Source organism: Nothoprocta perdicaria, unplaced genomic scaffold, assembly GCF_003342845.1.
Source record: "Nothoprocta perdicaria isolate Ctin4 unplaced genomic scaffold, notPer1 scaffold_64, whole genome shotgun sequence".
NCBI lineage: Eukaryota > Metazoa > Chordata > Aves > Tinamiformes > Tinamidae > Nothoprocta > Nothoprocta perdicaria.
The window spans coordinates 650,253-722,341 of NW_020455910.1; the positions used below are offsets into that span (position 1 = coordinate 650,253).

Sequence of the window (72,089 nt, forward strand, 5' to 3'; positions counted from 1 at the left end):
TTTTTAAACTTAAAGAGAGCTAACTTCGCATTGCAAAAAGTACTGAAGAGTCTATATAGAAATATATGTTCCTGGCAATCAAGGGAACTGGCAAATCCCAAAATGGGACAAAACAGAGGGAAGGTATTCTTCTGCTGTAGAATATTATCAATGATGCATAACTCAGATGGTATAGTACAATAGTTAGTTTATATAATGATACATAAAACATAACAGCCAGATTGATGTGGACAACTTCTCATTCAAAATGGAGGAATGAATTATACAGTTAAAGCAGATCTGGAATGAAAGATGCTCACAGCTGCAGAAGATGAGCTCCTTTGGGTTCTCCCATATAGGACATTTAATTCCAGGTGCCTGTAGACTAAAAAGAGCTAAGCGCTCTGGTTAAGCCAGTTTGGTGGCTTGGACCTAGGCAGCATGGACTGGCTGGCATGCCACCAACCGCATGGGCCTGCCTGCCTTGCTACTCCACCAGCACAGGAGGAGCGATCTCCTGCTCCTCAGGAGACATGCCATGGGTACACCTTYCCAGACAGTGATCAAGCTGTAAGCGTATGCTCACAAACTTCCATGTCCCACTGCTTCTACTAGGAGACTGTCCCACAATTTCACACTTCTGATCCATAAAACTGTATTCTATCTTCTAGACTAACATTTTTCTTTTTGTAATTAATTTAGCTACCCATGTTACGTAAATTTCATTTGTATAGCTATTTTTCTTCCTCTGGTGTTTACTCTTTCTTGATGTATCTACAGAAAACGTATRTATTCCTTTTTATCCTTTTGCTTGCTAAGTAGACTAAGATGTGTTTCCTCATGTAGGATGGTCTCCATCTCCTGGTAACTGTCAACTGTCTAATCTGTTCCAGTTTCTGTTAATTCTTTTTGACTGGGGATGCAAAACTGCCCATACTGTTTCAGGTCTCACAGCACCTTGGAGAAAGATATCCACACTTTCTTATCTTTAGGGGAAGTATTTCCTCTGATACACACTAGGAACATGTTTGCTTTTCTCATGACTGTATTGCAATAGCAGCTTGTGCTCACCAAACATCATAGTAATAAACTAGGCCCTTACCCTTTCTTGTTCCCTCTGTTGTTTCAGACAACAGAAATTATTTTAGGTCCCTAAATGACCATATCCTGCATTTTAATTTACTTCCAACCCATTTCTATTACTTACTTCTCATGATCACCTTTTATTCCTTTGTGATATTCTGATCCAATTCTGATAATATTGACCATTACAGACCAATTTGTGTAGCCAGCAAATGTCATTATGAAAACTACATATTTTGTTGAAATCTCAAAAGAAAATATTTAATTAGAGGAAACCAAGACTGATGTTTGACAAACTTTACTAATAGTACACCCAATATCTTCCTTTTTAACAGGGTTTGTTTATTCTTCTCCTCTGGGAATCCTTATATGTTTTTTAATTCTGGTGATAACCTTTGCTTAATTATATTAATTGTTTCCTATTAGACAGTGTAACAAAATGCTGACTGTGGTTCAGTACCTGTTTCTTTTCCAAAGGAAACTTATTCTCCTGTCAGTCTGGGGTAAGTCAACTTTAGAAATCCAAATCATGTTTTATCCCATTCTTTGTTTTATACTTTTTATTTGTATGTCTTTAATTTTTCTTTCCTTCTGACAGTTTGTTCCATAAAACCACATCTTGTCCAGAAGTCAATTACTGGTTCTAGCCAACACCACTGTCTTTATCTTCCTGAGATTCAAGTCATCATATTTGCATTTCTCCATTCTTAGTGGCACAATTTTTAATTTGCTACCAAAGCTGAGGTTTCACATACTGAATACTTCCAAATATAGATGAACCACAGCCCACTGTTAGTGTAGCTGAGATTCTGTTTATGCCTCATATGTAACAATTTCCTTTAGATGACTTTCCCTTTTTCCCATCTTCACCTTTGTCTTAATGTAAAATAAGCCAAAGCATGAATTGAATCAACCATCTATTCCTTCCTCTTTTGTGACTCCACTTCTTTCCTTTTCTTTTTTTCTTTATTATATTGCTGAAAAAATGTTGTCTTCCTTTTAGTTTCCCTTGCAGTATCTAAAACTGTTTTGAATTTTGAATTATTCTTATTTTATCTTGTACTTCCTGATGGGCAAAACATAACTAACTTTGTTTATAAGAACTCRTTTACATTCTTTCAGGGCTCTTTACTTATTCCTCGTATCTTCTTTGAGAGGATACTCAGCCAAGTAGAACTGAAGTGCTTCTCTAAAAATTCTGTCCTTACAAGCAGGTTTTGCATCTCTGATTTAAAGAAGTTCAAAGATTGCTCCATTTCTCTRAGTTCTTCATTTCAACTGGCCTCGTTATTTTTCTTAATTTTACTGAAGTCCGTGGTTTAGGACTTTCAAGTTTTGGTTATAGGCCAAATTTAAATTTTCAATATTATTGCTAAAGTTTTATTCTATAATCAAACATGGTATAATTTGTTACATTGACTTTCCAAAGTCAAGTCTAGAAAAGGTATTGGTTTTGTTTGTTCATCAGCTTTTTGAAGGCATTTTCTAGTTATATTTTCTTGGAACATCTAAACTCTATTAGCCCTACTAGAGTAGTTTCTACAAACTGAACTTGAAAAGTTAGAATATATTTGCATGCTTGTATCTGATTGAGTCACCATATCTTAAAGATTTATATCAAGATATTTGACACAGGACCTGGTCAAGGATGTTCCTCAGCRTGGCCTAAATTGTTCTGGGAACATGACAGACTCCACTTTGTTTAGAAAGTTGAAATTGCTTGAGTGTGAGAGAGGAGGTTGCAGATATTCTACAGTATTTGAGACTGATGGATATATTGCTATTCATAGTGATGTGATACAATAGTTCATGTGATACAATTGAGTTAACAACAGTAAGAGTCTCCCATCCCCATGAATAAAGCCATAATACTTCCTGCTCATGCATCATACTAGAACAATACTTGACCATGCCCTGGAATTTGTTGGTAAAAAATGAAGTTGATACTGAGGGCAAGTCCAGGCTTTTGTCTTTTATTTTATGGAAGGCACTGGACTCTGAATGCAGTCAATTTGGGGARTTTATAACTTCTGCTCCAGAAAATGGCCTGTTTCAAAGGAAGGAGAAGGTACGTATCTTCATTAAGCTGGCATTCAGTGAACACAATGACATCTTTCAAAGCAGTAAATGAAGGACAATAGTCTTCACCTGTTGGGGTATTTGGGAATCTTGAAATACTTAGCTCCAGTGATGTTCCAGGATTTTATTATAACATTCTAACATTATGTCTGTTTATAATGACATGATCCAATGATGACCTACTTTCTTGAAACCTAGAGAAATTCTCATGTTTCTTTTGTCTGGAAACAACTTTGCCAAACTAATCTGTCTTTTTTAATTGGAAACTGGCAATCATAGTAATTCTGAGTTGCTTAATATCTTCCAGTGAACTGCATATATTCCACTTCTGGATTACCATTTTGATACTAGAAGCTTGTCTTCTGCAAATACTTGTAGAAAGCATGTTTCCATGCTGGTTTATGTGATTGGTTCGTCAACARTTTTTCCAGTGAGCACGCTTTCTAAAACGTGTCCAAATTAAAGTCCCAGAGAAGCCCACTTTGCTTTGAAGCACCCAAAATGGATGTTACTTCCTCACTACACTGATGCACTGAAATCCAGCAGACTCTTCTTTGTGTGGGCAGATGCCTTTAACTCTGCTCTTAAGACTGCCCTATCAAAGCAATAGGCGGCATAGTCCTTCTCCTCACTGTTTAGATTTCTGGGGCTTACTTATCAGACAAGTAATCAGAACAGCAAGGCAGATGCCCTGTAAAGGCAAAATACAAGTTACACTATTCTGAGACCTCCCAGTTTCAACAGTGAAAAAATGCACAATTTATAGAGCCCATTCAGCTGGAACTACCGTAGAAATCTAGTTCCAATAWAAATCCCAGGAAAGATCTGCTCTACTTGACAGTCAAAAACAGCTGACTTGGATTTAAATTAATTCTTGAAGATTTAAATTAACTCTTGAAGGCTGTTCTACTCCATCATAAAAAAGGTTGGGATTTCATTCTGGAGATATAATTTGGATTGGAAATATTGGAATATCAGAAATTTCTGGTGGCCAGACATATCAACCTGAGACCTGAAAATCTATGGACTTAGTGCATAAACTTTCACCAGTCCCTGAAGATCCACAGCACTTGGCTGTTCCAGATTTTGGTGACCCTATCTTTAGAGATATCTCTGACCTATCTTGCTCACAAGATGGGATCTAGTAACCAGCATCATGCAAACTGCATGACCTCTGGGCAGGCGTCTCTGCTGGCCACTGCTCTTCAGAGCAGTTGCTTCCCTTCGATTTCAGTCAGAGAGCTTCAGGATGAGGGACACATTCATTTTTTTACATCTGGTGGTACATCTTTGGTCTTTTAGATACTATTTTCAAAATTCCTCTATGTAGCTCTGTCAGTTAGTCCCCTGAAAATGAAATCGGTGTTAGGGAAACCACTGTCTTCTCAAGCTTCACCAGAGTGTTATGATTTGCATCTTACCCTTGACCATGGTTGCTCAGGATGATGTCATGCATGCCTCTCCATTGCAGAACAGTTTCTTTATCAGTGGTGGGGGGTTTCATTCCTGCTTCCACCCATTCATACTGACTCTGAATCTCCTCAACAGCCACCATGAAATCAAGCCAAGAAATTTTGATGAGAACTTCTGAACTGCTGCTCTGTGAAAGGCCCTAATTTTTCAGCTGACATCTAAGGTGTTGGAMGTCCTCAAACCACAGATGACCTTATCACCATTACCTTGTCCTTTTTTCAGCTGAAGCACTCATTGAAACTCTCAGAAGAGATCTGCCTAGCACTCACAAAATGCAGGAAAAACTGTCACATTTCACTGCTTAACCACTCTCAGTCTACTCACACCCTCCTCATTTCTCTCCTCCAAAGTCCTTATCCTTGGTCATGAGGGGCTTATAGTTAAACACATCTTGAGCCTCGGGAGATCATGCCAAAATGGTGATGTTTCCAGTCCAGGAAGGTTGATGGCCTAGCAGGTTGTTTCTGGGGACCAGGAGAAGGTGACCCTTTCCCTGACCTGGTTYGTGCCTTCTATCAATAACACACTGAGAAACACAAAGAATACCCAGCATAATGAACCTTGCCTCTTTCCCAGATAGTCAGGGCTCAATTTAGCTGCCTAAACATGGGTGTCTGCTGTCGCTGCAGTTTGTACGTCCTGCAGAGTCTAAGAAATCTGCCTGAGTCTTGCAGATGTGATACAGAATCTATTGGAAACCTGTACTATCATTATCTAGCACCTACAGGCCAGATAGGATACTCCAACACATTGTGTTGGCTATTGACTGTTTAGGAAGGAGATTCAGTCATGAGTTTGGAGCTCAAACACAGACTAGGTCAACATCTATATAAAGACTCCATGGGAGATAGTGCACTAATTTTGTGCTTCCTGGATCCTAATTTATCTCTGAGATCCTCGGTTTCTTATATCCCTTTCTTTATCCTTTGATTTGCACTTACTCTTGTGAGTGCTCCTAACCATCCTGTTTTCCCTGCTCCAGTCATTTTTTCCATACGCTCCCTGTTCTCTAGATTTTTGGATTTTTTTTTTTCTGATTCCAGACTGTAGCCTTGATTTCCTATTGGATGCTCTTAGGACAAGTCATGTTTTTTGCATCATGACTTAACCTTTCACCATGAGCCCACCTTGTCTTTTGGACAGGGACTTGTGTAATCTCACTGGTTTTGACCCTCGCCTATTTTGATGCAAATTCAACTTTTTACTCCCTTTACTTCAGCTTTCCTCCAGTTTTGGCATGGTCCACCCTACATTCTTGGTAGCAGATATTAGCTGTAACATGATGGTTTGCCTTTTCTTTCCTTCTGAAGACACAGTGGTAGCCTTGAGAAACGATAGTGCCCTTGAAGTGATATAGACGATTCTTGAGCTTGATATAAACATACAAGTGGCACAAGTAGAGGTGGAACAGGGACTGGCATGATGACTGTGAACAGCTTCTCCCTCCATTTGGGTTAGGGCTCTTTGGGAAGTGGGAAGATTTGCCTTGTTACCTCTTGTTAACTCTAGGTAACATTGCTATATGCAAATCTCAGCAGATTAAGAGTATCTTCAGAATATGTTTGAGCAAYGTGTACATATCATTTCATTTCTCTTGCAGTGTGCTCTTGTGAATACATTTATATCTCTTTTGGAAAGAAAAGCCTTGTTTTACAATGTGGTGTTAGATAACTTCACAGTGRGTATTTGCAAGAACTTCATTTAAAGGTAAATATTTTGGACAGTTGTAGCAGTGATGGTGGGTAATATCTGGACAGAAGCTATAGCTCTTACTGTGGGAATTTTAAAACTCTCTGACCATGGTAATGCCCTGGTATGCAGTGTAGGAGAAAACCAGCAGTGTTTGTTTAAGACTCTCTCAGTGATATGAAAACTACTGACACTGTTTGAATAGCCACAGGCCTGACAGAGAGAGGCTTTCTAGCAGCAAATGAAAACACTGCAAAAGGAAATGAATGTGCTTTGTGTGTGTGCAGGAATGCACATCAAAGGCAGGCAGAGGCTGGGTGATAGGCCCTTGCAAATCAAACAAGCTCTGGAGATTGTGGATATCAATAATATTTAAATGTCCCCAGTGTCTTTTACTTCAGAAACTCTGGGAAAGAGGCTGTTTTCGCAGCCCCACTGCAACCGAAGGAATAGGGTCTGGTCCAGGACCGGCCTGGCCCTCTCTCCGCCTTTGACGTCAGACCCCTGTGGAGCTGTAGGTCTGTTGGACAGTGCCCAGGAGGGAGGCTCTGAGCCGCTTGGCCCTTTGGTCAGGCTCCTTCCCCAAGCCAGCAGKCCTGATGCCATCGCAGAGCTGCTCAGTGCTCCCAGAAACTCGGCTGTGTCACTGACCCGCTCCGGGCCATGGCTTTAGCTCTTTGACTCACTGCTGTGTGTGCCCAGAGCTTGTTGTGTCCATGCAGAGTTGTCCTGGCCATGATAGCTGGGTGCACTGTTCATGCAAACATCTTGAGAGGGAAGTCCTGGCGGCTTCAACCAGGTCAATCAAGTGGGAGGTCGGTCTGCCAGAGCAGGCAGCTTTGCCACAGTGCTGGGAGCATCTGGTAGCCCCACAATGGGGATTTTCCTGGGCATGCCCATGGCCTCTTGTCGATGATGAGATTCCACAGACTGGCTTAAAAGGCATTTCTCAGGTCTTACTTCAACAGATGGGGCATACTGCTGGCAGAGAAGACATCTGCTTTGATGCAGTCTATAGCCTGAGTGCATAGAGCATTCATGCTCTAGGCTTTTAAAAATGAGATATATGTGGGGCTAGTTTCTGAAAACCAACCAAGCGACCAGCACAGAGACATAAAGGGTGTGTGGAGGGGTGGCAATGCATGCTCTGGGGGCACTCAGGTCTCCATCCCCTGAGCCATGCTCATCCGCACCATCACAGAGCTCAAGCAAGGTAACAGAGATTAATAGGTGACAAATCTGGCTGCATTCCAACATCCAGGATGCTTATAAGCTATGAGCTATTCATRCCTAGGAACTCTTCAGTACAAAACATTTTTCTAATATATGGACCCACATACATACCCTCAAGAGTGAGCAGTCACAGTCACTGCCGGGTGCTTTCCATGTTTCCTTCTTTCATTTACTTCCTGCTCTAACTAATTGAGCATCATTCAGCTCTCTCCTGCCTCTGCTCTGCTGATCTGTGTAGGAAGATGCCCTATCTCTTACTCATTAACACTGCCTGCTAGACAACACTGTCAGCATGACTTATGCAGAAATAGCAAGCTGCTATTAGCTGCACTTCACTTGAAAGAAGTGCACTATGCATCATGGAAAAAAAAAACGGAGCCCAGAGAAACACTTATGACTAGCGCCTGAGACAATAAACGTAAGGCTCTAAAAATTGGACTTGGCAAAATGYGTAGCAGATAAAATCAATAAGGAAAGGATAAGAATATATTAACACAAAATATTTCCTGGGGAAATGGAAAATGTTTCATAAGAGTAGATTTTAACATCAACGGTGCGATCCAAAGGGCAATAAAAAAGTCTGTAGCCTTTCAGATATTGGCCAAAAATGAAAGAAAAACAGATGCCTTCTCAGTCAGGTCTGGCAGCAGCAGCCACCACCAAAAGGAGCTATGGAGGGGTGGCACCTGGAGATCCTCCGGCTTCTGAAGTCACCAGCATTTGCTGCCTCTTTCCCTATGACAGCTGCCAGACCTGAAGGRTGTGCTTCTTCCTGAGGTTCAGCAACCTCTGCCCAGGTAGGAAAGACAGGCAGGTTGCAGGAGCTTCACAGCCCTCAGGCATGCCCGTTCACACGAGTCTTCAGCTGGGGCTTGCAGTTCACTTCTGCTCTCGCTTTCTGGCGTGTCATTCTTGGTACTGCCTGCTTGCTCMTTCTGTGCTCCGATGCTCTCCGTTGCCACTTCTACTGAAAACCCTTCATTGCCTAGAATAAGCAGTGTGAAAACAGTGCAGCACCTGCTATGCCAGTGCCCATCTCTGTTTATTTTACTCCATTTKCTGGGACAGGTCAGGTTTTCTGTGCTTAAAATTCACTGAAAAATTATCATCTGGAGTTGCAACGCAGGTCAGTCAAGCCAATAGATCTTTACTCTCTCCAATGTGGTGCTGCTAGTTCCCACCGTCTTCCACCAATTCCCTTTTTGATGTGGAGAATGGCTAGATAAGTTGCTTCACTGGGAAGGGGTGAGCAACATGAGGGAGCTTGTGACACTGTGTGGAAATGTGTGACAGCCCCCAGTGAGTCTCCCTTGAGGAAAAGAGCTCAGTAGATACCACTGCTCAGGTGYTGCTTCACTTCAGTTTTGCCAGGCAAAAGAAATAATTCAAATGCAGAAAATTTAATTCTGCATTGAAGACCTTAGGGTGTACAATCTTCAGAGAGGAGGCAGTTTCTTGCAAGTGGAGAAGCAGCATGTAAGGTGCATAGGCTGTCAACAGGCAGTAATTCCTGCTCAACATCTGCTGATGGGGTCACTATGCTGCCAAGCACCCCTGTTTCTAGTTTGCACTTTCTGTTTTTACTTCTCAGTTCTGCCATTGAGAAATGATGTACCTACACTTCCCTAGAGGACTTCTAAATGTCCTCCCCAGAGGCAGTTTAAATATTGCTTCTGAAAAACAGTATGTTGGAAGAAGACATAGAAGAAACACATTTCCTGACCATATTCAGAGTTAACACACTTCCTAAGGAATGGTTTAGGAATGGTGAAAATAATCCACTTTAGGGTACTGATATCATAACTGGAAGGACAGGACGTAAGTGCACATACAGCTCATGGAAATAATAATTGTCATCATCCCAACTGCAAGAGCCTGATGCTTCTTCCCCTTGAGCTAATCAGTGCAGCTTTGTAGCAAAACTTTGCTATCTCTGGCCCTCAAGCTGTAAACATAACAGGCTCAATTAGTTCATCTCCCTAGCCTGGACGAGCCTCCACTATCAGCAGAGGTACATGCTGTTCAGCAGCAAGTTCAAAGATCTGTTGCTATTTTTCTTTTAATCTTCTGTTTTGCTCTTGGAATAYGTAATTAGCAAACTGCAAGTGTTTTTCCTGGCTTAGGATCCTTAACACTACATTGATATTTGTCTCTCTGAATGAAAGTTTCTGTATATTTTTAACTGAGCTGATGGATGCTCATGTACATCACTGTAACCCTTTGGACACAAGCGGCAATGCCTCAATGTCTTGAGCTCAGTCCACAGAGTGTGCTGCCCTGCTGCAACAGTGTCCTGTTGGTCTAGAAATTTGTTCTGTAGGTTACAGTGCGTATTTCTGGGTCCTCTGCTCAATGTCCCATGACAATCAACAGAAAAGGAGGATCTGCCTGGGAGGTGAATGCCATTGGAATAACATCTCGTAACKGGGTTCAAGATTTCTAGTGCTTAGAAGCAGCAGCAAACTCTATCAACTATGTGGTTCCTTTCTTTAGTTTGTGCAAGAAGTTASCTTCAATTAATTTCAGCTCCCAGTTCTGGCAAATCTGGAGACATAACACACACACACACAAAAAAAAATCATTTATCATCTATTTTTCACTGTAAAAGTAAGTGTAAGATCTTCTCAGACCCTGGTGGCATCTAGGACCACCCGTCCTCACAGGCTGGTGGCCCCCACATCCTGGCTGTGCTCCTGGCACACCGCTGTGCTGCTACACCAATGAGCAGGCAAAGCAGGAGCTGTGCATGGTGGATACCATCTTCTCTGTGCAGTGTTTGATCAYGTGCATCGGACTGATGAACTATGCCTCAAAATGTGGATTAAGGGCACTTTTTTTCCCCTAAGAGCTGCTGTTCTGCAGCATTTGTTCTGTAAACCCAGATAAAAATCTTGTTCATMTTTTTTCCAAGTTTGTATTTACAGAAGGATTGAAAAGTAGGCATAACGACAGTTTAATTAATGTATGTCATTAATTTTGGAGATAATCAAAACCCTGATAGGTCTCTAATCTTGTAAAAAAGAGTTAGAATGCGCTGAAACATCTTTTGCTGTCTTTGAACCTTGTAATGGGATGCTGCATACTTAAAGGAGGAGCCATGGCAATGAGCATTGCCAGAGGACATATTCTCAGCAGATTTCATCACTGGACTTCTTGCGTGATATTGTTTTTGGCAGAAAGGTTCTAACCTAAGTCCAAAGAGTTCAACACTGTTTTCAAAATTTGTCCTTCTACCAATGCATGAAGTTGTTCTAAAAATTTGTGGCTATAAAGTAGGAGAACTTTAGCTCCCCTTCCATTTTCTTTTAATTACCATGCATTTAAACCTCTCTTTCAGGTTTAATGCTTTGGACCTTACTAATTATTTGGCAATAGATCGTATAGATCAGAGACTTGAGACATGAACGTAGGCCAACATTTCAAAGTTGTTCTGAGAAAAAATACCATGGCTAACTTTAGCAAACTATTTTTTAAAGGTTTGTTCTTAATTCTGTTTTTCATGTGGCCTATGTCTTTACACTGCAGTTTACATCCCATTTCTTTTTACCAAGAAAGTTTGGAGAAAGTGAAGACTGGATTTTGGTAGGAATAGATGTAGGAGAAGGAATATTAGGAGCTGAAAAGAATGTGCCCATAAGTTAAAATTCAAATTCAGAACAAATTCTGATCTACAAGGGCAAAACATTCCAGCATCTGTATGTGGTTCCTGCAGGGACCTGGGGACCAGTTGGGGCTGGTAGAGAAGCCTGTTGGGAAGGAACAGTAACAAATATTGCTTCTCTTCCTCTCTAGAGACTCAAAGAAAACTGAATTTTGCCTCCGGAAAGGCGGCTGRGGCAGCAGTCTGCTATGGGGCGTAAAGCTGTGCCACAGCTTTGGCCTGGCTCCCAAGAGAGACTGAGCTGCCAGAGGAGCCAGAGCAGGACTGTGGTAAATAAACCCTCCTCATGTAAGTGAAGGACTTTTTGTAGATTAATACCTGCAAGAGGAGTAACATCTGCTCCAAGGAGGTTGAAAGTATTCAAGRTTTTGAAGATGTAGCCAAGACACAAGACAGGGAGGACTTTTTAACTTGGGCTGGAGGCTCTGCTCTCTGCAGGTATGAAGGTGGCCAGGCAGAAAGCCAGGTGAATTGCCCCATGAGATACAGAGACAAAAGCAATACCTCCATAGGCTGTGGTGAGGGATAGGGTCCTTGCCTCAAATCAGTCTTTGATAGTGAAATAAATACAGATAAATTAGGCAAGATATCTATTTTCCCCATCTTCAGATAATGTATTACCATACACAAGTACAACGGCTCCTGAACCTTGGCTCCTTTATTTATAAAACAATATACTGATACCAATCCCTGGACTTACTGACGTAATTCAATGTCATGCTTTCCAAATATAATAGACTGCATTCCCATCATAAAACAAATGCATTCCAGCAGCGAGCCCCACAGCAAATACCAGAGCTCCAGCAGCCGGGGACGCTGGGGCAGAGCGGTGACAATGGGGCTATGTCTCCAAAGCCCAAAAGCCAAGTTGTTACTGGCAGCATTCTAGGAAAACCTATTATAATGCACCGCTACCAAAGAAGTCTTCTCTTTTTCTAGTTCTGGGCTGCATGCAGAAGTTATTTTGGAAGCCCTACACATGCAAGCATGCTCTTTCCCATTTGACCTTTTCTTCAGTGTTTTCAAAAGTATATCCCCTTTTCAGTGTAACACAGTATTTGTCAGTTTTTATTTATAGCTTAAAAGAAAAGTCTCCCTCCAACTGTCACCAGAAATGCCCTTCTATAGGCATGCTGTCAGGAGAAAGCCTTGCCTCCTGTGATGACATCCTGGGCCCAAGTGCCTTTTACCGAAACCATTACTGCAGTGCTTCCAGAGACCACAGCAGCTTGACTCACACAGCCACGCATCATCTCTAACCTGCATTTTGCAAAACATAAGGTTAAATAAAACAGGTAACCAAACAGCCATGGTTTCCTTTCATGCACTGTCTCTCACACTCTCTCTTTTTTTTTTTTTAATAAATAGACACTACAACCTCTAAAGGACGTTTTTATTCATATCAAAAGGCAAGCAAACTATTGGCAGCAGCATGATAAAACATCACATGACCAAATTTCCACCTGACTCAACACATGTGGTTTTAACTTAGACACTGAAAGTCATGGTGCTTCCTGAGCCAGTTATATCCAGCGGATGCCATAAACGAGGAACTGAATGTCACATCATCCTTACATATTGATATTGATAACACAAGTTCACAAGCACAACATACACAGCACGACCCAGGAGAGATGACTGATTGCACTAAGTTTGGGAGCTGCTTTACCAAGAATCAGAGGGATTCCTCCTACTCTGGGGGTCATCTTCAATGTAGCAGTGGACTTCATTAAACTTTCTTTTATTCAGTAACTCTTCGAGATGAAAAGAGCCATAAATGTGGATGCATAAAGAGGCAAAGAGCCAGATAAAATGTAGTTCTCCAGAATGTTCACATTCACTTGATCTGCCAAACAAAGAAAACTGGTCCCACGTATTGATCCTTGCAGGAGTTCTGCATTTGGTGTCATCGTGAGTTAACATTTGCCAAAACTGATATTTTTATTAATGGCTGCTGCTGAAGATTATAGACAGTATTTGTCTTGTGACTGAATAACATTAGCTAGAAAACTAAGGACAAAACCACGGGAGCTTGTTTTTGCATGTTTGCATCCTCAGTTCATAATAATATCCTTCTGGGCTTTGGGAGCTACAAAGGTCGCTTCTTCCCAACCCAAAGGTCATTTATTCTCTTGATGAAATAAACAGTCATTTTGCCAGATTAAGAACTTCAGACTGATCCTTTGCATCCTCTTGATGGCTCTTCTTTTTATTTTTCTCTTTGTATCTCATGTGAAAAAACACACCCCCTAAAATGGCACCTGAAAAACAGAGGAAGCAGAGGGTCAGTAGAGAGCAGAGGAAAGTTCCTGAAAACATATTGTATCAAAGAACCTGACACACTGCAATTGTCATACTGCTTCGTCTTGAATAAAAACAAATGGCTTTATATATGCACAGTAATACATACATCTACAAACATACATTTAATACTATAAAATCATTGTCACTATGCTATACTGTATGTAAACTTATTGCCTGTTTACTGGTGTTGGATTTTCGTTCAATTTAAACATATCCTTGTTCCATACAGCTGTAAAGTATATAGAAGTGTTCAGCTACTCCATCTCCCCTATACATTTGTATGAATATTTGTTCTGTTTGCTAGTTCCTTATTTCACATTCATTTTTGCAGTGCCTCAGTGCATGAAGCAGCATGCCTAATTTGGGAAAAACACCTTACAAGAGAGGAGGGGTTTGTTTCAATAAAAATGTATAGCATGCTGGACTGTTTGAGGATTTAGAATTGTTTTTATTTTGCTGTGTTTTGCTTCTCTGCACTTATGCTCTTGTTTTTCTTGAAGAGAAGAGGCTCACAGATGCCGTGCTCTGAAAAGGGAAAGGACTGAAGTCTGAGACAGCCCGTAGCTCATGCAGGAGTCCACTGTCTTCTTGGTCTCTAGGAAATGGCTGGGTTTATGGTCATATCTTCTGCATTTCAAAGTCAAAGCATATAACCTTGCAAGCTTTTACAAAGTCTTTCTATTTTTTTTTCTACTCTTTTTTTTTTCCCTTGCCCATCTCTAATCCATGTTGACTCCACCTGAGAGGCTATCATCTGACTTTGACTTTAAAGTGGAAAAGCTTTCTCTTGAAAACGTACATTCATTTTAGGAATTCTTTTTAAAGGTCTTTATGAGTTACATACACTTCTTTAAAAAAAAAAAAAGTTATGAACCAGTAGCAACTTTTACTACTTCCTGCAAAGGTAGCCAGCACTCTTGCAATGAAAGGGTCTTCAGTTATTTATCCAACAAAATTTCCCTTGTATATCATGTCACACACTGATCACTTGATCAGACCAGGGTATCACAAAGAAACAAGATGTCAGATACATGAACAGAAGTCATGAAGATGCAGTATGGGGGGGTTCCTTTCTCAACTGCATGGTCTGAGTAGGGCTTCTTCCATTTCAGATTTCCTTGGAATAAGAACTTTTTCTTTTTTTATCTTCAAAAGACAAACWCATATGCATCACATATGCATCAGCCCTTTCCCTTGCTGAAGGGATTGGTGAGTTACACAATAGTCAGCAGAGAGTGTTAGTTTTGTCTTTTTAGGCACTTGTTCTCAGGGGCTCTTTCCCTTTTCTTTTAGAAATGAAGTAATTGTTACTTACATAAATTTGGGGGAGTTTTCCCTGTTATCCTCTAATTTAATTTGCCTCTTTTGAATATGATGTCTGTAATGTATTTAATTCCCCTTCTTTGAWTTTCTGCATGGATCTCCCACACTCCTTCCCCTCTTCACAGCTGACTCGCAGCCTCCCAGTTGCTTGTGACCATCACATTCAAACTCACATGGGATTGTGCACTAAATTCTTCCTGCTATTAGCTTCTAGGGAACTGGATCCCATCAACAGTCATCCCGACTGCTTTGCTCTCACATTTATAAAAAGAATGCCAAACAAGATTTTGTCTTGTTTTGGAAAAAGTATTAAGCTATTTGTCAAAGTTGCATCAGCTCTTGCCTATAAGAATATAATTCTGTTCATTATCACTTAGCAAAATCCTGCTTTGTTCGTATAAATGCCAGTTTCCCACAGCTCAAAGCAGTTCCCTCACCAGAAAACAGAAACTTAAGATGCTAAAGTAGATGAGTAAAATTGTAATTTCTGAGCTATGTTTAGGAACTGTATGGAAGTTTACAGATGGCAAACAACAAAACATCCCTGGACCCTTCACTATTTTCACTATAATCTGAAAGCCAAAAACAGGACTCTAATCTATTCCCTGGCAAGCAAAAGGGTGCAGGTATCAACAGAAAGGTTACTACTACAATTGCAACCTTTTCATAGACTCATGGAAGAGTTGAGGCTAGAAGGGGCCTCTGAAGATCATCTAGTCCAAATCCTCGCTCAAAGCAGGGTCAGCCAGAGCAGGTTGTTCGGTTCTTTCCAGACAGGTTTTGAATATCTCCAAGGATGGAGATTCCACAGTCTGCCTAAGTAACCTGTTCCCATGCTTGGCCACTCTCACCATAAACACTTTTCCTTTTGTTTAAATGGAATACCTGCTTGTGCACATTGCCTCTTGTCCTGCCACTGGGCAAACACTGGGAAGAATCTGTCTCCATCCTCTTTCCTCCACCCATTAGGTATTTATACACCCTTTAGGTATTTATACACTGATCAGATATCCCCTTCACCACTCCAGGGTGAACAGTCCTAGCTCTCTCAGCTTTTCCTCGTATACCAGATGCTCCAATCTCTTAGCTATCTTTGCAGTCCTTTGCTGGGCTCCATCTAGTATGTCCATGTCTCTCTTGCACTGACAAGTCCAGCACTGGACCAAGCACTTCAGGAACTGAAGGAGAAGACAGGGAAGTGCAGAGGGGAAGGACAACATCCCCTGACCTGCTGGAGATGCTCAGCCTAATGCAGCCCAGGAGCCCTTTTTTTGCCACAAGGACATGTTGCTGGCTCATGGTCTACCTGTTGTCCACCCTCACTCCTAGAGCCTTTTCTTAAAAGCTGCTCTCCAGCCAGTAGTAGTACACGAGATTATTCCTCTTGAAATGCAGGACTTTGCATCTCCTCTTGTTGAGCTGTKTAAGACTCCTGTTGGCCCATCTCTCAACGGCAGCACAACCATCTGGCATATCAATCACTCCTGCAAGTTTTGTATCATCTGCAAACTTGTTAGGGTGCACTCTTCTCCCTAGTAATAGCTATTTGCAGTGGTAGTTCATGTGCATGCAGATATAAAGTCCAGAAAAGTCACCTCTGGATCAGAAACTTAAATCATCACAGTGATCACAGGGCTTGAACATAATGAGATCTTCCACCTTTTCACTTACTCTGTGACATTCATCATGTCTCTTCACTGCAGGAGTAAATCATTTTCATAAGAGCAGCAGCACTGTCATACTTGGTAGGACTAGCCTCATATCAACCAAGAGAAAGTCACTTACCAATGACGAGCAATACCCCAAGAAGAATCCCAATTGCTTGGCCTGCACTTGGCCTGGAGTGCTCACGTTGGACTTCTATAAAGCATGACTTTTCACTTGAACACCTGCACATGTTTACTGCAAAAAGAAATACCATAAAACTAATGAGAATTTTAACAGCTCTCTTTCACTATTCATATATATTGCTTTTCTCTTGAAATGATCAGTTGTGCATATTATACTGCACATGCTATACCTTCAAGATTTATTTCTGCTTCCAAAGGTGGTCTTCCATTGTCATTAATTATTATTGGAACATTATAGACCTTCTCTTCAAAGTTAGTATGTCTTGGAGAAAGGTAAGCATGAGTACCTGGTAAGTAGGAAATGGGACATTTGTGTCAGCACAAGGAAGACATTTAGCTAGACATTCACATCAGCTGCAGTGCTCTATGACTGAGGTCTTGTTTCTTAAGGCTGCTTTGCACATTCTTGTAGTTCCCCTTTTTCTTCACACACACCCTGTACAGGTCTCACTGGTTTTCAGACACCAAATCAGAAGGAACCATATGGCATGGAACTATAGCAACATTTTCATGGTATATTTTTATGGAACTACTACTTATCATTAGGCTACAGTATCACTACTGCCTTGTACTCGTCAGCTCAGAACTCTTTATTTTATATGTGAACTTAGGAGGGTTTTTTTGTTTTTTTTTAATGTGCATTATGTTATGTGTATCTACACCAAATTTAATATACCCTTTCATTGTTCAGCCTCCCAATCTCTCAAAGACCATCTGCAATTCTTCACACTTGGTTCCTTCTCAAATAATTTGTATCATCAGTGAACTTCRTCTCCTAACTAGGCCCCACATCTATTACGGATATATAGAACATCTCAGGTCCTGGAGAAGACTGCTGCAGAAAACCTACTTGTGAACTCCCTCCACTGCAAGAACTGACTGTTTATTCCAGCTTCCACATTTTAAATGATTGTTCAAAATCCTTTATTTTTGCATAACATCAACACTGCTTTCTTTTTAAGGTCTTCCATCAAAAGTTTTTTGGGAATGCAAGCAAGACTCTATCACGACTACAGACCTTTTTCTGGCTCCTTTCAAAACACTCCAGTCAGGTTGTGTGGACTTACCTTGGAAGAGGAAATGTCTGTAACTGACAATTTGCAAACTTCTCTATTTCTTTATAAGAAGTAACTTATATTCACTGAGGCACACGTTTCTCTTTTCCTAATTGCTACTGAAATTTTAGCATGCCTATATGCTAAAAGACATTGCTCAAAAAAAAGATTTAGGTGTTCACATAAACACATACCAAAATGCATGTAAATGCTTAACAACCTATTTTTTTCTGCATTAAATATTGGACATAGACTACTAAGAATAAAAAGGAATTCAGTATTTCTTCATATTTCCCAAAGTATTTTGAGACTGACATATGCATACAAGAACAGGTTTATCAACTTACTGTTGAYTTTTGAGATTTCCCAATTATTTCTTGTATTCATATCATCCTTAAGAGAAAAGATAAACGTTGAATAAAACCTCTGTTCATCATCATCAGTAGCCTGAATCAGTGTTCTCTCTCCTCCAGCGAGTGGGTAGCAGAAGAATGGAGAATAATTCATAGCTAAGCGCGGAGGATTGTCATTCACGTCCTTTAAGTTTATTATGAAGGTTGCTTTGGATTTTTGAGCTACATTATCTGTAAAATTTAATAGGATAGAGTTATACATCACATCTTGGACCTGCAGTTGGGACTGCTGTATTTGTTCCATCTGGAGGTCCTGAGGGATTCATGATATCTACTATCACTTATAAAATAATAGTGTTTATTTGATCCCAACTCTTGGTAACTACAGAACACTAGCAAATGSAAGGAGACAGCTAGACCATCGTTTCTGGTAAGCAATCATATTCAAGGTCAGAGCATTTTCTCTTTTAAGCATGAAACTCCAAATCCTCCCCTTCTCCCTTCTATAAGCAGGAAATGTGAGTCAGTGTTCTGCCTCATGCCCAGGAAAAGGGTCCCAAGAACTTCCTTTTCATTTCTTTTGCCCATTCCCACAAGGATGACCCCACTCTAGCTAAGTGTTTGAGGAAGCATTCCTTTTTCCTGACATACAGTAATTTTGTCTTTACATATATCCAGAAAGCCATGACCAACATTACTGGTTATCTGTGTTTAATAATGGAAATCTAGATTTGTTCCTTATTTAATAATCTGTTCCTTATTCAATCAGATACAGCTCATCTTTTTTAACCTCTCTTTGGTAAAAGTCCTCTTCAGATGGACTACTTGAAAGATCCCAATGTTTGCAACTATGAATTCTAACATGTTTCAAACTAATGAGGTGGTGGGGAGGTTATTAATAAAATGAAATTTTACACAGATTACAACTTACTTTCCACATGTGTTTTCAGGAAACTAAAATATACATGARGAGTTAAAAACTTTAAAAGTGAAAAATATAGTAGACAATATTAATATTGAAGTCACTGAAGAAATTATATCTCTGTATGCTGTGCTGCTCAAACAAATATACTGGCATATGATAGCTAACTTCATACTACCTGTTAATATCAAGATTTCTTTTACAAGAGGTAAATGCTTAAGTAAAAATCCTTCTAAAGATACCTCAAAATTTTCTAAAATTCATGTGACTATGGTATTACATCAGATGCACCTGATGACCCCAGCCCTGGAGAAAATTTTGTGTAATTCATGCTCCTGTGTTTTTAAAAGTTCAGTTTTGGTGGCCCTGTCTTCATGAAGCAAGTATGGTGTTGCACGAAGCACTGCAGTTGCTCATAAGGCAGCAAGTGCAGGGAATCCCACTGTCTATACATAAATACCATGTGTATACATAGTCCTTTCCTTGCTTACTTGTCTCCGATGCAACAACCCGAACTTCATATGCTTGTGTTTGTTCTCGGTCCACCAGGGAGGCAGTGTATATCTTCCCAGTGGATGAATCAATCCTCAGCCATTTCTTCACATCTCCTTCTAAGGAGTATCTTTGGAAACGAAAAGAAAAGAAAATCACATATTTTATTCCAAATCAGGAAAAAAAAAATCTCTGGATCAAACAATTACTTCTTCATTCGTTACAGGCAAATGGCTTGATTACTATTGTGCTCAAAGACAGCAGTCTTGGAAAAGTCCTGATGTTACACCTAGGCAGCAGATACAGAGGAATGGAAGCCAAAGCATTGTTTCTGATGCGGATTAATTCAGAGAACAAAAAGTAAGAACAGAACCCTAGGAATGTCACTGCTGCTCCAAAGAAGCAGAATCTTCTGCATATCACAACTCTGCCTTACTCCTAACTAGGGAACTCCAAGCTTCCAGCTAGGAGTGTCCAGTGTCCTAACTCAAGTGTCCCTCCCTCAACATCACATCGCCCGTGTCTTGGGTTGAGTGCTGGTATAAGGTGCAGACTAACCAAGGTACAGCCAAGGGACCTTTGCTGGACAGCTAAGGGACGAGGACCTTGAGATATATTGCAGTGGTCATCTGCTGCCTGTCTTGATGCAGCCTATAATTACAGTAGGAGCAGCCAACACACTGGGTCTTTTAAACTTTTGCCACATCATTGCCTTTATATTACTCTCAAAACACAAGGTCTCAGGGTATTCACATATACAGATTTCATAATGAACATACAACCAAGTTAAAATGCAGACACTGGGCATATGCAACCTTTTAATTCAATACTTTCATTCTTTGAGTACACGTTGCATTAAAAACAGCATGCTAACATGCATATGTGATGGAGAGCGACARAAATGATTAAGGGACTGGAACATCTCTTGTATGAGGAGCGACTGAGTGAGTTCAGGCTGTTCAGCTTGGAGAAGAGAAGACTGAGAGGGGATCTGATTAACATGTATAAATACATGAAGGAGGAATGTAGGGAGGAAGGGGACAAGCTCTTCTCAGTGGTGGCCAGTGACAGGACAAGGAGTAATGGGTACAAGTTGAAACACAGGCAGTTCCATTTCCATGTGAGGAGGAACTTCTTCACTGKGAGGGTGACAGAGCCCTGGCACAGGCTGCCCAGGGAGGCTGTGGAGTCTCCTTCTCTGGAGGTCTTCAAATTCTACCTGGATGCCGCCCTGTGCCCCGTGCTCTGGGTGTCCCAGCTGGAGCAGGGGGTTGGACTAGATGATCTCTAGAGGTCCCTTCCAATCTCAACCATTCTGTGATTCTGTGATATGTCTTCTATTTGTATACTATATATTTTAACCTATTTTTTTAGCTGAAATGTGGTTTATGTAAACATGAATTCCTGTCAGCTGTTCCTGTCATCATCCCTCAGAGCTTATGGACTATGTGACTCACTTTCAACCAAACTTGACAGACAGCCAAACATGCTAAGTTCCCAAAATTTAGGGGAAAATAAAGAACCAGATGAACTCCCCCTTGGGAAAAAAAATTCTCCTAAGAGTCAGACCCTGCAACTCCATTAACTACTTCGTGTTTTGTTGAAGTTTAGTTAGATTTCAAGGACTGTTTAATATGGTTTGGATTGACTTTTTCAGCATTCCAGATGAGAATCATGCAGCAAGAACCACAAATAATTTTTGTATCTGTCACTAGTGTAAAGGTTCACGCATACCATGCAGCAGAGCGTGATGCACAGATCATGGCCTGGCAGAGTCTCAAGGTGATTTTACCATAGGATACAGCACTGAACAACCTGGAGGCACCAGCTTAATACTTCTGACATCCCACTCATGGCTGTACGAGTTAAGTTGCCAGTATAYCCTGGCATCCACACTAGAAACAGGCCTTTACTCTCTGATAATTATGTAGAGAAGACTCAATTTAAAGAAAACGAATGAATTATCAAATAAAGACTTGAGCTTCTCTCTAAGTGGTGTGTGCTCTGCTGGATGCCAAACCCCGTGTTGTTACGTGTGCAACACGAAAAGGAGCTGTGGTCCTACTGGTTCTTAGGAGAATTCTGTACGTACCTCATTCATCGTTAAAGGTATTTGGTAGCATAGATGTGGGAACTCTGCTATTTTCAAATCAGATCTACTTTTTGGCTGGAGATATATACTGTTTTTTTTTTCCACTTTTAGTTTCTTGCTCCAAGAAGTCCAACTAGGTGGTGCTTGTTCTAATATATGAAGATGATTGGGAAACCACTTTCCAGCAGTTACCTTAAGGTAGGTTCAAGGTCACCTCTGAACTAAACCTACCACTTTGTACTACTAGAAAAGAAATAGACAGCTCTATAAAAACGTATTTTCTATTCCTGTATGCTAAATACCAGGTATGTTCTTCTTGTATGATAAAAAAATTCTAAGCCCTATCTCCTCTTAAGATTTTAACTGGGTATCCATAGAGTGAGGCCTGTACTAACAGAGGTAATTATCCTCCCACTATATCCTGAATATAAGCAATAAATCACAGTCTTTTTTTTTTACCGTACAGTATCCCCCTCAGGATCAAAGGCTTCCACTGTTGCGAGCAGGGTATTGACAGGAATATTTTCAAATGCTTCTGTTATGTAAGCTTCTTGGCTGAAAACAGGTGCTTCATCCACATTGCTTAGAAAAATTTTGAAGACTGTAATGGAGCTTGAGTTATACAGCACTCCTGTCACCAGAGGTTCAGGGTTTGTGGCCTGGATCAGCAGGTGGTACACTGGAGTTGTTTCAAAATCAAGAGCCTGGAAAAATCAGGAAAAAAAATACTTTAAAGAGTTGTCCCACTGTTTGTCTTAGCAAATCCTAGAAAAACAGAGGAACTTCTCATTTTGGCACCCTTARCCCACCCGTCAGTGTGTGACCCACAGTGAGGAGGTTAGAGTGCCCTCAGCACTGGTCCTGAACCAAAAAAGAGAGTTCCCCCGCACTCCCCAGGAAGCCGAAAGACACAAAGACAAAATCCTCCTCTTCCCAAAGAAGAGACTGTATCTCAAATATAGACGAAACAAGGGCAACCTGGGAGCAGAAYGACACTGGGAAAATGAATTTAAATGAAATCACATGCTCATTCACAGCCTTCCTCAGCAATTGCATTTCCAAATAATGATGCCACCTGCCTGACCATGTTCAATAAGTATATCTTGTTTATAGCAATAGTCATGACTTGCATGACTTCTGGTTGACAAGTCATATGAGGGTGCAAAACACCATGGAGTATTCCACAAATGCGACCTCAGGAAAGATGTTATCCTGGGTTCAGCACATCTGCCAGCCTGCCCGTGGCCTGGCTGGCTGCAGGTGAACTCCACACAAACAGTATGTCATTACTTGGAAAATAAATTACATTTTTTTCCAGGCMCCTAATTACAAGCATCTTTGAGAAAGTTAATTCCGAAGGGAGAACACCTCTGGTACTGAAATTCATGGACACAACAGGAAATGATTCTGGCATTTCTGATTACAACACTCAGAATGTGTGTTTTATCATTCACCACAGCACTCACTAACCTCAGCTTTATCTCCATTAATGTTTGCCTCAACAGGGACAAACTGCTTTTTTGTTCTGATGCAGAGGWAAGTCAGTGACCTGCATCTCCCACTACAAAGGCACCAAGGTCCCAGAGCACCACCAAGGAGGAAGATCTGCARAGTGACTGTTCCTCACTGTGACCATGTGGCTTAGCTGGCTTTCTGTTTTCAAGAGCCGTGAAATCACTCAAATAATGCATTTTTTCCCATTATTCGTAAAGATCTGTGTCATTGGCCAGCTGCCAGACCACAGGACAGCAGCAGAGCTGGCAGAGGGCAAACAGTTGATGGGRAAGGCAGGACAGCAGGTGTGCCTGGACATAGTGCAGACACATGGACCCAAGTATGGGACCTTCCACCACCTACAACAGCTTACAGGTGACCACCGATCCACCTGTCTACAAACAATCACCAGTACAGCCACTATAAATGACAAATGAAATCAAATGGAAGAACAGAGATGAAAAGAATAAACCCATCTCTTCACCTTGTTAATCTTGATGAATCCTCGGTTTGTTTCGGGATCCGTCTCTATGATGAATGTTTTGTTTGGATCTCCTTCCTTAATCTCGTAAACAATGTAAGAACTCCCCGTGAGAGGCTCATCTGCATCAGTAGCTTGAATTTCAAGTATCACTGTTCCTAYTGCGAGATCTTCAGCAAGAGTCACATTCCCATACTAAGGAGAGAGAGAGGTCACTGAAACACAACACACCAAGCACCATCCAAGGATAAGGACTTCAGCACTACAACAGGCTTGTGACCCACATGCACGAAGGTATCTCCACCCACAGCAGTCCTGTGAGGTGGGGAAGCATCAGCTCCATTTCACAGCACAGGTAGTTAACTAGGTTAGGGAGAGAGGTACAAAAGCATTAGAGAAGTGCCTGACAGCAGGAGAGCTGAGGATCCTCGTTGCAAAATGAGGACTGCAAACCAGGCACTACAATTTTTGCAAACTGTTATCTCCCCCTTTTCCAAATCGCCTGCTGGTTATCAGCTGTGCATTTAGCAAAGGTGAAGAGATCTCTGTCTGAGCAAGCTACTAGCATGGCTGCAATACCAGGCAGATTGGAGCAGCTTTTAACCTCTTCTAATAAAATCTTTCCATTTATATACAATATTTAAATATTCCACAGTGGTAGCAACAGCACCTAGGTCTCTTCTGTGCCTGTTAGCAAATCCTAGAAAAAAAAACTAGAAAAACCCTAGCCACTGAGACAGTTAAATATTTAATTGTTCCATGTGGCATAAGCCTCTGTCATTCTGGTGGTGCCGCTCCATTTGCACTGATRTGTGCCCTGACCAAGCAGTTTGATTGAGATCATGTCCTGCCCACCTCTAGCTGGGAAGGTGGGCAGCCTGCTACAAGGGCTGACAGTCTGCACATGCTGAAGTTCCCATCAAGTCAATAGAGAGTTGGTCAAAGCAGTCAGCCAGGCCAACAAACACTTCAGCTTCCCCAGAAGAGGACACCAACATACTCGATTCGCAAGACATTATACCTGACTCCACTGCTGGCATTGCCTACAAGTAYATGGGAGCTCAGACCCCCAGTAGAAGTGATTGTGTCTGGAGTGGGAGTCTGCTTCAGCTTTCTTAGGTAATGATGAAATCCTTGGGACCTGCTATACCCATTGTAGTGTCTGATGGGCCAACTAGCAGAAATCACTGAAGGCCTTAAGGTCTCTCTGCCAAACTTCAACACCTCCCTCAAAGCAAGATGCAACAGCCTGAAACTCTCACCAGGGCCAGCAGGCACATATCTGGCCAAGGATTGGATCACTGCTTTGTTTAAAGAAAATAGCCAGGTCGATTATTCATTCAGCTAGAAACACATTTCTCTTTCTTGGATACATTAATACTGTGTTTGGAAGGGAACTTGGAAGAAGCTACATTAGGTTTTTGGTTCCTTTTTTGTTTATTTGTTTTTCCCTAATCAGACACTTTAATTGATTATAAAGTTTTGTTTGGTTTTGTTTTCCCCTCTAGAATTTACATTTCTGGAATAAACTGCTTTAATAGAACTATTTATTTCTTTATATATATCTTTCCACTGGGCAAATCAATGAAGTTTACTAGAGATATGAGAATACTCACATCTGATTTTTCAAAGATGGGAATCTGATCGTTGATGTCAATGACATGTATTTGCACATCACAGATTGTTTGGAATACTGCACAGAAAAAGAACAAAACAGTATCAAAGCAAGTCTCCTGCAGAAAAAACAACTTTGCTGTTGAAGGGCTCACCATGTAGGGAGCCAAATCACTTCGTCCGAGCAGAGCCTTTCTGTTGTAAGGAAATGAATTTCAATAATCTGTAGTCAACGAGAAATTCATTTCTCTCTCTTCTTTTTCCTTTTCCTAGTTATTCATTCCCTAATTTCCACCATTTCTTCTGATTTCCCTGTTATTTTTCATTATACCCTTTTACTAAGGAGAGAATAACTTTGAATTGTCCAGAGCTTCCTTCTGAGGATGCTATGGGAGATAGTGTCAAAAGCCTTGCTGAAGTCCAGGTAGACAACATCTCCCATCATCCATTCAGCCAGTCCTCCCATCATAGAAGGCTATCAGGTTCATCAAACACAACTTTCCCTTGGTGAATCCATGCTGACTACTCCTGATCACCTTCCTTTCATTCACGTGTCTAGAGATACTCTCTAGGATGAGCTGCTCCATCACCTTTCCAGGGACAGAGGTGAGGCTGACTGGTCTGTAGTTTCCTGGCATCTCCCTCTTGCCCTTTTTGAAGACTGCAGTGACGTTGGTTTCTTTCAGTCCCCTGGCACCTCCTCTGCTCTCCAGACCTCTCAAAGATGATGGAGAGGCTGAGCAACAACCCCCACCAGTTCCCTCAGCACTATTGGGTGCATCCCATCCGGGCCCATAGATTTATAGGTGGCCAGTTTGCCTAAGTAATCCCTAATCCAATCCTCCTCAACCAGCAGAAGGTCTTCCTCTCTCCTGGTTCTCTGGGTTCTCTATTTCTTGGGGACGAGCCTTAGCAGTAAAGACAGAAGCAAAGAAGGCATTTAGTAACTCTGCCTTCTCGGCATCCTCTGTCACCAAGGCACCCTCTTCACTCAGCAGCAGCCCAATGTTTTCCATAGTCTTCCTCTTGCTGCTCATCTATTTATAGAAGCCGTTCCTGTTGTCCCTGACATTTCTTGCTAATTCTAATTCCAAATGGGCCTTGGTCTTCCGAGCTGCATCCCTACCTTCTCTGACAATGTACCTACATTCTTCCCATGTGGCCTGGCCCTTCTTCCACATGATGTATGCTCTCTTTTTCTCATTAAGTTTACCCAACGGCTCCTTTCCCAGTCGCATAGGTCTCCCACCCCCTGCTCAACTTCTTTCTTGTAGGAATGCCCTGATCCTGAGCTTGGAGAAAGAACAAGAAGATCTCTAGAATAAATACAATTCCAGAGAAAAGCAGCTTTCAGTTCTGCTACTCTCTTTAATACATCCCTCAGGATTCCTATAATCCCTTGGACAATAAGTACTAGGGATGCCAGAGCGAACAATTTTTTTCCAATGTGCAACAGGCTCTACATACCTGTATCCTTCACCAGCACCTTCAAGGAGTAGTTTGAAGCAATCCGCTTGTTTAATGAACGGCTAATTAACTGCAATACTCCTGTGTCTTGCTGAATAAAGAACAGATTACTTGCAGGAACTGCAGGAAYCTGGCTCTCAATTTTGAACTGCAGACGGGAATTCAGGGTGTCTTTCTCATCCATATCCGTAGCAGACACAGTTCCAATATTACTTCCTGCAGGAGAGATTARAGTTACTCTGATAATGCCATAGTTCTCTCTCCCCATAGAGGCACACACTGATGACAGTGATAGCAATGCAAACAGCAGAGTCACAATAAAAATATGAGCAGCAAACACTATAATGGTCACAATCATTTTGAGCAGAAGTCAAAACAGATCACAGGAGATCACCTTAGCCTTGAGCACATAGAGAAGGATTTCAATAATGGTCTATTGAAGTTAAAAGGAATTATTCTGGAGGAGCAACTGGATACTYTGATATTATTTGACTGATATTAGTTAGTACAATATTCCTCCACTGATATGGAGGGATATTTTTCTTTTTACATTCTAAATGGTTGTACAAAACTCTAGTTGCAGTAAAGAATAATCTTATATTTTAAATGAAACAGATTTGGGGTTTTTTTTTTTTTCCTATACTAATTTGGGTTCTGTCACTCTTTGGYTGTTGAAATCTTTCCCACATGAATTATCAAAGTGAAAAAAAAAAACGGGCACTATTTGTATTAGAAAACTTTCCTCCAGGACAGCTAGATTTTACTATTTGGGATCAGAATTTTTAGCTTCATTTGCATCCACCTGTAAACAGTAACAAGGCCAAAATGATGTGCATAAAAGAGGAGAGCCTGTTTTCTTACCTACATCTTCATTCTCTTGGATTTCAAGGATAGTGAGAGCCTTCTGGCACACAGGGGGATTATCGTTTATGTCTTCAACAATAACATGAATCTGCAGAGGCTTGTCCACCAGTTCTCCCTCTTTGTCTTTGGCGACCACAAAGAATGAGTACTGCAATGAGAACTTTGCTATTAGATGTGTTGAATTTCCATAATGACAAGATTTTACATTTAAATGTATATAACTATGCAAGCCTTACATACCATAAAATATTCTTTCACACTGTTTACTTCCATGACATCTTACTGCTTAAGATCTGGATTCTCTAAAGAATTGAAATGACTCAAACACTTCAATGCCCTGTGAACTTAAGTCTTTCAAAACTTCAGGGTAGGGATATCTCATTTTTGCCTTTTCATAAGCAATTCTGTCACATATGAAGATGGGATTTCTCCAGCATAGCTGATCCCTGGGTTGTCTTTACCTAAATTTCCTCCAAGAGCAAGAAGGACCAGAGGGTTTTCTCTGACAGACCCTCAGATGAGGAACTCTGGAGTATCTTTGCAGAGTTAAACTCCTTTGAAAGATTAGCAAAATGCGCATGCACACACGTGGTTACAGCTTAGCCTGGCTCAGGAAGGACACTGGTGCTCTTGGCAGAGTGACCCGTAGGAAGGTCCTGTGAGGTAGAAACAAAGCTCCTGGGTCTYGGTCAGTGCATGGAGAGCCCTCGGCTTTCCTGACAGCAAGGTCATTTTTTATGTTTGTTTGCTCTTGCTGCTGTGGAGGGATCCCTGTGATCTATGTAATAGATCAGGAGGATTTGAAATGCCCAAAGCTCCTACTTTTGCCTACACCACAGCATAAATACCTTTAGTTCTGCCATAGTGAGCTCCACACTGTGCTCCATCTATGCAGTGGGCAGTGATAGCTACCAGACTGCAGATAAGTATTGAGAAGCAGCAAGCTGAAGACTGTTAACATCAAATTCAGCTGATGAATGTGCCTGCATATCTATTAAGCCATTCTTTTCCACACAGAAATGACAAGAAATCAAGCTTCTCTCTTTTTTTTTCCCCCCTGTCCTCTCTAGCTGGCTTGTATTTGCTCACCTATGAGTAATCACCTTCCTGGTACAGTCTCTCCCACCCATTAGGTTTTATATGTTTACTTACCGTATCCCTTTCTTCCCTGTCCAGTGGCTCAGTCACATAAATAATCCCGTTCTGATCAACAGAAAATGGGAGTCTGGGCAGCTTTTCTTTTTCTAAAAGCTCRTAACTTACATCTGGTTCATTTGAGTGCACCTAAAAACACAAAARTAAGTCAAAATGGGAAGTCAGAAATGTTGACTGAGGTTCAGCAACAATCACCTGTGGGCCACAAGCAGAAAAGATTGCTTTCCTGTTAGCTTCTCTTTAAGTCATGAAGAGCAAATTAGCAGGTTGGCAATGCTGGCAGCGGGCCTCAGGAAACCAGCTTCTAATCCACATCTGCTCACCAAACTGTCGTGGCAAACGCRCTTTACCTCCGTTTCTTCAGCTGTCTAAGATAAGCCCTAACACTTACCTTTGCATGAAACTTTTGTTTCATACAAATAAAAGGTGATAAGGAGGAAAGAAGCATTATTACTWTTTGAATGTCTTAACGCTGATTTATTCTGTCTTTTTAAAGCATCTATTCCTGCCTCTTGATTTTGATTTAGCTAACTTGCAGATGGGGCATAACAAAGCACATGTCGAGTACCTATTTGCACATATATGTATCCATGCTATTTACATGCTTTAATGTACATATTTGTGTGCACATTTTGCATGCTTTATTCATCAAAGTCTGCCGCAAAGGAGCTTTAGGTTTAAAAAGAAATGCAGTAAATATAAAGTCAAAYGTTTCTGAAAGGAAGTTTGACTGTAAATCGATATTTACTGCTGTATACATCACTTTTTTATTTTCRGAGTTATAGCCAAAATATTTTGCATTTGCACTATGAAGGTCAATGGTGAAAAATATGGGAATTCAGGAAACTAAAGTAGGGCATTTAAGTCCTTCTACTATATAAGGTGAAATGTTATCACACAGTGCTGGTGACAGCAGATGTCCCTGCAGTGTGCAGGGAAGTGATGACACCAGTGTAGCTGGTCCCCTTTCAGCCTCTTTTGTAGATGGAAGAAGGTAACCTCAAAATGACCTTAAGGAAGTTAACTCTTGATTCATCCAAGGTCTCTGGTGCTACAGCGAAGATGGGACTGCTGAGAAACCCATCAAGAGACAACCGCAGCAGATRCACAGAGGCACAGGACCACTATAGCAGGAAACCCTGCTCCTCCTCCCACAGAGCAGCACCCCGCTCGACAGAAGCTGCTCGTGGCTGTGCCCGCTCCAGGACACCTACACAAGAACACGTCCTCAGGAGAGGAAATGAGACCATACATTTGCTGTCTCAGGAAGTATCACCTATTACTGTCCTCCTGAATTTTTCCTCCACGTTAATACATTTAAAACTCAACTTAAAACACTAATCTAATTCAGCTGATGTGTCCTCACCTTTCCTTCTCCTATTGCCAAACAGTCCTGAAAAGTACCCCTTTTCATCCAGTCATTAGACTGTAACAAACTTGTCCAAAGGTTTCCTGTGTTCACATCATGTTTTCACACATGGGTTATGCCAACAGCCTCTCTAAACTGAAGGGCAGCACCTACTCAGTCTGATATTTATATTCACTTAGGCTGTATATCAGTCACATTCAAAGCATTACTTTCMTATTAAAGATGGATTAATGAGACCTCTAATCATCATTTCCAAAGGGTGACACATGGAACAGATTTCAGAGGTGCCAAACTTCCTTTTCACTCAGATCCAGGTCAGGCAGAGCTTTTGCAGAGTGCATTTTCACTTTTCACTGTGACAGGATGATTCAGTGCACTCAGGAGAYGCACCTGGGCACGGCTGAGCTCCAACCATCTCTGTTGCAGCTCCAGGCCCTACCTGTGTGATGTTGACAGGGTGTTCCTGGGTGGAGTTCTCTTGGATGTAGATGGTGGAGGGCGCCTTCCAGAGACTCTCCTTCACAACGATGAACACGTCAGTACTACTGGTGAAACCATTCGTTGATATCCCCGCCATGTCCTTCACACTGACCACAAGGATGAAGGAGTCCTGCTTTTTAGGATCTAAGTAGTAAGAGCCTTGAGAATGGAACAAAGAGTTGTAAGTGTAGTGAAACACAYTGTGGAGACTGTTCACCTACAGACACCTTTGACTCATTGTCTCAYGCATGTCCCTTGCTTCTGCCCCAAGCTCGCCCCTTAGATGGGCGCCTGTGCCCAGTCTCAGCAAGCTGTTTTCTGTGGCCTCTCTGGATGATGCAGCATTGCACCTCGTGGACGTAGCCACTCCACTGGCCCTGGCTAACCTCAGGAGACCTCTGTGGGCTCTGTTGTCATACAGAGGCATCATCRAGCAGCTTTCGTTCTTTTTCTTTAAGCAATTGCTAAGCCCAGCAAAAGAGCTTGATTATTTACATCATTTCAGTTTAAGTAGGATCACGTGGCTGGCCCAATTTGCTCCGTGTTTTTCATTCTCCTGCTTTTGGTTTTCTTGATTTCAAGGGATGGAATTAATCCTAAAATCTGACTGCGTATTATGGAGGGCAAGAGGATCTATATCACTTCTCATTGTACTTTCAGATACCAGCATCCAGCTCTGCTAAATTCTCTTGAATTTTTGATACACATGAACACACTGCCCCAAATCAGGGCAGCAGTGGAGCAGGTCCCACAGACTACCATTATTCAGAATTTGAAATCAGAACCATTGCCCCCATATTCCTGTGTACAGTCAGGAATTCAAGCTTATTTTCTGACAAACAAACAAGACCATTTTACATACCGGTTATACTTGGTGAGATTTCTCCAGTTACGTTATTGATCTGGAAAAGCATTTTTGGATAAGGGTTTGGAAAATGGTGGATAATGCTGTAAGTCAGCTGTGCATGAGGAGTTGAAGGGTCATCACGGTCGGTGGCATGGACAGACATGAAGGGCTTGCCTGTTCRGATTAGAGAAATGGCTGTCACAAGAGCAGACTAAAACTTCAACGTGAGGATCATTTCAGCAGAGCAGGGAAGGCAGATTGTGGGGAGCTGCTGCTTTATCCCAACAGTCACGGCACCCATGACAAGCAATGCTTGCRTGTGGAGATTACACTGCCTACGTGCCATCTTGCAGGTCACCCTTCCACTAGTCCTGGGCAGGAGGGTCTCACCAGAGGCACATGCAGAGGTGACAAAACTAACTCAGAAAGCTGTATGCCAAAGAGGGCCCGCATCAGAACTGTTATTTCTCATTCCTTTAGGCTACTGTGAAGTCCCTATACAAATTAGTTCTAGCAGAAGCAACTTCAAAAAATTACCTTGTAATTGGGCAGAGTTGTGATTAAAGAAACAATCACACAATCATACACTGCTAGGGCACAGCGAAAGATAATGGAAAAAAAAATACAGATCTATGGTAACATWTTTTTTTTTTTTTTTTTTTTTTTTTGCCTTTTGTTGAGCCAGGCAACATTTAAAACCTTTTTGACTTGGATAAAGTTGAAGGGTATGCTAAAAAAAAATCCAGTGTGGTTTTCTCACACCATGGAGCCTCACATGTTCATTCAATAGTGAAAGTCTCTTCTTGATTCCATGGTCACAGAGATAATAGTTAGCCAAGTTCTCTGCTGCACTTCTAGGATGTGGATCTTGTGCTGTTTTTCTGGATAGGATTACAGCAACCCATAACCAAAGATGGTCTGAGAAGTATCAGTCCAGTCACAATAAACTCATGCTTTGTAGCAGCACTGATATTTTATTTCACTTTTATTATTAACTATAATAATTATTATGACAATTACCTGGACGGGAATTCTGCCTCACTACTCCATTGTATTGTAGCTGATCAAACTCTGGTGGGTTGTCATTAACATCTTCAACAAGTATTAGAACTGTGTATGGACCTTTTACTCTCTGTCCATTTTCATCCAGACTTTCCACCTTGATTTGGAAAAACAAAGAAAAACAAAGAAATAGATAGATTTGAGCTTAAAGGACCCAAATCAGTCAAGATGCCAAATATCAAGTCATTCTTACTGTCATCCAGATCTGGGGAAAACCATCCTTGTGTGGCTCAATCCATAGGGACATTCACCACAGCAGTTCACTGAAAACAGTGAACTATTCATCACAGTATACAATGCAAACAGTACAAAATAATCTACTCCTGCTTTGGCTGGTATTTTTCAGAAGGCTATTTCTGACCTCCAGTTTCAGCAAACTACTTGGACTCTTGCATAGTTCAGACCTCATGCTTTTCTTTAAATAGAAATAAATACTTTCTAAAGAATGAGAAAACCCAACATGATATATAAAGGACTTGAGTGTACTACTGTAAATACCAACTACAAAAATAATCTGATCCAACACTTTGTTAGGAACAATTAATTCTTGTTGTGATCACATTTTTCTTCCAAATAGTGTGACTTCCCCTTTTTTCAGCCTTGTGTGATTTTAAGAGAACATACCATGCTCTGTAAGTATATACTATGTCACTAAGACTTTCTTTGCACAAAATAGATTAAATCATGATTGATCTTTCCTAAGCAAGCACCATTTTTCAGTTCTGTCATCACTCCTTACCTGTAAAGGATTTATAAATTTAGGGCTAATAACTCCTGGGGTTAGAAAATTTGTCCTCTATAGCATTACCAAGGGTGCTTTAGAGCTGGGCACGAGGAATCATTAAGCTTGAAGTACTGGGCATCTTTCTCTTTAGCAAGATAGCTAAGGTTTGCTAAAACATGATTGTGTACTCTGTCTTTTCAGATGCTGACCCCTTCATGATCATTTTCTTCACAGCTGATAGCATACCAGAAAAAATCAGTGCCAGTTTTCACACAGGCAGTACAGAGTCTGAAAAGGAGATCTCCCACTCATCACCAGCCTGCTCCCAACAGAGATCCCAGTGAAATGCTTATGAAAAGAAAATAGTAACAGGACAGGCACACAGTGATCTTTCCTCTAATAGCCTCCAACGTGTGCCAGACAGCTACTTTCTGCCAGAGGTTAGATCAGTGTCTGTCATTTAGTCACATTATTTGTCATTAAATAGATTATAATCTTCCTAAATAGATAATAATAATTTATTTTCACATTCCAACCGTGAGGTTCACCCCACCAGTCTTCAGTGATGGCAAGCCATCTCATTCATGATGCCAAATGTGTCACATCACTTCTAATCAAGTATTCTCCTTGTATTAGGACAATTACAGAACTGATTTTGGGACCATGGTAACTTCTGTTCTCAACAAATTTTTCTGTGCTTGAGAGTATGTTGTTCTAACTGCTTTCTTGTTCTAACTGCTCACAATCCACAGCCATTGTTAGGTTAAYATCAAAGTCTTCCAGAACTGTAAAATCATGCAACTTTGAACAAAACTCCTTATTAGAAATGAGAAATGTGGCTGTAAAATGGGAGGTAAGAAACAATTTGAAATATCAGCACAGTTTTCCACTCTATTCAAGTTTTACCAAAGAAAAGAAAACATGAATAACTTTCCCTTCTTGTATTTTTTAATGAGTTTTCACCTGCAGATTGTAACTGGTTTTGGTCTCCCAGTCCAGAGACCCATTGAGGTAGAGGACTCCCGTCTTTGGATCTATGTCCAGTATTCCATCTTTTTCCCCAGTCGCTCTTAAACTCACTGCAGGCGGCTCAACTGTGAACTAGAGAGAGGGGAAAAATCAGAGCAATCACCAACACCTTTTTCAAGAATAATTTAATGAATTTAATATTTCTGTGTTTTTTTTAATCTATTCCAAAAGCCTATTCTAAAAGCCTACTCAAGCAAAGCTGCCCTTTTCTGATCCTCAGCAGAGGAGTTTTCACATTATTTCCTGAATGCTGCAGGAAATCTGAGCTGTGGTTTCTCCTCCAAAGGAAATGTCTGCCTAAGACAGGGGTTTGTCTGAACACTGGAATGGAAAATAATGACACATATCCTCCAGTTGCCTGGGAGCTGGATCTGCCATTCCGTGGTTATGGTTTTGGGAAAGGAAGCTTAGAGCCTMAGGAAAACAGTAAAACTAGTTATATGGAAGCCCATTCTCTAGGCTTGCAGATTGTGATAATCCTGTTTTAGGATATCCTCTTAAAACGTACTTGAGAGAAGTGCATGTATTCTTCTGCATGAAGGTCCTGGAATTCTCAGATAGTGAAAACCAAAGTTCAATTCAGACAGTCTCTGGAGACTATCTCATGAACATGGATGGCAACACAGTCTACGAGATCAGTATGCAAAAAGTATGGGATTTTGGTTTGAGTGTCTTTGATCTGAGTGGATAGTGAGACRTTAATTACCTGGTATATGAGGCGCACTCCAGATCCTTCTGGAACAGAGAAAGTCATATCCTTCAGAGGTCCAGTTAGATGCAGGTTCCCAAAATTCTGGCACATAGCCTTTGAGAGAGGCAGGGTTGGAGGCAATCAGCTGAGGACTGTGTAGTGTTATCACACACAAAGAGTATTCCTCCCTCACAAAGCCTATCACAGATTATTCTGGTGCAGTGTAATGTAAAAGATACTTGCTGGCCTACACTGAGCCTCTCCTGGCTTTTCAATGCRTATCTATCTTAATTTGATTTCAAAACAAACATTTAGGTACTGCCCTTTTCTAAACCACTACATAATTTAAGGAGCCTCTGTCTTCAAGAACAAGGGCCTTCAAGAGCCAACACATGCACCAAAGAGTGGAAGGTGGACCGAGGAAACCCATAACAGCATTTCAGCATCACATGTTCCCAGTAGGACCAGCTAAAGCATTTCAGATCACATGTTCCCAGTAGGACCAGCCACATCACATCCAGGAGCTGTGCAATCCTGTGGCTCTAAGTATGTAAGGAGACCGAACAACCCCTGTGACTCAGGGAGGGGGAGGAACTGGAGGAACTGGACCCTTTGCAACTTCCTCAATAAGTCCACAAWTGGCCATGCACTATTTTGTGAGGGAAAATGCGGATGTTCCCTGCCCTCAGCTGCTCTGGCTACCTGAGTAAGGTGTTCAAGCCCTGTCCCTTCACATCAGCTGCTGCTAAGTGTAATCAATAGTCCAAGCAGAAATGTCCTGCTGATCTCTGGCTTCCATTTCATGGCAAAAATTACCTATAAAAACTCTCTCAGACTCTATTTTCTTCCCAATGGTTGACATTCAGTTCACATGGAGTTTCTGGCAAATTTTCATGAGTTTTAGAAACAATACCCTCCCTAGGTCTTGGAGAGTTCTGGACACTCTCTAATGCTCTTTCTGCACTAACATTTCAGAGCTACAAATCAAAAATAGCAAAACCAGGATCAGTCTCCCAGAGCAGCTTTTGTATACAAGACAATTCAGCCTGTGATTCAGATGAAACACCTATTACAAGAAGGCMACACCAATCCCCCTTAAACTCCTACTCTTCTCTCTCTGTTGCTGAGATCTTGCCAGTGCTGAGGAGCTGCCTACCAGAACGGGGGGCCCTGGCGTAGGGTTGAGCAGGTGAAACTCCCCAATGAGGCTCATTTTTCCAGGGAAATAAAAAAATGACTTTTATTCTGGTATACGAATTTGAAGTGTTGTTGTAGTGATACTAACCAGCCCATGTTCTCTGCCRCATGACTTTTCCCCTGAATTTGATCCTGTTGCTTGTGGGACAACTATTTGGCCTCTCACAGAAAAGGCACAGCTAACATATTACCAAGGGAAAACCTAATTCAGACTGTGACAGAAGCATGGCTAAATTCAGCATAATTTACCCTAAAGCACTGCTGTGTACGTGTCACAGATCGTGTTTGAATAACACCAGATCCTGCTTATTAATAGCCAGAGATTTTGCTCTCCTCGCCCACAAGGGTTTGCGACATTTTAGCAAACAGGAAAGCTGTAATATTGTGAGAAACAGAGAAAAGCTGTGGGGGAAGGGAAGGATACCGAGGGAACACTAATAACACTAGAAATACATTTTAAAAACCCATGTAATGTGCTTTATGGCTGCACTCTACTTTTCCCCAACAATTCACCCYAAGCCCCCAGCATAGCAGGACCCTGGCCCTGACCATTATTGCTGGTCCCGTGTCACACTAGTGGGCACAACCTGGATCTTGGAGACCTTCCCCAGGGCCGTTTAATGGGAACTTTTGCTCTATCATGTCTTACAGGGTACTGCCTGTCCAGGAAAGCACAAAGGCTGCCACTATAAAACCCAGCGGGTTCAAAGTGCAGCCTGTGAAGCAAGGAAGAGTAATCTCTTCCTGACAATTGAAATTACTTTATATGGACCATAAATATTTCAAAATGTATGTCGACAGTATGACTCACAACTCATGGGCCTGAAGGAGAAATGGGGCTTTCTCCTTGGGCCATACCCAGTTGAAATCTCTTCTGAAGCTGGCCACAGAGTGACCTCTAGGGACAGGTGCTTCTGGGGTCAATAAATTTGGGAAATGTGAAGCAATAACTAGATGTTCATTGATGCACATGAGGCCCACTTCCAGGACCTCCCTGTTTGGGGAGATTTTTTATTAGCTTTTCAATTAGACTCTTCTAAAAGCATTCTTAATATCAAATGTTAAGCAGAAGACAACTCTATAACCCTAGTAAATATCAATAAACACACCTAATTTAAAAGATCAAATCTGTAAATGGCATAATTGATATATTTCAACTCCAGAAAAATGCCTGGAAAYGGATTTACACAGAAAAAATAAGATAACTAAGAAACAAGCATGATTCAAATCATATAGCACTATMTATTACAGACTGCATATAGAATATATGTGGTACATTTATCTTAGAGTAGAATTTACTAGCCCATATTTATAATTATAATATGATTATAATTCAGAACTTAGTTCAAGGAAGACAAAAAAATGTCGTTGTTTAATGATCTGTTGTAGTATTTTCAACTCTTTACTAACGTGAAATTCATTTATTGGAAAATAGTAGTATTTAAGGAGGAACCACAAGAAGCAAAACAGACAGCTGYTTTCCTCCATTTTMTAAGCTTTTTTCTTTTTTTTTTTCCCCCTAAAGATTAGCACAACTTCTAAACTTTTGACCTGGATTGGGGATGTACATGCACAGCCAGTCCCCCCATTCTGCGTGCAGCCCACTGCCCATCAGGCATTCACACCAGAGATGCCTTTTTGGGGGGTTACGGCTTAGAGGTTCACTTGCAACTTGTGCCATTGGTGCCCAGGAAAATGAAAGCAAAGCTGTAACTCACCGAGTGAATGAGAAGCAGAAGCTGCAATCCACACAGTCTGCACATGCTGAAGGACATGTTGCTCCAGCTCCTGTGAAGAACAGGTAAGAGGCACATTGGTGCAGCAGAAATGACCCACGCAGCTGGGGGCAGAGGCTACAGGGAAGCTCCTCCAGGGCTACACCCTCCAGAGGAGCACAGCCTGGAGGGAACCGAGCTCCACCAGGAGAGCAGGGCAGCCTCCGGCCCCACAGGAGCTCACACATGCCATGGCAGCTTCATGGAGCTGACCAAAAGAGGCTAAAACTGGCCCAAACCATCAAATCATATAACCCTCCTCCTGGGCTGTCTGATGTCACGCAACCCCTATTTTCAATTCTGCTTTAGTGAAGGCAACACCACCACATTCGTGGGAAACACCGTAACCACAGGAAGGCCTTGCAGGGCTCATGCAGACAGTCCTGTTGTCAAGGTCAAAATGCAGGCGCTCAGTGCAATGTGCAGAGCGAGGGACCGAGGGGTCCCACCATATGCCACCTGCCTTGACAATGCCTGAACTTCCTTAAGGAACACCTCGAGCACAGAGAGCAGCTACTGAAGAACCACCGCTGGGCATCTTTTTTATTGATCAGGCAATTTTTGACATTACCGGACTCTTTCCATGAATGGGAGTCTGCTACACAGGGACTGAAAGGGATAAAATGGCGGTCCCTTGGAGCTAGAGCTAAGCAGGAAAATGAAGATTTGTCAGGAAGGTAGGGCTGAGGGCTGCCCTCTGCTGCAGGGCACTGGTCCTTCCCGAGGAGGTCCCTCACTGTCTTGCTGGGAGCCAGAGGAGTTRGCACATGGGACACAGCAAAGGGGAAAAGCCCTAGTTTCATCCAGATGAAAAGCCAGATTGAACTGAACATTGCTGATTTTGCAGTGCGCTGGTCTAGGGAACACTGCTTAGCTCCCCTGTCTAGCAAAGAGCCTCCCTTGCCTTCTTCTCCCAGGACTTYTGGAATACGTTGTCCAGGTTCAACTGTATTTAACTATGGGGCAGAAGCCTCAAAATATCAATTCCCTCCTAAACTTTCCATGGATGTTTGAGTGCGCTGTATCCAGTATCCCCATCCCGAAGCAATGGTGAAACACAGCGGTGGAAACAGCCATTTTGTAGACTGTGGGTTTGGAAGATAAATGCCTTTGCTGTTCCCTTCTCCTTTGAAAACAAATACAATTCCCTAACATCGCGCCATTCACGTTGTCTTCTGCGAGATGAGTATGAATGGCATGATCAGCATTTGAACCTTTATCCAGGGCATTTTCAGTGCCAAGTGTTGAGCAGCTGGAAGCGGCTGCTAAATCTCATGAAATCTCATGGCACTGCCAAAGACCAGCGGCCCCAAACACATTGTTCCTTGTCACCCAGTATAGAGTCTAGTGCAAAATACAGATCCCCTGAGACTCCTGCAGAAGTTTTCAATAACAGACAGGACCAGTTTCAGGATTAGAATAGGATCAGCTTAATTGAAAAGAGCCTAAGATCTAGCTGAGGGCTGTATCCGTATTTCCCCTCATTCCTCAGTTTCATTTCATTGCTGTATACCTCATAATCCCTTATAGATCTCCTGCCTGACAGGAAATCTCTAGGATAACCAACATACAAATATCACAGTGACTTTCAATAATAARCATTTAGAGAACAAAGAAAGTTCCCAGAGGTTGAAGATCAGTAACAGTCAAAAGTATTTCATTCCATGAAAAAAAAAGTTGTTTTTTTTTAAATGATTGATTTCAGATGTTAAAATTCAGTAAAGAGAAAACAGAAGAAATTGATCCAAATCAAATACAAGCCAGCCTTAGCTTTAGCACAACAGTCATCCGTTTTACAAGGAGGACAGCTAAGTTTCTAACACTACCAGAAAAAGCCTTTATCAAAGTCTTCGCTTCAGAATTTAAAGATCTTTCAGTGAAATGAGAGATCTTCTCTTACCTGTAACAGGAAAAGCTTGATTTTCTCTAAAAATATTTCTTTCTTTTAGCTGTGGGATTCACTTTTGCAGGTTGGTAGTGTCCGTTTGTGCTTCTCCACACAGTTTATAGTTCCTCAGACTCGCCCTAGAGCTTTGGTGGCTCAAACATTAACCGCTTGGAGAATTATTGATCCTTAATAACTAGGTGTGGCATGAAATAGCAGCCATGGAAGGAAGCCGTGTGACTGTGAGACAATTTATGGGTCCTTATATCCTTTTGGATTTTCTGCCTCAATTTATTTTTTCAGTGTGGCTGCAAGAAATGAAGAAGCAATGCATGGACTTACACTCCCAGGGACAAGTTTTCTTTCCTATAGGAGCTGAAGAGGATAAGGCATGGACCCATAGTGGAGACCAGGTTTGCTGCTCCCCTGGCCACTGTGATAATTCACATTTAAAAGAGAAGAACTTGGATTCTTTTTTCACAACAGATCTGTGCATTGGGAGGACTCAGCCTATTCATAGGAATATTTTGTCAGACATGGATTCAGAAATTTTAAGTCCTCTGTGAGCTCTGCAACAAATTTACACTGGGTGATTTTGGGCAAAACTCTCTGCTTTTTTCCAGATACTCATAATGGATATAGTAACTCCTTGCCTCCATAGTAGTAGCAGTAAGGGGAATGCAAATCAACTGGACTATAAAGGGTTATGGTAAAATAAATAATAAATAAAATACTATGGAAATTATAAGTGGAAAAAATAKAAGTTTTAAAAAGTCTTAATTCTTAAAATGTTATGTTTTATGCTACCTCACTTTTTAAAATTATATGTATTTATTTCAGATGTTTTGAACATCCTTATTTTCTTCTCTCATAATGTCAGTTTCTCATCCAGGTTCCAACTTCTGGCTTCAATTTCCTGTCTATGCTATTTAACTCTTGATCATTGTTTAGGGTTTTGTGCAGTGCATTAATTATTTTCTGAACTATGTGTTCAAAGATACAAAGGTTTTGAGCAGATAACAGTTGGATGATATACCATTCTGAAAAAGCTGAGTTTTCTGTACTTCAGAACAAACTTTTCTCTTGAAATCAGTTACTGTTTCTTCAGGAAAAAAAAAAAATCTGGACTGTGCCTTCAGAATGCTTTCAGACATAACTGTTCTCCCTTTGCTCACAGACTCAGCATGACTTGGAAATTCTCAAAAGCTGCTTCTAGCAGAGAGTTATCTTTAGAGCACAGCTCAAAAACAGCAGTTTCCATTAAAGCATTAGGGGTCATTGTTAATGATTTCAAAATAAATCTAATAAGGAGGAGGGAACTGAAATTTCTTGAAAATATGTTGACTTAAGTAGTTTACATGGAGATTAATTATGTATTAGCTGGACATGAATGAGCAGTATTTTCAGCATGAAGCATATATTTCAAAACAGCAAGAAACCGTACGACWGTAACAAGAAAATTCAAATAAACCAACCCTGAATTTCATTTTTATTTTCCTTTATATTAAAATTATGCAAAATAACTGAAGTAATGATGTTGTAAGGTAGAATCACATAAACAAGTCAGATATCTGTCCTTAAAATACTGAAGTCCGTTTTCAAAAGTTTTAATTTTTTAGAAGTGCAGCAGAAGCAGGGTATTTGAAATACACATTTAAAGTATTTTATGTACTTAACTGAATGCATATATTTTTTTTAAGCCCCTAGAAGAGCTGAGCCTGTTCACTCCCAGTATCTTTCTCTGGGTGAAATAATTTCTGAGTTGCAGAGCAACTGCTTGCAGGTTGTAACCACACAGGAAAAAATTCTCCCATGTCAAAAACATTACAAAGTCCAGAAGCACTTAAGGCTTTACAACAGTCATAACATGGTGCCACAGATAAAATCAGAAGAAGAAACTCAGCAGTGAGACTGGTTCCTTGAGCCAGCTGTTTCTCTGAGTAAATCTGATGAAAAGAAGGCAAGTGTCTAGGTGTTTATTGTGTGAATCATTGTTAAACGAGTCAGTTTTTCCAGAAACAACTCTTCCCCTGTCATTAGTCACATCCTCTTCGCTCTCCCCATTTATCAGCTCTGACACTCCTCCCTCCTTCTTTTTCCACTTTTTGTTTTACTCTTTCTCCTTTTTTAAAAAGTTATTTTGCCTGGTGTCTCTCCATGTACCTCTTTTATTTCCAAAAACAAAATTTCCATCTCATTCTCCCCAAATTCAGCTTCTTTTATTTTTACTTTTTGTGAGAACATTGCTTTTATGAATCTGTTAGGACACAAAAATCTCACAAGAGCACCAGGACGTATTAATAAGGGCTAGCACTAGTGGAGGAAACAGCAGCATAGAGAAATAATACTTTAAGAAAACTTAGGTTGCTAGTTATCTTCTGCTGAGGCAGAATTCAATCTGTAACCTTTGCTGCTTGCAAAAGGCCACTCCTAGTCTCTTTATTTGCTTTATCTGGGTACTTCCAGATGCCTGGTCATTAGCATCACCCTCTTCTGGGCACTCTTCAATTGTTCTCCATCTTTGATGGTTGGCTCTGCCCCAAATTCTTCCCAATAAGGTTTTCCAATATTAATGAGGCCAGGCTCTCACAAACAATATTCCATGAAAAAGACAAGGTTTACTAATCTATCTATAAAGTATTTTTGTGTTATCTTCATTATCCATTGGAAGTTGCAGCTCAGTTATTCTGATTTTTTCTGTATTTGATTCTGATTTTGTCTGTATTTGCCTGTGCTATACACTCACCTTTAGTGAAATCTACTTACGACTGTCTTTGGGCTTTCTTCATGAGTTTGAGGTCACTTAAGAGTGATGATTTAAAGAAGTGCTTTGTTCTTGGTAGCCTTCCTAACACTACCAAGACACAGAATATGTCATTTAAATCATTTATACAGAGACCTGRTCATTCCTGCTAATGCTTTGCGTTGACATGTTTCCCATGGGATCTTTTTTTTATCAATAATCTGATTTTATTAAAAAAAAAMCACTTTCTTGAAGTCCATTCTATTTTTTTTTCCATTACATCTTTCCCTTTGCAAGGACTGTAGACTTTCATTGTGAGATAATTACCAGAAACTTACATCATCCCTATCTCCTATACTGTGGACTTCAAAATAAATATATTCATCCCCATAAACATTTCACTTCTTTTCCTGACAGTTCTTTTTGCAGCACGTTGCCCTTCTATACAAACAGCCCAGTTAAAAGCTATTCAACAAAATCCTTGCGGTTCTCATAATCTTGATAACATATTAAGAGTCCCAGGACCCCGTATAACTTGCATTTCAAATGTTCATCAGACTTTCCTTTTACGTCTCTCACTCTGTTTTTACAGCCTTGCCTTTTCTAGTGTTTAGATCCTTGTCTTTGTTGAGATGGTACCAGATGTTGTGGTGTTGGGGAGAAGGACCTTTGACCCGAAGCACAAACCAGGACAAGTGGACGAGCATAGATTTTTGTGAGCAAAGAGCTAAATCGTCCAAATCAAGGGGTAACCATTGTAAAGGGGGTAAAGAGGGATAACAGTGTAGGCACATGTTGGGATAAGAACAAAGCAGAGCATTGATTACTGAGCAAGACCTCACTATAGTTTCTGAATTGTGAGGCTTCACCATCAGCCTTCTCTGATCCTAATTTAAAACCTTCTTGGTTGTTTATGGCAGGTAGCTGTATCCAGCAGTTCAAGATACCCAGAAGTTTCATGCCCACATTCAATGACACCAAACTGTGTCACCCTGCACTCATCCTCAGGATGTGTCCTTCTGACTGGCCTGGGAATGACTTTGCCTTGGATGACAAAAACCTCACCTATATCATTCTCATTCCCAGAACCTGACAGTCATTTCTGAGTATTATGCTTGGATATCCTTCAGGTTTGTTCAGGGAGCAGCTAATGGACCACCAGGAACCTGGGCAAAGTACACGCTGTCTGATTTCTCTTTGGAAGCTGTTGCTGTGACTTGCACAACCACTGGGAGATGAAGTCTCTGTCCCACGTTAGGCAGCTCGCAGCCCGTTTCCACATCACAGACTGGCCTGCTCCTTCCCCACTGTTGCTCTTTTATGTCTCTAGCATCTTAGCTTCTCTCTCCTTGAAGCACTTGAGGCGATGCCCCTTATACCAATGAAATTGTCTTGTCTGTTGACGCATCTCAGCCTACCCCTCCTCCAGTGCCCCTTTTTCCATGCTGTATCTCACTTTCTATTTCCATCAATATTGATACTGCTTTGCAGTTCAGTAAATTTGAACCAGGAATTGAGAGGAGCAATCCCAAGATAGATCCATTCATACCTGCGTGTGGCCCTCATCAACACAGGCTAAAGCTGGATCCATAGCACACGTGGCAGCACTTCTGCACCTTCGGCCTCCAAGGATCTCCTCATGTTCTTTGATCAGCCTCAGTCCCGCAGCACTTCCCAAAGACATGCAGTCTTCCCAGCTACAACCCCAAGTCACACAGGCACAGAGGTCGGACCTCTCCCACAGAGTAGCCCATTGTAGGGACCATAGTAAATCACCTTCCCCATTATTAACATGAGAGGTCCATTATAAATTCCCCCATTTGCTGTCACTGCGTCCTGGCCCCAGTGAGTAGCTGAGCTAATGCTATCAAACGCCTAAGCTCTTAAACATGCTCCAGTCAAGATGATAGATATTAGTTTCTCTTTTTCTTCAAGCAATGACATAATGGAACCAAATAGCTCTTCTGGAATAAACAATGCATATTCTAGAGATTACTTCTGTTTACATTACTTATTGCAAGACCTCCAAAGGAGATTAAAAGTTGTGTTCCATACTGAAGCACAGAGCAATGCGCTTTGTTGGAGCATGCTGGTATCATCCTCTAGCTAATTCTTATGAGAACTTGGAGTGACACACGAATCAGAAGTTATGAATTGAATATTTCAAAATTTTGACCCTTTTTGCTTATAAATGCTGACAAGCAGCCTTTTAACCGTTTTTGACCATTACTCAGTACATAAAAGGACATGCCAACAACTTACAAGGTTCAAACTACAACACAAAACATAACATTGTATCAAATCACAATACCAAACCAGATCCTTCCCTCAGTTATGCCCTGTTTAGAAAAGCTCATCACAATATTATGACATGAGAAAACTAGTAAGCTGGCAAGCTGACACTGTTTTTTGTTTATCCACATGCATATGCAACTGCAAATGACCTTAGGACCTGCGAAGCAGATGATCTGTGAGCACTTAGTCATCCAACTGTATGCGCCCACCTGTAGGACACTGAAATAACCGTGAAAAAATAAGTTTCTAGGACCATGTTTATCACAGTAATCACAGATTCTACTGTCTGGACGGTTACATATAGAAGTCAGTGGATAGAAAGCCAGAAATAAATACGGGCGCAGAGCCCAGCTGCAAGACTCTCCAGACAGAAGTAGGACTTGAGGACTATCCGTTTTCTTTCCAGCCCCACAGTTTGCTGCTCTTTTTGCATTGTGAACAAGATTCAATAGGAAGGACACCCTTTTTCACACTCTTATTAAGTGGGACAGTAATAAAGCCTCTGGTTTTGGGGGCTAGAGTTTACTCTGAGACTTAGGGGTTCAAGAGAAATGCCCAGCAGTGCTTAAACTTTTTCTTAGATCCGACTCCTAATTTTCTTATTAAAACCACTACTATAACACGCTACGGTTTGGAGGTGGTTGCAGCTGTCACTCTCCCTTCATGTCCCCCTCCATCAAGATGTGCATGCCTGGCTGTTTAAGCAGCCACAGTGCATCAGTCCAACACCCTCATCTCAAGTGGAGTCCTCCAAGCAGTGAGATTTTATTATTGTCATGCTCATAAGAAATTGTACAGGGAGTTTCAGATGGATCCACCGGGTCAAAAAAAGTCAAGCTCTTTCCATACATAGGGATCAGATACACCTTGTTCCTTTTCCCGTGAGTTTTCGCCCTACTTTTCCCCACGTATGCAGCGTTCAGAGTGACACTGCTCTGTGTCACAGACACAGACATCACAGGGTGGGACTTTTACAGCCTGTACTGATAAGATGCCAGGTGGCTTCCTTGAGCACAGTACCCTCATAAATGCTTGTAACAGCAACTGCTGAAGTGAAAAGAGCAAGTAAACCAGCTCGTGGGGAATCCCTCCTGAGAGCTGAGAGGCCAGAGTAAGTTTCCTTAAATAATATCTGTATTTCTCACACTGATTTGCCTTCTCTGAAGCCCTTGACAAGGGTCAGAATTGATAGCAAGTGACTGAGTGGAGGTATTTATGTCTAAATACCAAATGCAAGATTTATTGCATGTGCATTCTTTTCAGAGATACTTCCAGAGAAGCATAAACGTAATTTTTGCTGGAAAAAAAAATGCCACATATCAGTTCTGTTACTTCTCATCTCAGCAAGACCACAAGGTCTAGTTGTAGCAATGCCTTTCACTGAAGCGTTATAAACTCCCACAGCAGTGCTAGAAGTTGACTTCAGCCTGCTAGGGGTCTGGATATTTCATTTAAGGGCCAAAATATATGGCCCACACCACAGATTACTACCTGAGTCAATTCTGAAGCTGACTCTTGGAAGGAATTTTACATGCATTAGAGATCTAGCTAGTTATAAATAATCTCATTTACTTCAATTAACTACTTTTGTGATCAAAAGCAAGTCAGGTGGTGAGCCATTAGAGGATAAGGCCCCTTCTCTGCCAGAGAAGATTGTGCACATTTTGTGATGCAGCTGCCTACATTGAACATTATTCAAAGTACTAATTCCTATGCTTATAATAGGCAATAGCGGAAATGCCATGTAATTTTAACTTCTGCACRCAGTGGATAACCAGCTTTCATTGGCATGCCATACACAAGCTGGGACCTCAGGGGACTGCTTGTTTGACTAAATAGCTGTGGCATTAGGCTATCCGTGTACGTACTTGAGGTTCACTTTCTCGGTACTTTCAAAGATTGTAATACAACCATTTTAGCTCATTCCCTGCTTCATTTGCAACTTATATGGAAATCACTGAACACGCACCTCTTGCTTAGTTGACCTTAATGGAAACTCTCTAACTTAATGCCCTTCCCCATGTTCCACCTAAACATCTCAGACTTGCACCTGTTACCTTTCCAGGTAAAAGGGCAGCAAGTAGGATAAATCCCTCAGTTAATAGCTCTATTTACCTTTATTCACTTGAAACTTAGTGCAGCCAGAGGATACTAACTGGGAGCTGGCCTAGTTTGCTGGCACCAGCATAATCCCCATCCACAGTAATCCAGGACCTGTAAAACTGTGTCCAAATCTTGTATACTTGGTGGTTAATCTCATGGTCAAGAACAACAGAAAGACAGGACAGACTTCTTTTTTTGGAGCCCAACAAATAGATTGAAGGAACTGAAAAAACAGAAGAATAAAGTTCTACTCAAGTAAGTTTTCAAGTTGAGTTTTACTCAAGTGAGTTTTCTTTTACTCACAGACTCCAGCGAGAAGTGAAATCAGCTGGGCTCTGACCACAGCAAAGCTCCTAGTCTGCTTTCAGGTCTGTGCTTCCTTTCCTTACATCTGCTTCTTGGACCATCTCACCAGCTCCTGTACAGCCAGGCAGGGCAGAGCAAACAAGCACTTAGCACATAGCAAAAGAGAGGGAACCTGCTTAGCCTATCTATATGAGATATAGATAGGCTATACATACACATTTCATATATACACATTTCATATATATAAATATATATATAGCCATATGATGATATTGAATAAATTGTGTCAATTAAGGGTTAACAACAAAATTATGTTTAAAAATGTAATTCATTTAATTTAAAATGAATTTTAAAAAATTACATTTTAAAAATTCAAAACATTTTGCTGACTTGGATTAATCCAATTCAGCAACCTCTCAGTAATAAAACTTAACTCCATATTACTGATTTAATGTTGCTGCCAATTCCAGGAATAAAATAAAATAAAAAATATATAATTCAATCTTGAAAATACCATGATAGGCTTAAAAAGTCATTAATAAGAACAGACATGATTTTTTTTTTATTCACCATGTGACTCATTATGTTTCTTTATAGCTATGAAGATTAGATGGGACAAAATGAAGCTTCTCACATATTCATAAGATTGTAGCTCTGTCAGAAAAACAATGAAGAATCAGATTGTTCAATATGCTGAAAGAACAAAAATAAAGCTTTGTCTCAACTTTCTATGTATTCTTCAAACAAATTTAGCTAAACATTTAGCCATCCTTACCTGAACTAAAGAGGTTGTTATCTGTCTCAGGACTTTGAGCTACATAGTGCTGGCAGTAAATTTTTATGAATGACTTTTGCTGCAAAGTTAAACAGTACAATGAGCATCTAACGTAGAAGGAGAAGCAGTGYAGCATGTCCAACATCCCTGGTACTTGTGCAGTCTGCTGTGATGAGATCACAGACGTTGACATCCAAGTCTGCTTCATTCAGAGCCATACAGCACTTGGCACCAACGTAACTGAGACWTTTGGACACTTTTCCCTCTTCTCTGTTACGACACCAGCAATTTTATAGAGAGGAATGGATAACTGAGGAGCAATCATTTCTAATGCAGTTGGCAATAGAGCCAACTGCAAGACAACTTGTCAGGCTCTGACACCTCTCTTAATTATTTTTTGAATTATATTTTTATTTTCAAAGGATTGTAAAGAATTGAATAATCTTTAAAAACATGAATCAGCCTAGTATTTAATAAATCCTCATTAAAATACAGTCCTTTTACCTCCAATAGCATCCTAACTTGAAAAGTAATATGCAAATACAGAACTAGCACTTCATTCAATATTCCAGTTTTAAGAGCTGGCATAGGGAAAGTTGCAATTGTAAACAATGGTAAACTCTTCTAGGGAAAGAAAGGAAAGCTAGATGTGTGACTATATGTCTTGACTACAACAGAATTTTGCTAATTATTCTTACCATTGGTTACTTCATGGAATTGGAATTTTTACTAAATTAGCCTTGATGAGAATAGCAGAAATGAAATTACTTCACACATTTTGGGTTTTGTTCTTGATTTTTGGCTGCTTATTGTTATGATAGTTTTAAATATGCCATATTTACAGACCTACTAGAGTTTAAGAGCATAAATTCTGGGTTAATTTTGTTTTCTTCTAATAAAAAGTTTAGTTGCCGTGTGGACTTGTTGCACAGAAATGTGTAACAATTGCTGTGAAGTAAGTACAAGTATTTCATAAACAGCAATAGAAATTATGTGAATGACAGCATTCACATGGGAAAGAGAATGTGACACTGATTTTTATTTCAAACTTTTTATTAAAKTTTAATTTCAATAGCATACCATTATCTTTCTTATAAATACTAAATATATATAATACAGTGATGCATGTATTTCTTAATGTACTTTTGAACATTAATTTCTTAATTAATGTTTAAAGAAATTTCTTAAGCATTCTTTTATATGGTTAATTTATTCCCCTTTTTCTCTTTAGGACTATTCTGTATGCCTGCAATACAGTTCTAAATTTTTGTTAGTAATTTTTCCTCAATCTAAAAGTGTCACTTAGCAAAGATTCTTCTGTAGATCTTTCAGAAATATGTTTTCATGCCATCACGGATTTCCATAACTGATTTTTGTTCCTCAGTTTGGAGAACATTAACTATTTTGTGAGGTTCTGTTCAGGATGCAGGCCCAACAAGACTGCAACTGCAATCAAGGATTGCTTTTATGGAGTTTTCTACCTCCATAATGATTGAATCACCATTCAGTGGTGAATGGTTGAATGCTGCAGTTCAGTCAGTCCATGGGGAAGTTCTGCTGGCCAGTATCACAATACATGCACAAGCATTTTGTAGGTGGAGTAGAACTTCTTCAGAGGTGGAACAAATTATCTGGATTCACAATTGACCCTTCTGTGTTGCCTTATTGTTCTTATGACAAAGTTAGGTTGTGTTACCTTCCCAAGCCACTTCTAGCTCTCATCCACATGTACTGAAAAAGAGAAGATTCAGAAGAGGAAGACAAGCAAAGTCAAAAAAAAAAAAAAAAAGCAAAAGAAAGGGAAGCACAATGTTCTCAAGGGCCTATAGCCATTGCTTATATGACCTGTTTAGTCAGCAGTCGTSGATTGGCAGAGGTCAGATGGCTTCCCCTCAAGCTGCCACAGCAAAGCTGAAGTTGTCATATCGACTAGAAGGTGGTCAGATGTAAGGTCACACCTCTGATTATATGTTTCTACTCATGAATTTTGATGCAAAGTCCTATTGCAAACCAGAAATGATCACAGCAGAAAGAGAAGCCATATGAAATGACCATCATTCACGTTACTTAGCTCCCTATGGCAGGACCTAAGCCAGCAGAGCAGGGTGATAGCAGTACATTTTCTTCTGGAGGATTTTCAGAGGTGCTGTGCAATCGTCTTATACTAATATCCTTGCACATCTATGGACAGTCATATTAGAAACATTGTTGTTTTTTTTTTTTTTTATTAGATGTGAACCTCTTTTCATTTTCTTTAGATAGGCTGACTGCAAATGATGGTGGTTATTAGCATACACGTCAACAGCTAGCGATGGTATTCCACTTCTGCAAATGTGGTTAGTATTTCTGCAACTGTTTTAAGTACATATTGCATGCAGACAGTAATGTGGCTCCTGAAGACACAAGCAATTTTTAATTCTGTGGTTTGAGCTCATAATCCCAACACTAAATATATATTCGAATTCTTAAATATACTGCCCTGTGGTCACGCTAAGCTCATTCTCTAATTCTTCTCTCTAAAGGAGGGAGTTTGTTTGTTAGTCTTGTTAGTATTTTTTGTTAGTATTTGTATTTTAGCAAACTTTGGCAAAGGCTTTCTCAAGCACAGCCAAAATATCTATTGTAAATGTGCACTGATAGAGCCTGTACAGTTTCTGAAGACACCATTCTGCAAAAGAATTTCCTCTACCACAGAAGATACATTAGTCCAGACCACTGTAAGCAAGTTTTCTAATTCCCACAGCAGAACCAGGAACAAAAAATCATCTTTCCCCTCCAAGTTACTGTTCTGGAAACCAAAACTGTTTCTGGTAACTTGCATTTCAACAGTAGTCTTCTCACAGGTGGTGATAACTAGACACTGTCTGCAGGGGATGCAGAAGTTCTGCACAGTTATGGTGCTGGTAACAGAGCCAAGTTAGGCTCTTGTCTGAAGTTAGGAAGAGTCCTATTTTGGATCTAAGGTAGAGTCAGTCTGGCCATTATTGTCTTCCATTTAAACATAAGTGCTCAATCACGAGCTAATGAAATGCTGCAGATAGGACCTACTAAAGATGTGGCCTTCAGATGTTGCACTCTGAACGACTAGTAAGCTCTGCCTGCACCTCTGCCAGGTGGCAGGACCAGGAGTCCTCAGCCTCCCTGTGACAGGGACATGCTGCCTGTCATTCTCCAGCCCAACGAGGACCAAGTGCATGGTGCTGCACGTTGTGTCTGGCAGAGCTGCGTCCTGAAGAACAGGTCTCAGATACCTCCAGCACATAGCTGGCAGTACTGAGTTCTGCTTAGGCATTAAAATGACATCTTTCAATTATGTATGTTAAAAAGAGAGGCAGTATTTCTTTCAGGTGCAGAGGGCAGACTGCGATATCAATTTGTTGCCTGATATAATCAGATACAAAGTCAATGATAGGATCAGGAATAACTTTATGTTAATCTTTCCCAGCCCTGAGACCTCTGAGAGGTCTCTTTCTAACCAGCCTCCAGGCAAGAAATCACTCTTTCAGAGCAAATGTGAGTCAAGTAGCAGACCTACCTGCCATTTTATGGCTTCTAGCCATTTTTAAAAGTGTGTTGGCAACCAGGACTGATGCTGATGGATCAAGGGTGCCTACATAAGCTGAACGGAAAATTATACAAAAATTCAATGTTTCTCCATCTGATGTGGACTCAGCTCTGAACAGTTTAGAGAAAAGTCTGGTTTTAGTCTCAGTACAATCTCTTCTTTCAGTGTGTRCCAAAGTGCAATATGTTTTCAGGCCCTACCCAGAAAGATAAGAGTGCCCCATAAACTAGGCATGAGAAGAACTGGAAGAAACTGTAGTATTTCCTATTCATGCAGGAGAATGACATAGCCTTTTAGTCACATATGAAATAACAGATACTCCTTCGCACTTTGCTCTTTCTCAAGTCAATTGAAAGGGCAGTCTAGTCCTAAAAATATCATTCGTGTGAATAATAATGGCTGGACTATTTGTGTGTGCAAGCATCTGTAAGCACTAGAAACTGCCATCCCTCTTGCATGATTTTGTCTGATGGCACAGTAGACACTGGCACATGACAGAACAGCATTTTACCAACTCCTTTTTATCAACAAGAGATTTCTCTGTAGTTAGCACATTCATCTGGGATGTTAGTGATGTGATTATTCCATCTCCTCTGTAGTCCCATGGTTTTTTGTATGGCAAGCTCTTTCCATCTCGTTTGCTGAGATGTTTCACTTTCTCTCTCAGCAGCCTAGAGAGAGCTACCTGGGACATGGATTGGAGCCCAGTGCTCCTCTGCCATGATGCTTTCCCATTTGTTGATGGGAACAACACAGTTACAATGAGTAGTTGACTTCCCAGAGTTTCATCAGCTGTGCACAGCATCCCAACCAAGGCACAAGCGTCATGGGACACTTGTCCCATAGGAGCCCAGGTGCCAAATGACTTCAGGTAAACCCTGGTGGTTACCGAGCACAAACAGTGACAAAAATGCTGCTATGGATGCAAAGGGATCATTCTAGCCCCAACAACTCACTCCAGAGTTGCGCAAGTTGAGGAAAAGCAAAGACAGCCATTTTTGCCACAAGACTTCATGATCATAGAATCATAGAATGCCGAAGGTYGGAAGGGACCTCAGAGGTCATCKAGTCCAACCCCCCTGCTCACGCAGRGTCACCTAGAGCACGTGGCACAGGGCTGCATYCAAGCGGGTTTTAAAGATCTCCAAAGAAGGAGACTCCACAACCTCTCTGGGCAGCCTGTTCCAGTGCTTTGTCACCCTCACAGTGAAGAAATGCTTCCTTAAGTTCCTGTGGAACCTCCGATGCTTCAGTTTGAAGCCATTTCCTCTAGTCCTATCGCTGTCCACCACTGAAAAGAGGCCGCCCYCTCCTCCTCACTGCCTCCCTTGAGGTATTTATACACGCTGATCAGGTCCCCCCTCAGCCTCCTCTTCTCCAGGCTGAACAGRCCCAGCTCCCTCAGCCTTTGCTCACAGGGCAGATGTTCCAGGCCCCTGATCATCCTGGTAGCCCTGCGCTGGACTCTCTCCAGCAGCTCCACATCCCTCTTGTACTGGGGGGCCCAGAACTGGACGCAGTACTCCAGATGTGGCCTCACCAGGGCTGAGTAGAGGGGGATGATCACTTCCCTCGACCTGCTGGAGACGCTTTTCTTAATGCACCCCAGGATCCCGTYGGCCTTCTTGGCCACCAGGGCACACTGCTGCCTCATGGTCAACTTGTCGTCCACCATGACACCCAGGTCCCTCTCTGCGGGRCTGCTCTCCAGCAGGTCCACCCCTAATCTGTACTGGTGTCCAGGGTTATTCCTCCCCAAGTGCAGGACCCTGCACTTGCCCCTGTTGAACCTCATGAGGTTTCTCGCCGCCCAGTCCTCCAGTCTGTCCAGGTCCCTCTGGATGGCAGGGTCCCTCTGGATGGCAGAGGAGAGATGGTGCTGAGGAGGAAAATCGTGAAGCTTAGAAGACTAAATATATCATTAAAAAGTGACTAAAATAATATCCTGATGGCAAAGCTGGAGAAAATTGTCTATATATCCGTTGCAATTTTTCAGGATTTAGGAAATATATCCTAAGAACCTTCAGAGTAAAACTGTGAATGAGAGTAATGTGCACACCTAATGAAAGCCCTTTAGTACATGGGGAATGTAGATGTAGAAGCAACACTGCCCATTTAAAACCTAATGGGAGGCCACTTCTGACTTCAGCMGAAGTTTGATGATCTAAAGAATTCATCAAAAATCACGTCAAGAATGGGCACGAGGCTCAGCTGAGACAAGGTCCCTTCCCCAGAGGGGCTGTAGCCGCGCTCACGTGTTCCCAGTGCCCTCCTGGCACCTGGATGCAGGTGAGTGGTGTCACTGGGCCAGGCAATGTGGCAGCCCAGCCCAGGCCAGCCCTGCCACCAGGCGGCCGAGCAAGCAGAGGGCCCTGTGGGCCTCTCCAGGCTCTGGGAAGGCAGCAGCGGCTGAAACCAAGGCTCATCCCGCACATCCATGCCATAGGTTGGAATTCTGCCYTGCTTTCTTGCACCATCTCTGGGTGCTTCACCCAATGCAGGGGTAGGACCGTTTGCTGAGCAGGTAGAGCTCAGCTGTGGGATCGCAGGTCAAGGCAAGCAGTGTCTAGCCTGGTACTTAGGAGTTCACTGCCTGTTGCCATGTTATCGAGTATCATGTTCCCTTGATGTAGAAGCACTTTCACAAAAGTAGTATTCAACCCAAAGCCTAACTACATTGACATGACTGCCACTAACAAACTCATTTGATTTTGAAGTTACCCCAACTCTTGGAGGAAGTGTGTTACACTAATCATTCCCGAATCATTCCCGTAGTAAATTATTAGCCCAGTGAYGAGGCAGCGTTGTGCCGTAAAGCAAGCTTCACAAAATTACAGGTGGGTGTCAGGTGGGTGTTCTGTCCTTGCTCTGATAGCATGCAACGTGTCGCAGCAAAGTGAAATTTCAAGCAATTAGCACACTGAATTTCAATATCTCTAGGGGAAAAAAAAAAAAAAAAAGCCATTGATTTGATCTTCCTACCTGTGTGATCTTAGTTAATAAAATCAGAAACGTTTCCAGTCTTTGCGTGGAGTCGTTGCTGAGAGAGGTCCTGCTTGCACCAATGTTTGTAAGAGATTTCTGGAGTAAGAATGCTGCAAGGAAGGTTCATATAGGATGGTTCATCTGCAGAAAGCAGATTGCTGTTATGTCCATACTGGCTGTACACAAAATGGGAAGAACTAAGGCTCATTCTTATTCCTGTAGACATCTGCCACTGGGGCCCTACACCASCAGGGCAGCCTCCCATGATCCCTCTTGTGTAAACTGTGGGAGGAGCAAGGCTTCTTCACAGCCTTTCTGTAGGGTAATTAACAGCATAACATGCACGCTCTCCCATTTTTAACTGAAGGAGGCCACATCTAGAGGCCTAAAGATGGTTTATAACGATCTTTATAACTGATGTAACTGTCCCACACAGTCTGCTACAGCTTCTGGTTGAGTATGGCCAGCAYTGTGGTATTTAGCATAATGTTAACATATATAGCCTAGGCTTTACATGAATCTCTGCAATTGCATTGGTCTTTTAAGAAGGCCAGCACCAAAGAAACCACCTTTGACCCTGTCCTGACTCTGTGGTGTCTCCCTACCTAACTAGAACTGATACAGAACTGTARGGAAAGGGAACGACTCCAAGCATTATTCTGCGTATCTGGAAGCAACATCTCTWAAGTGCCAGTAGTGTGCTGAGCACGAGCACAGCCTGCCATCCTAACTGAGCAACAGTCTTCAGTAAATCCAGGAAAGAGAATTAGAGGAGGATGTGCTTCACTGCACTCACTGGCGCGCGTCCGCTGTGTTGGTGAGAGCATTTGTAGGTCAGACCCAAGAACGAAGCACACAATAGGTGCAGCTCAGCAACTCCTCAGGGTTGCTGCAAGRAGTACGAGTTCACTTTTGGGAATGCAGGAATTTATTACTCCAGGGATCTCTCTGGCGACACACGGGCAGTACAGYTTACAGAAAGAAGTAGTGTGGCTGCTCGTGGAGACAACACCGCAAAGAGGCCAACCACTTTCTTCCACTGAAAAAGACTCTTGTTAATCATGGTGTTAACACCACGATTCCTGTTGTCAAAAGCCTTTTCTCAAGTTTGTATCTACACTCCAAAGCAGCCCAAGTGAACTAATTCTGGTCCATGCTGATCCAGTCTTGCCAATGTGAGGGTTAAAAGCATAGTATATCTGCCAATTTAATTGAAAACGCCTCTCCATAGCTGTCACTTATCAATAATTCTCCCAAGTATAAACATATGCAGCACTCCTCAGAGCCACATGTGCCAATGGCAGAGGTAATAAATAGTACTTTAGGTAAACTATCAGGGCAAACTAATGAAATAGTAATTTATCCTGAAGCATAAGTAAATGTTTCTTCTTCCAGGARATCTGTCATGATTAAATTCTCCCTAAAGCCTCTTGCTAATCTGATCTATTCTTTATTCTTTTTTTTTTTTTTTATAAGAGCTATTACAGTATAATTGGTATATCATGTGTTCTTGGACTGTTTGGGGGGTTTTGCTCTATTTATTATATTTTATTTGGACTCTATAAGTTTTGCCATTCTGGTCTTGGTGCACTCACTGCTGTGACTCATTGATTCCACAGTTACTGCCAGATCTCCGAGGCCGACATTGTAATTATCGCGTTAGGATCTGTTATTGTAGCCCTGGCTTCGTAAACAGTCAGATCCATGATTAGAATCACGGATTGATCCGTTGTGTGTTTTTGGACACACACGCAGGAGATGAGAAGAGAGCTGTACCTATTAAGGGTGTGATATTTCAATATTCCAGGTATTAATTAGTATCAAGTAGCCATTCTAGGTACCCTAGCTGTGGTGCTGGTGCTGATCAGCCAGAAAGATGACCAAAATTTATCCCATAAGCTGCAGAATAAACCCTGGGCCCTTCTCTRTGGCCAGCTCAGCAGGTCCGTAAAAGGGGCCTCACAGCACGTGATTAGGGTCCCTTTCAGATGCAACTAAAGGTGCTCTCCAGGACTGCAGCATCACATGGTCATTCTCTCCCTGGGAGCAGACTAGACTTGATCCAAAGCAGATAAAGCTCTGAAATGTTCCCAGTGGGGCTCCTCAGCCCCATCCTCAGCTCCACGTACAGCAGTTGGGCAGTAGCATATCACAGCATCACTCTAACATATCACAGCATATCACTCTTAACTCTAACCTAACTCTGTGTGCTGATGGTGCCTGATCAAACCGAAGCAACAGCTCCTTGGCCAGGGTGCTGCTGTGAGTGGTTCTTCCTCAGCTGCCTCCACAGTCAGAAAACTCTTCCTGGAAATTTGCAGCAAGCYAGGTCCCTACAGGGTGGGCCAAGATGGCCAGTGTGAGGTTGACACAGTGTAAGGCACAAGATAGATACAATTCCCCAAAGCATTTTAGTCTGAAGGAACTGCCACACTAAGCAGTGGGACCAGTTTGGCCCACCAGCAYCCCCAGAAGCAGACCTGCCACTGCAGAGCTGCCAGGGTGGCAGCTCAGTGGAAGGAACGTACTGACTGTGTGGACGTCACTGCTTTCCTTCAAAAATGTATTCTAGACTTATTTGATGCAGAGAAAATCTTTAAAATATGGAGACTGTTTAAAAGCTCAGAAAATAGAAGACCAAAAAGCYAAAGGTGAAAATAAATACATGATTAGAGAGAGACAAGCAAGGGATGAAGATTGTTAGGTGACTCCAACCATTTATGATACCAACTATGCATCCAGTAACACTCTGAACATATATCCATACTTTACCCATAAAGTATATATGATCGACATGGATATTTTATATTTCTTCAAARCCTGCTTGGTTTAGACTTGTAGAGCCCATAGATTGACAGATATAGAACAACCAAATGAATTTTCCTGCCTGTACTCAACTATAAGTATTTGAAAATTAATATGTATTTAATTTTTGCTTTTTTTTCTGTCCTTGAAAGAGGAAATATTAGTTAAAACGTTCTGATATCAAGTGTTGGAGTAGGTATTGTTCTCTASAGTCTCCTGGATTGACCTTATGTTGCATACTGACAGCTAAAATACATTCCTTTAAAATCCTTCACATACATAGGCTGATAACAACAGGGACCTTGTCTTTGATCTGTTCAAAATATTGCATTCTGTTCTTGCCAACAGCTTGTTCTAGATTAGGAATTCTCTTCTAGAGAGACTTGAATACTGCAATGTGATATTTTACCCCTAGAGATTGGCTACCTCATTTTCATACGCTTAGCAGAGGCAAACGCTCAGCAAGTTCATGCCTTTTCAGAGCTTCTGATGGATAAATGTCACACAGCCCAATTCTCATGTTGGCTATTTCACAGAATCACAGGAAGGTTGAAGTTGGAAGGAACCTCTAGGGATCATCTAGTCCAACCCCCTGCTCCAKCAGGGACACCCAGAGCACGGGGCACGGGGCGGCATCCAGGCRGGTTTGGAGACCTCCAGAGAAGGAGACTCCACAAMCKCCCTRGGCAGCCTGTGCCAGGACTCTGTCACCCTCACAGTGAAGAAGTTCCTCCTCACATGGAGATGGAACTGCCTGTGTTTCAACTTAGATCCATTGCCTGTTGTCCTATCACTGGCCACCACTGAGAAGAGCTTGGCCCTTGCCTCCCTATAGTCCCCTTTCCTTCCCCGCCTAGTTCTTTTTCATTCTTCAGCAAGGAAAATGAGGTGTCAGGCTGGCCATTTAGCTTTTCTGAGCTATCTGCTGGCAAAATGGTATAACTGAAAATTGGCCTTGAACTCCGAGGTGCACTCACAAAAGGCAGGATGGTCTAGAATGAAGATCACACTAGCAAAATGATTTCCAACACTAATTGAGAATTAAAGCACAGCCTGCCCTAGAGGCTATGCAAAATAATTGCTTTCTGTCCTTGAATGCAGCATTTTGCCATCTAAAATGGAGGCAATGATATTTGTCTTTATTTCTAAAGTGTTTTCAGGCTTAGGGCCAAATACCCGATTTAAGAATTAATTATTTTTATCTCTGTCATCACAACCCCATTTGCACACAGGGGATACCAGGCCGTAACAGCACTGAGGGTGCCAGTGACTCTTGCTTTGTGCTTCTAAGTTGCTAAGTAATCTGTGTTTAGAAATGCATGTGAGGAATCCTCATCGCACTTGTCATGTAGCAATCTTCCCAAGCATTCAAAGCATTTTCTCAACTTAAAAATTTCTTAGGGATTTCCTTCTGAGACTCAAAGGCAGTCATATATTTTATTTATTTTATTACAAGGCATGTAAGTAAAAACTTGCATAATCTGAAAAAGATATTAGATAGAAAACAGTAATAAAATTAACATTATCCGTTTAAGAAACTTGGTAATAAATACATTTCCCCTCAACATTAAAATGCTTGTGTTTTGCACAACAATAAATACAGCATAGCTCTGGCATAGACAAAGGCCAAGGCTGGATACAAGAAGTCCATGTGGTTTCTTTTATAAAAGCTCAGGTGAATTCTATAAAGGTTTGGCATCTTGCACTCGATGCACTTTGATACAATTTGCACTTTGATTTTATTTTTTACTTTGATTTTTAAACGGTCCCCGTAATATGRAAATATGAGAGGAAAATTTGTTTGGTTATAGGATTTTTCCTTTAAATATTTTCAAAGTAATAGATGTGTAAGCTCATGGAAACCAATCCTAAAAATTAAAAAAAAAAGTGTCTTGGTGTCTATTTTACAAAATATGCAGCGTTTTCAGCTGTGGGTGCTTAAGCCTGACCAGCCAATTGGCACAGAGCCAATCCCCAGTCAGTTCCTCACTTCTTTACATGGTTTTCAAAAAAATAATAAGAAAGAGTAAAGAGAATAATATTCACTTCCCAAGTCATGATGGTTTGAGGTTCTTACGCTATTATCCAAAGGTGACAGGAGAAAAAAAACAGGTATTTTCCAGAATGCTTCCCAGCATAACTTTGGGTCATTCTGGTCTATACTTTTCTTTTAAAGCTACCAACAAAAGAGAAAGAGAGATACTTCCATGCACTGTGCTGTTCCTATGCCAGCACTTCTCATCACAATCATAGCTGTGAATCTATGTCGTTTTTATAGCCCAATCTAATATAGATTATTTCCCACAACACAATGTCCACATAACACCACAAACTCTGGCAGAGTCCAACGTTCTTAAAGTACCGATAGGTCATGGCAAGATTTGGACTTGAGTTTGAAGGCCATATTCTTGTTGTTCTTGGCAACGATTTTGCCCCAGAACCGCCGGGCTTTCTTGGGGATGCTCTCTCTTCGCTTCTGGTAAGCCAGGCGCTTCTCGTTCTTTTCCTTGCTGTCCCTCCGGAGTCGGACTTGTCGCACRATGCCTTCGAAGAGCTCTTTGACGTTGTGCTGCACAGCGGCCGAGGTCTCGATGAACTTGCAGTCAAACACGACGGCACACGCTCGGCCCTCTGCAAGACAGCGAGGGGATAAGTCAGGCGGTGGCAGCAGGAGCAGGGAGGGAGCCAGCGCCAGCTGGGGAATTCCTCTAGCCTAATATAGGCAGGGATAAGTCTTTAATCACCTTAAGCTGCCTTCTAGCCTGTGATTCATCTGGCCCATGTCAGACTCCCTGCACAGTGACGGGGAGCGAATCTCCTTCTGGAAAAGCCCAGCTCCTGGCATCAGCTGTGCGGGCATCCAGGCTGACTCACTCYGAGGCATCGGTGGCCGGGAGCTCGCCACCGGATCAGTCACCTACTCATCGTGCCACCGCGTGCACGCTGCCTCAAGTCATATTAAAAGGTGATGACAGTGCCCTCCATAAGCACAGCCCTTTTTGCCATAGAAAGCAAGGCACAATCCTCTTCTATGGGTCACATATTAAAAAGAGTCTTTGGATAGTAAGAATTTTGGTGTGAGCAGACACACGCAAAATTCCAATGTAAACGCAGAACTATGTCTAAAACATAGGGATACTATAACATACAACATACAACAGGGGTCAGTCTGAAATCTTAGCTCTTACCCTTAACTACCTGAACATAAACTTAACGGTCTTCTAGGTGAGAATGTACCTGCCATGTCTCAAAAGAAAACACATTTTTCAGCTTAGGCCATAAAGAAATGAGAGGAAAATAAGAAACCCTGGACTACTAGTAAGCTTTCAAACTCTTCACTTTGGGCAACTGTGACAGAGGCCAGGGGAGCTATGCACATCCCCAGGGGAAAAACATCTATATCAGTCAGGAGACAGAACAGCTGCAGAAATKAGGAAATGCCAGGTAGAAGAAACCACGTTTGTTGCAAGTTCTGGCTAAGATAATATAATGAGTTACTGTGTGTTGCATGATGTCAGCTAAGCCTCTAAGAAGACCCAAGGAGACCCAAGGGTTGTTTTAGCACCCTGAATCAAGACCTCAAGGAGAGTTCTCCCAAAGGGCTGTCCAGTCCCTGTGTGTCACCTTTCAAGCAACATGAACTAAAGCAGAGGCCATGGCCAGGTCTAACCTGCAGGTGCTGACTGAGCCAGGCCGTCTCCCACCCAAGTTTGTTTGGTGACAGTCACGGWTTATAGGGTAGGTTAATGCAAGTAGGCTGCTTCCAGTCTTACATGAGCAGGACTATGTAGCACTAGACTAAGGCAAAGGGACTTCATGTCCCTGCCACCAGCAGAAGGATGTTTGTGCCATTCTCTATGTTCAGATTACTGGGAGTTGTTAGAATAGCAAAATAAAGAGTGAAAAGGAGTGTAATTTCATCATCAAGTTAAATGACACGAGAATTTCCTCAAGAGAGGAAAGAGAATGAGCAAAGGGCCATAAACTGATTGTGCATAAATATGTATGCACAATCATTTCAAAGGGCTTCCAGGTACCAAAGCAGCTTTTCTGATGGATCTTAATAAATTTAGGAAGGGGATTATCTCACATTACATCAACAAAGTAGGCTTAAGAGACCTAGCAAATTCTTTCCAATCTTTTGTTCAATGTCCCAGTCCTCTGTTCTTTCACTGTTCTTTTATTGCCCAGTGCTGATCAGTGTCAGACAGAGCTCTGGGTTTTGTTCCAAATCTATTATATGTCCCTTAAAAGTTTACCTAGCTTTTGTCCTTATCACTTTCCTTACCTGCCACTGAAACTTCGCGGCACCTGACAAGGTCACTTTTGTTGCCAACCAAAATAATGGGGATATCTTCTTTCTGGCGTGCCCTGCGGAGCTGTATTCTGAGTTCAGAGGCCTTCTCAAAGCTTGCTCGGTCTGTGATGGAGTAGACAATCAAGTAGGCATCTCCCACTTGCATGCAGTGGTCTCGAATCCATTCTCCTTCGCGCTGTTCAAATGAAACGGCCCGTCATCGTTAAGCACAGAAGGGATAACATTACAGCATCCAAGCCCATTCCTTTAGCTATACTAAAAGTAATTCCAAAGTGGTGATGATATGAATACATCACCACAAAGGAGGGCAAAAGTTGGCCCAAAGAATTCATTGTGTTGGCTTTAGACTGGAATGAATGTGATGCTGAAACAGGGCTTGCATTTTTGGTTTTATCATGAAAAAAGGCCAAAAAGAATAGCCTTGTTTTTCTCAAGCTCACACTGCTTAGACCTTAGGTATACTTTGTTTGGCAGGGAGCAAAGGGTGTCTAATCTTATTGTACATAAAACAGCTACTTTTMTTCCCAAAAGATACCTATTTTTAACATTAATACACTTGCATGTGTACTTGTATTTTAGCATTTGATTGGAACAAATAAAAGTACCTTATTATCCCACATGTCCAGCAGTATAATGGTTGCGCTTTCACCATCCACCATCAGGGTTCTTTCATATGTGTCTTCTGGAAAGAAAACCAGAAATATTTTGTGGCATCAGGTACATCACAAAAAAACAAAAGAGCTGAATACATGTAATCTAATCACGGTTCAAGCTACTGAGCCAGCTTTTATGTTGGCTCACATTCCATTTTTCCCTCATTTCTATCAGCACTGAACCTGCCCTCTGCTCATTGCTAGTTGTCTTACTTTCCATGATAAATGAACGAGACTGAAAGATCAGGAAACAAAATGTTCATTATTTTGGCTGATATTCTCTTTATCTTGTGTGGGAGAGAGAAAATAAAGCCCATGGAAGAAATAACCAAAGGCTGAACATTTGCCCCATGGGAGTGTCAGAGTCCAGCGAGGCTGAGTAATGGAAAATATTTGCTTTCGCTTTAGCGGGGACAGTTCACGGGTGAACAGTCACTGCTGCTGAGAGCAATGCAGCCAACAGCCCGCCGAGCAATGAGGACAGGGCTTTGCTAGGCTGGGGCTGCTGGGCTTCACAAACACTGAGGGCTGTCCCCCATCTTACAGTTTCCAACATGAGCTTTGATGTCAAAAAGCAAAGGAGTCAAGAAAATGCAGAAGTTCAGTTATTTGGTACAAAGGCCACAAAAATTCATATCTAGGTTACAAACACCATGTGGTTAAGTGTTGCATAGAACTGGGGGAGCTCTTCCCTCCAAGAGTGAAGACTAATCCTTGCTGTGAATTCTCAGTCTACGTCTTGTTTCAAGTTCTCAATCTCCCTTCTTTCCTCCAAACACAGGAATATTCCTCCAAACACACAGAATTTGGACTCCTCTCAAGTCTTGGGGTGCTCATCAGTGAAAAATGCCAGGTTTTGGGCGTGCAGCTACTTTCAGTGCACTGCTGAAGGGGTTGCCCAAACCATGCCTGCAGATAAGGCTGGGTCTTAGCTCTTGTCTCATAAAATGTCCGCTGGGCTTTGCTGGAGTGAACCTTTCCCCAAAATGTAATTACCTCTCTTAGGTGCCAGGAGTCTGTGTGCATGAAAAGGTATGAGCCAAAAATATTACATGTTTAAAATAAAATCAGCTGCTACATACTGAGAAGCTTTGAAAACAAGAGCACAGGGCTGACACAATTAAAATGGAGATGTTAAAAAGACAATCTAACCAAAYGGAGAAATTCCCTTTGGCATGGCATTTGTGTTTATGAGTTAGGTTAATCCTATATTCAGTAGCAAAAGCAGTCCAAAACAGCAGTTATATTTGCTCTGTGAACGGGCTATTGTGAAACTATATTGTGAAACTCTTGAAATAAAATTTCCAGTTTGCAAGCTAGACTTTGAGAAATAGTTTCTCCAACTGGCCAAGCAATTGCATAGGAAAGAGTATTATACGCTGCTGCCTTTAGAGAACTCTCTAGTCCCTGTTGTACCTGAAGAAGTTGCAAATATTCAAGCACACACCTGGAAAATGCCCCAAATGTGTATATTCAGCACCCATTTGCACCCTGGTCAGTCCTAAGGAACTTCCATGGGATATTAAACACAGTGAAAGTAAGCAATTAGTTCATCTAATGCTTCGGGTAGAAAAAATCAGCTGCATTTTCTGACTGATTGCCCAGGTGGTTTAGCCTGGTTCACTGGTGCAGCACCAGGAAACTTTTTTATCAGGCATATCCCAGATTGAAGGGTGGCTGATAGGATGACTGGAGAAGTTAATGGAAGCTGAAGGCAGAGCTCAACTGGCGTAGAGTCACTGCACAGCAGCAGCTTCAAATTCCCCAAAGGCACCATGATTTCTCSCGTCCATTTGTGAAAATTCATGAGGAAAACATGGATTCTGCCTCCCTAGTTCTGGGTTCTGCTCCCTCTCCTAGTTGGAGAGAGAGAGACACCAAAARCTTCTCTGCTTATGTTCCTGTGAAGGCTGGAGCACAATCCAGTGTGGTGGCTCTGTGTGCTAGCACCGGTACCCTCAAGCAAGGGGAGCCGGCAGGACACGGAGTGCAATGCTGGGAAAGGGGGAGTTGTGTGCACCGACCCTACACAAGTGACACATCTTTGGGACCTGTGTGAGAGCTGAACCAGCCTGCCCCGTGGTACAGCACAGCAGCTTCCAACGGGTATTTTAAAATGAAATAGCATGAGAATTTGTACTTTTCTCTTTCAGACGCTATAGCTCCCCATTATCTCCTTGYTGCTTGCTGTCTCAAGAGAGATAAACATGTTGTAATCAATTTTGATGCTCATATCCAATTGCTGGCTACCTCGGTTTCAGATTAAACGGCTCTGCTAGTTTTCCGTGCTACTGGCAAGGCTGCCCACAAGGAAACACAAGCTCCCCAGGCTGTCGGGACCTACCTCCCAGCACCTCGCAGTCGCTGTCGATGCTGTCGTGCACCCCCGCAAAGATGTTGGCCAGCGATGACTTGCCTACGCCATGCTCCCCGATCAGCACCACCCGGTAGCAATTGCTGCCAGACTCGGAGGAGATGACGGAGTCGGATGACTCCGAGGACCAGCTTCTCCTGTAGTAATCATCAGGGTTGATGGTGTATCGCTTCTGCGCGTTGTATTCGTTGGAGTCCTTCTGGACCAGCAGGTGCTTTCCGTCAGCAGGGATGCTCCATCGCTGCTGCTGCTGCTGCAGGCCACTGTTGTTGGTGCGACGCATGGTAACGTTGTTGAGGGTCATTTTTTTACCCCTATCAAGAAACAGGAAGACCACAAACGTCACCCACAGAGCATTTAGAAACGTATTAGCACCCTCTTCTTAACTTATGGTAGTATGTCCTGATCTTCTATAGGTACCTAGCATGCAGAAAGAAAAATGAGACTTTCTGCACTTCCTTATTGTCGCTGGTAGGGTAAGAAATACTCTAGTGAGTGAGTCAGAGCCGCAGCTTTCATGCTAGGCAGGGTACCACCACCGGCACATGCCAAATCCCCACTCTGCTCAGCCTTGGCTAGGTGCAGCATGGCCGGGGAGGTAGCCCAGCATGGCTGTGGCCCCGGAGGAGAAGGAAGGGACAACGGCACCAACACTGTCACGGAGCACACATATTGCTGTGTCCCCTCCAACACAGCCAAAGATATAGGCAGCACTTATAGCCAGTCCCTACCCTTGGGGCAMAGCTGGGGGCAAATGGAGGGACCAGCCCCAGTGGTCTCCAAGTCCCAAAGTGGTTGGGTGAACAGGGGGGACACGTGTGTACCTCATGGCCGTGCCCCATTCCCTATGCACTCCTGACACAGACAAGCTGAGACCTCCAGCAACGTCACCCACAAATGCAGTCACAAAATTAAGCCCGTTTTGCTTGCAGCTCCCATTGCCTCGGTTAAGAGTTGAGTCTTGCGGGAGAGCAGTGGGCATCACATGCCTCACACTAGCAAAGAGTGATGCAAACACATCTTGCTGTAAGGGAGGATTTTGAGTGGATTTTGAACTCATCTATAAACAAAAAATGACTACTGCACAGAGTGGATTGTGGCTGGCAGAAGTGAGGACACAATCAAATCCTGTGCCTTTTCTGAGAAGGGACTGGGTCTGACCTCAGAAGAAGGTGTCAACTGGGAGAAAAACTCATAAAGTTACAGATATTTTAGTCAAGAACTTAATTTGCCACAAAACCAGCTAGCTCACGTTACCTAAGCCTATTTGCTCCCTTTACGTAACCAGTTAGCTCACCTTGCCACGTGTGGCTCTTAATTACTTCTTACTTGGGAAACTCAGTTTCGCCTGGCTGGAGGCAGAGCGAGGTGATGTTATCCTCACAAGCCAACAGCTACCATTTTTAGGAAAGTTCCTTTGATGCACTCCAGTTCCCAAAGTGACAGTTATTTAGACATTTTGTGTTTTGGTGTGCGTCTGATACCTTTTAGCTCTCCTCTCAGTATTAATAAATAGCCTGTCTGTCTGCGCAATGCATCAGACCACTTTCAATAACAAATTCCAAATATTTCCAATGAGAAGTAGTGAGGGAAAATAAGTGCAGCAATGTAATGAAACGACATGCACAAAGTGCTTTTCCTATTCACATAAAACTTTCTGAAAACTCCTTAGAATAAATGCACAGCAGGTCATAGACCAAAGATGCAGAAAGAGCATGTTCTAAGTAAACTTGCTCCAACTTAGGCAGTGTTGCCTCTGTAACGCACAGTGCCTTGTGGCACATTGGATCATATGCATAGTCGCAGGCACAATAACTTTGCCAGGAAAAATTACAGCTAACTAGAAACCAAGCACAGAGCAAAGATYGCTTCACAAATACAATGATTTTTTTAACACACACAGTTTTAAAATCTACTTTTTTTTCTTGTATTTTCCTCACTGAGAAGATGCACGAGAAAAGCAAGCTGTARGTCAAGCAATAAACAGCCTAATGACTATCTTTAACCACCATTTAATCAGCAAACAGTCCCAGCCATAAACATTTTATACTTTTTTTCCCTTTACAAATTACCATCCATCACTAAACAACTCCCCATGAGACAAAGCCTTTTAACTCACTACTGCATATTGCACTCCCAGCTCTAGTTACAAACCACAGTTAGCTGTTTGGGACTATAGYTTTTCTATAGGAAAATCCTGCATTCCAGCCTTACTTTTGAGGGGCTCTTCCCGCAGTCGAGTCCTTTGCTCTCCCTGCCCTTCTCTCTCTGTGCAGCGCGTTGCACAGAGCCCGTCTGCCCAAGTAAATCCTCTTCTGCTTACAGGCTGCCTCTTTAATTCGCTCTCAGCAAACCTGGTTTATATTAAGCCCATCTGATCAGGGACAGGGCTTTTCCGTGACGTGTTTGGCCTTTCCATGCAAGAGCCAGCCCCCAGCTGGGAGGAAGCGGACATGCAGAAGAGCAAAAACTTGCAAACAGTCGCAAAGCCTTCCTTGAAATCATATGATGCTCCTGACATTGCCAGTAAAATAAACACGTTTGATTGAAATTGTTGATGAAAACAGTGAAGTGGAAAAATATATAAAAAAAAATTAACAAAAATAACACATGCTACTTGATCGTCACACAGTTTTTCAGGCRAGTGTTATTAAAACTGGCGATGTTTTTAAAATGACATGAGTTTTATTAATGCACAAAATGCTGCAAAAATGTTATATTTTCTGTCTGCAAAATGGAATGGATTAACTACTGGAATTAATGTTGTTTTTTTGAATAAAATATTGCAATATTAGTTTGAAGATAACTTAAAAGTAGGACAATTATTCTACTTTGCTGAGGGAAAAAAAAGGAAAAGTAAGGAAGATCTAATGCATAAGATCYAGTCTATATCCTATTTTCCCTGTTTTTTTTTAGCCTCCAAGTCACTGCATCCAGCTTTTGGAGTCCCATAATCAGTTCTCACTTCTGCTCTAACCCTTTGCTAGCAATAGCTTACAAAACACAGCTAACCACAAACTCTTTGTGGCTCCAGGTTTACAGTGGATTACATGCATGTATCAGCATTAATGAGCACAAAGTCAGAACAGCAGAGTTTATGAATCCATAGTTTATTAGAAAAGATGAATAGAAAGTGTACATGCTGCAAAACAAGAGCCTACCCCTTAAATTTGAATAATAGATAATAATTTGAATAATAAAATAGTTGGTAAGGAAACCACAAATTATATAAAAGTATATGGAAACTCTATAGTTAAATCTCAATTGTCTAAATTCTGGATTRACTGTGATGAGGTCAAAGACAAGCTCCAAAAGTTTTCTTTTTAAAATCTCCCCCCAAATCAACAAGTGACTGTAATTTTTATACTACACTTTAGTCTGAACAACTCAATCCATTTCTGAACAAGAGAATTAATATTTTCCCATGACCCAATTCTTTTTGGTTACAAGTAAGCCCTTAATTAGCCATATATCTTCATTAAAGAGAATAGTGATCGGCAGAAGAGAACACCAAGTACTACGTTTGCAGTCTAGCACTTAATCACATGCCTCCACACTTCTATGCTTTGATTAAAACCTGAAAAACTGACTTGTTTTCCTGTGAAAAGGTGGCCCTTCAGGAACTTCTGCAATTGAAAGATGCTCACTTTATTGCCCGCTTTGATTTTGTTGCATTCCCATTTCTTTCATGGGGATTTTCAGGGACCTTCTCAGCCTGTTCTCAAGCCCAATAGAGGCTGTGCTCGAGTACGAGCGTATAGCTTTCCCCAAATATATGCTTATATTAAGTTATATGGAAATTCAGACCTATTAGCAAGGTGCTTGGACAATAGTTAGTGCTTGGCAGTAGCTGAGCTGGCTGCGGATCCTGTCCCCACTTGTGGGTCCCCAGCACAGCTGGCTCCRAGTCTCTGCTGACACGTGGTCACCTCAGAGAGCACCGAATAGTCCRTCCCTCCACACGGCAAGAAGAACATATCCACGCCAGGAATGAAGATTTAYAGCCAGACTGCTCTCAGCAAAACCGTGAGCTCTAAGATCTCGCCTAAATGTTTAACTCATATCATAGTAGCAAGCACAGACAGGAGAAATAAACCAAAGTCAGGAAAGCATTTGTGTTTAGTTATGGTTAGTCTTAGATCAGGAACTGCTGGACATCATCTCACATAAATTCTTCCTAAAATTGAATGCAGACAAAGAAAACCTGGTTCTCCAGCAACCGCAGAACCATCCATAGGGGTCCTCTCAGCTGTGCTGTGAAGCRCTCCTGCTTGGTGAACATGCACACATATTTTCCCTTGTGCTTTCTCTTCTGATTCTATGACACACGCGGCCCTGGACAGCTCTGTCCTCTCGTGCTCTTTGCTGGTCAATGATTCTGCAGCTAAAACTGCCTGGGATAGAGGCAGAAGAAGCGACAGGCACAAAGCCCGGTGCTGCCATCAAGCACAGGGGCGCTCGGTGCAGCCCTTTGGAGCAATATTAAAACTCACAGCAATTGCTTTTTACTCATTCTAACCATTCTGTGCCTCAGTAACCGYGTCTTACAGGAATGCTCCCTGCAGCCAGGATGAAATAAACACTGGAGAGCGGCGGCTCTGCTGTCCCTCTCCGGCCGGGTGCAATTAGAGCAGGTGATGCCCAGAGCAATTACGCAGAAATGTTCCATGGGATATAAAACAGAAGTGGTTTTTGGTGATATTAAACCAGCTGTTTTGTGTTTATGTACGGGAAGGTGAGAGTAGCTCCTCCACTTGCCTCCTAGGTTGAGGACCATGCTTAGAGAAGGCCTCAGTCAATCAGGAAAGGGAGGAAAATGCGAGAGGGAAAAAAAATCAAAAAAAGAAGGAACAACAAAATTCAAATTTGTTTTAATAGACACAGAACAAAGAGTTTCTGCAAGTGCACTCTCTCCCTGAACTTTTAGCAAAAGAATATTTGTTCATTTTTCCCATCAGAGGACCCAATCCGGTAAATTGCAGGGTAAACTGCAGCTCCCAAGAGCTGAACTGCTTCCAGCCCCTTCCCTTCCTCTCCTCCAAAGCATCACAAAAGTTTCACGCTTTTTACCAGTCCTCACATGTGTTGGTGCTGCTGGCCACTTCTCAGCCTCACCAATAGCCTCAGAAAKAGACGTTTTTGGCTCAGCTAGGCGAGATGCTGGGCTGGGTGCAGGACACACTGGGAATAAGCTCAGAAAGCAAGGGCAGGACAAAGAGTACAGATAGAGGTAAGAATGAGACGCATCACAGCAGGACTGAAAACTTATTTCCAACAGCTTTRGAAATTCAAATTTGGAAATTTGGAAAGCTTTTGCTTCCCCATCAGTGCCCAGATGGAAAGTTCCATGCTGAACACAAAAGGCAGCGGGGAGAAAGTAGTCTGAAATCAGGAGGAATGAGCAAGATCCATGAAGGAGAATCAATGGGGAAAGATAGAGAGGGTCTTAATCAAGTTGAGGAGGAGGGAGAGAAAGTGACTCAGAAATTAAGCAATAATAAAATTTTGATTTTTATTTTTTACACAAAACAGAAGCAGGAATATGTAAAAGTGCTTCACCACCAAAGGGGAAAAGAAAGTTTAACAAAAASGCCCCTACTCCCTTTGGAAGAGCAGATTTGATGGACTGCATTTCCAACAACTGCTTGCAGACAGCACTGAATTTGTTCCACCAAAAACCTCCTTTTCCCAATACCACAGCCGCATTTCAATTGTTTAAGCGATCACTAAAGGCAGAACATGTTACTCTGGTGATGGAGCACAGCGATAGGGAAGAAGAACTGATCTGTACCTCTAGTGCCTAAGATAGCATTGAAGGTAAAACCCTGCACTAGAGCTTTCAGATAGGATTGGGTTTAATAAACTCCCTCCCTAGGGATCCCTTCATTAGTCTATTATTTGCTGATAATCCCGATTCTGATGTCCCAAAAGGAAGGACTGACTCATATCTGTGCACTGCAGAGTCCTTCTGACTGTAGTAAATTGGGAAAATACCTTTTGTCCCTCTTGCRTTAAGCAGATACAGCAGAATATTAAGCAAACATTGAGAAGTGAGCAGTCAACAGAAGCAATGCTGCTCAACTTAAAATAAAAAAGAAGTTTTTTGATAATCTAGTTAACTGAAACAGATAAATATGACCTGAGGGGGAAAAAAATAATACTGATAAGGTGAAAAAATCATTCCGGTTTAGGAAAAAAAGGCCTATTTCCTGTGCTTGCATTGAATAATGTTAAAGAATTCTGCTGATGATTGTCAAAGGAAAAGGATATTACATTATATCATGTATGATATAAATAAATTTGTTTTTCAAATGGAATCAAAGCAAATGAAAAAAAATGTAATATTCTAATAATAGTATGATGTGGGTTTGCCCTAAGTGTTCTTCGAAATCAGATCTGAAATCATAAAAATGATGTTGATCAGTGTCGAGCATTTTTGCAGCTATGATCTTTATAGCACATCACAGTCCTCAGAGGAATAAGGCCTGTGAGTCATGGCCTCCTTTTCAACCACAAGAAACCTGGTTTGCTATAAAAAAATCCTACTTGCTCTAAAAGTATTAAGTCATGACGGTAATGTAGTGATAGGCAACTTTTGTCTCAGCAAACTGTAGGCTAGAAAYTGTCAGAGGCAAAATCTGGGTCTCAGAAATGTCAAAGAGAAATTCAGGAGAAAGTCTTTTGGTCCAGCTGGAGTTTCTTCCTCTTTGTTGTGATACTCAAGACTCTCCCATCATGAGCCAGTGGTTCTGGTTACCAAGAATCATGGGCACTCAGTTAACTTGTTTCATTTCACTGGAAAATACAAAGAAAGCTCCCACTGATCCGCCTTTGAAAGCAAACTTACTTTATAAATATTCCATGTGATGGCCAGGGGCTTGACCTGCAGGTATTCGGGGCTGGTGCTTGAAGGAAAACAGTGGTATTCCAGCAGCGGCTTCCCTGTAGATCCTACCCTAATCTCTGGGGAGGCTTGCTCCAACTCTCATAAATACCTGGCAGCTTTCAATGCCATTTTCTTCCGTTCAGCACACGCAGCTTTCCCCAGACACACGGGGAAAGCTCTGCAGCTTGTGTCAACACCAGACTGCCGCATTCCTCCCACTTTTCCATCACGCAGGGCATTCAGAGCCCGTTATCTGCTTAGGGGAATCCCTGCCGCGCGCTTTGGGGGCAGGACGGCCGGGTATTAAGCACAGACACACCACTAGCTCACAGCAAGGGAGGGAGGCCACGGGGGGACCCTGCCTTACACAATCACCCAGCACTTTTTCCCAGCCCACATGGGGTTTGGCAGCTCCTGACACCAGCGTGTCCTTCTCCTGTGTGTCCTGAGCATCAGGAAAACATTTTCAGCATTCAGCAAATGGGAAACCTATATGCTCTGCTGGTGTAAATGCATTGCCTCCGTAAGGCCGTGGTGCAGACAGGTCTGTGGCAGAAGC

At 41.8% G+C, this 72,089-nt stretch overlaps 2 protein-coding genes across 2 annotated transcripts; both read right to left on the reverse strand.

Moving 5' to 3' along the window:
• Positions 1 to 13,021: 13,021 nt before the first annotated feature.
• Positions 13,022 to 38,484, reverse strand: CDH17 (cadherin 17). Its single transcript, XM_026050026.1, has 18 exons — positions 38,409 to 38,484; positions 37,781 to 37,850; positions 34,881 to 34,979; positions 34,109 to 34,246; positions 32,380 to 32,518; positions 31,375 to 31,533; positions 30,472 to 30,671; positions 28,661 to 28,792; positions 27,506 to 27,656; positions 26,645 to 26,860; positions 25,180 to 25,256; positions 23,567 to 23,758; positions 22,048 to 22,292; positions 19,496 to 19,626; positions 18,077 to 18,313; positions 16,845 to 16,961; positions 16,610 to 16,726; positions 13,022 to 13,458 (listed from the first exon to the last, which is right to left on the reverse strand). Exons 1-18 carry the CDS (start codon positions 38,420 to 38,422, stop codon positions 13,346 to 13,348), a joined length of 2,547 nt encoding a protein of 848 aa, XP_025905811.1. The 5' UTR covers positions 38,423 to 38,484; the 3' UTR covers positions 13,022 to 13,345.
• A 20,686-nt stretch (positions 38,485 to 59,170) lies between these two features.
• GEM (GTP binding protein overexpressed in skeletal muscle) lies at positions 59,171 to 66,885 on the reverse strand. Its single transcript, XM_026050027.1, has 5 exons — positions 66,859 to 66,885; positions 64,615 to 64,958; positions 62,223 to 62,299; positions 61,588 to 61,792; positions 59,171 to 59,930 (listed from the first exon to the last, which is right to left on the reverse strand). The coding sequence occupies exons 2-5, from the start codon at positions 64,946 to 64,948 to the stop codon at positions 59,653 to 59,655; spliced, it is 894 nt and encodes a 297-aa protein (XP_025905812.1). The 5' UTR covers positions 64,949 to 64,958; positions 66,859 to 66,885; the 3' UTR covers positions 59,171 to 59,652.
• Between the last annotated feature and the right edge of the window lie 5,204 nt (positions 66,886 to 72,089).